The sequence below is a fragment of the Nyctereutes procyonoides genome, unplaced genomic scaffold (assembly GCF_905146905.1).
Source record: "Nyctereutes procyonoides isolate TBG_1078 unplaced genomic scaffold, NYPRO_anot_genome, whole genome shotgun sequence".
Taxonomy (NCBI): Eukaryota; Metazoa; Chordata; class Mammalia; order Carnivora; family Canidae; genus Nyctereutes; species Nyctereutes procyonoides.
The window spans coordinates 3,075,414-3,142,526 of NW_026575124.1; the positions used below are offsets into that span (position 1 = coordinate 3,075,414).

The following is a 67,113-nucleotide window of genomic DNA, read 5'->3' on the forward strand; positions in this document are numbered from 1 at the left end:
TTTAGCCCCATTGATGAGGCTGCGTCGGCCGCCGCCGCCGGGATTCCGGAGACGTCAATGGGCGCGCGTCACGGTCCCCGCCCGCCCACCGGGGGAGGCGCGCCCGGGGCTGGGACGGCGGCGCTGGCGGCCGCGGGCTGCGGGGGCGGGGGGCGCGGCCGCGGCCGGAACTGCGGGGCGGGGGGCTGCCGGGGCGGGGGGCTCCGAGCTGCGGCCGCAGAGCGCGCGGCGGCGGCGGCGGCGGACCCGGCGGGGGCCCCCGCGCCCCCCGGCCCCGGCCCCGGCCCCGGCCCGGCCCCCCGGCATGGGCCCTGCGGTGCGGAGCGGCTCCCCGCGGGCGGGTGCGCGGCCCCGGAAGGCGGGGGTGCCGGGGCGAGCGGAGCTCGGCGGCCCAGGTGACGGGGGCCGGGTGGGGGCGGGCGACGGGGTCCCCGGGAGGCCCGGGACGGTGCGGTCTCCGCGAGGGCCGGGAGCCGCGCTGGGAGTCCCGGGGGTCGGGGTGCAGCTGTGCGGGGGGGTCCCGCGGGGGTCGGGGTGCAGTTGTGCGATGGGTTCCCGCGGGGGTCGGGGTGCAGCGTGGGCTGGGGGGGGTCCCGCGGGGGGTGCAGCGTGTGCGGGGGGGGTGTCCCGCGGGGGGTCGGGGTGCAGCTGTGCGGGGGGGGGGTCCCGCGGGGGGTGCAGCGTGTGCGGGGGGGTCCCGCGGGGGTCGGGGTGCAGCGTGGGCTGGGGGGGTCCCGCGGGGGGTGCAGCGTGTGCGGGGGGGTCCCGCGGGGGGATCGGGGTGCAGCGTGTGCGGTGGGGTCCCGCGGAGGTCGGGGTGCAGCATGGGCTGGGGGGGTCCCGCGGGGGGTGCAGCGTGTGCGGGGGCGTCCCGCGGGGGTCGGGGTGCAGTTGTGCGGTGGGGTCCCGCGGGGGTCGGGGTGCAGCGTGGGCTGGGGGGGTCCCGCGGGGGTGCAGCGTGTGCGGGGGGTCCCGCAGGGGGTGCAGCTGTGCGGTGGGGTCCCGCGGGGGGTCGGGGTGCAGCTTGCGGGGGGTCCCGCAGGGGGTGCAGCTGTGCGGGGGGGTCCCGCGGGGGGTGCAACGTGTGCGGGGGGGGTCCCGCAGGGGGTGCAGCTGTGCGGTGGGGTTCCGCGGGGGGTCGGGGCGCAGCGTGGGCGTGGGCGGGGGGGTGGGGCTGGTTCCCGGAGGAACCTGCCGGCTCAGAGTCAGCCCCAGGTGCGAGTGCAGCCGCCAAGGCTTTCCAAGGCTTTCGGCTTTCTCTCCCGGCCGCGGAGGGTGGGGTTTGGCCCACGAGGGGCGCTGGAGGTGGCCAGGCCGAGACATTCCTTCCATTTCCCCGCCGGCTGCGGGGTGGGGGGGGGGCGGTGTTCGGCGATGGGGTCCAGGAGTCCAGGAGCTGGGGAGGGGAGGGACCAGACGCCCAGTGCAACCCCATCCTGGGATTGAGTACAAAAAATCAAACCGGAGAGGGTCAGGTAGAGTCAGGAGCCGACCTGGGGTTAGAAATGCTGCAGAAGTGGCACTTACAGGGCTTTCCAGCGAAGCATTCATTTGGATTTGGGGCTAGTGTTGGGGCACGCAGGGCAAAGGAAGGCTGGGGAGAGGTAGGTGTCTTCACAAAAGCTGTGCCCAAAGGGGGCTGATAACACCCTGGACAGGGGGCTGGGGGTGGGGGCTACAGCCATGGTCCTGCACCCACCGCAAGTGAACGTTTAGATCAGTGATTTGGATGAAGACTTAAAAGGGAGGCCGACTGACTCTTTGTAAAGACCTAGAGCCAAGGGGAATGACAGGTGTACGATAGGATAAAATCAAGATTCCAGATGATGGCTGCCGAGCAGGAGGGTGGACCAAGATGAACAAGATGAATGTGACTGATTATAAATGTTGGGGCCTGTGCTGGAGTGAAGAAAATTAGTTGCAGGAGTTCAGGCCTAGAGCCTGACTCTAAGGCCCAGAGCCTCCCACTTGCTTTCTGGCGTCAGCTGCCAGACAGCTCTGTGCAATCTGAGACCTCTACCCACTAGAGTCGTCCAAGCGGGGAAGAAGGAGGCCTGGCCCTGGGGCTCCCTGGGTCCTAATCCTGGCTTTGTCACTTCCTAGCTGTGTGACCTTCAGCAAGTTGCATAGCATTTCTGCACCTTAGTGTCCCCTCTGGTAAAACTTAGTTCGTTATAATAATCTCTTCCTCGTAGTGTCATGAGGCCGAAATGAGAACGTGCATGTAAAGTGCTTGGTAACGTGTCTAGCGCATGGTGTTCAGTAGGTGTTATCTGCTGTTATATTGTTAATACTAGTAGTATGCCCATTTCTGGGGGGCGGGGGGACTTGGCCGATGCAGAGCTTATATCCAGGAAGGCACCAGGGCTGCAGAGGGTCTGCCCACCACATCCTGTGGTGAGGAGAAGTTGAGTTAAGAGAAGACAAATACTTGGTAGGAAGGAGGAGGAGGTTTGGGGAGGGGGCTGTGTGGAGCTGGGATGCAGGGCTGGGGCTCTAGGATTCGGGGTTGTAGCCCAGCAGAGGGAAGGGTCCTCGGACTTTGGATCTGCCGTCGAACAGAAGGGACAGTTCCTTAGCTCTGGTGTCCTTTCCACACCTCCTTCCAGGCAGCTGGCCGGTTCTCTCAGCCTAGTTCTTTTTTGTTTTTAAAGATTTTATTTATTCACGAGAGACACAGAGAGAGAGAGGCAGAGACCTAAGCAGAGGGAGAAGCAGGCTCTACTCTGGGAGCCTGATGAGGGACTCGATCCCAGGACCCCGGGATCACGCCCTGCGCCGAAGGCAGACGCTCAGCCACTGAGCCACCCAGGCGCCCCGCTCAGCCCGGTTCTGAGGCAGGCATGCGTGAGTCTTCTTCTTCGGCAACATTCCTCAAATATTTCCCAAGTACCTAGTAGTGCTGAGCTGTGTTTGGGAGAGTGAAGACCACAGCGATTAGGACAGATGAGTGAACAGCTCGGCAGCATTAGTCCGCTGCAGCTAATCAACACAGGGCCATGTGCTGGCGGTGGGGGGGGGGGGGAGGCTCTCCAAGGAGGTGAAAGAGGACAGGAGGCCTGGCTGCTGAGAAGGAGCTAAGCATACAGACCTCCCGGGCAACGGCCTCGGTGGAGGGGAAGCCAAAGCAAAGGCCCTGCCTGGGGAGAGGAAGCCGGTGTGCAGGGGGCACAGCAAGGAGGGGGTGCAAGAGCTGGGTCCCGGGTCTGGCCTGATGCTTCCATGCCACTTAGGGGGCATCAGTCTCTTCTCCTCCAAGCCCCCTCAGCCCTAGGCTCGCCCTCTGCACAGGTGACTGACCTGGATTCATTCCCTCATCGCAGCCTCCCGGGGCCCAGACATGGGGTTCGTGGCTCACTGCCTGTCTCGCCGAGGCCCTCAGTCAAGGCTTGTGGAGGGAATTTTGATCTGGGACAGGAGACGGCATCAGGTATCGGCTCCCAGATGTTAAGAAGAACTTTCTGGGCATGACCGATCCCCGACTCTGGTCCCTATTTCTCAGAGTCTGGGGAAGATGCGTGCGGAAGACCTGGGCACTTGGGGGGGGGCCTGACTGTGGTGGGAGCTGTTGGTCCTTCCTGCCCTTCCTCCTCAGCTGTGGACTGGTAGGGAGAAAAGGGAAGGTTGTGCAGGGGAGCCCTGGGGCCTTATTGCAGACCTGTTTCCGGGGTATGGGACGATGATGGTGTCACTCTGGGAAGCAGGTGTAGTCCGTGAGCTGAGACAGGTTGGAAGCTGATTTGGCCGCCTTTTTTTTTTTTTTTTTATAAAGATTTTGTTTATTTATTTGTGAGAGACACAGAGAGGCAGAGGCAGGCAGAGGGAGAAGCATGATCCCAGGACCCCGGGATCATGCCTGAGCCACCCAGGTGCCCCCTGATTTTGCCCTCTATTAGGGTTGGAAGCCCCCCAGATGCTCAAGACTGCTCCCCTGCCTTTCACTCCCGGTGCCTTCACCCCTTGGTCCATTTCACGCAGAGGAGCATGGGAGTGCTCATAGCTCTGTTAGAGGGGGATCTGGGTACCATAGTGCAGAATAGCTCCCTTTAATCTGTGGACCCTGGGGCAGGGGTCAGGAGGGCAAGGAAGCCCATTACATCATGTAGCCTCCTCCTTGCACCCTCTACCTCCCAGCATGGGAGCATCTACTTCCCTTTTCCCACACCTCACATTGCCCCAGAGGGCACCCGGTCCTGCTCTCACTTTGAGGCTCAGTTGAGAGATGAGAGGGCTGAATTGGGGTGAGAAAAAGGGAAGGAGAGATGTAGGGCCTGGAGTACTCTGGCTGGAAGGGTGGTGCTCACAGTTGGCTCTGGAAGGGGAGACCAGGTGCCCAGAGATGGCTTGGAATAAAACCCAGGGCCTGCGACTGGCTCTGACGTGTCCTCATTTAATTTCTCCTAATAACGACAGTGCTGTTGTATGTGTGTCTGGCGCTCTGCTTTGTCCTTTACACACGTGGACTCATTTCAAGTCCCCCGGCAGCCCCGTGGTTGTTCATTTCGGAGATGTCTATCACCGGTTGGCATTTCCACAGTGGGGGAACCTGGGGCGCAGAGAGGTTCTGCAACTTGCCCAGGATTACAGGTGACAGAGCCAGGACTTGAACGCAGGTGCCGGGGTTCCAGCGTCGGGGCCCTTAACCACTTTGCTTCAAGTTGGGCCTTCGTGTTTGGGGCCCAGAGTGGCTTCACAGAGTTTTTCCTGGGAGTCCCCATTGTTCTGGTTAGAAGTCTGGGCTGCCTGGAGTTGGGGTGATTGAGCCGCTGCCCTGTGGGGTCCTCAGAGACTTTAGGGCCCAATGTGGAGCCCCCTAAGGAGAGAGGGGTATTAGCCATGTCTTCACAGTAGCTCCCTTTTCTCTGCCTACAAAATGCCTTTTTGTGCACATCAGGGCCAAGTGTTGGACTGAAGCCTCCCCGCCCAACGCAGGAGTGGGGAGGACGCTGAGGGGCTGGATGCTGGCACGTGTCTCCATGGCCCTGAGACGGCCCCAGATACCGGCAGCAGCAGTTCCTGATCACGTCCCATGTCCCCAAGAGCTGTTTGCCTGGGGCTCTGTGTGCCTCCTGGTTCTGCTGCCCGGCCCAGGGCAGTCCTCGGGCTGGCCTGTGGCCTCTCATGGCCTGGGTCCCGCCCCTGTTTCTACTCCTGTGTTTCCTGGCTGTGCTGTCTCTAGGGATTGTCCCTGCTGGCGGGTTCCTCCTCACTCACACTGATTCTCCCTCCATAGGCTTCCACCATGGACAGAGGCCCGCCCTGGTCCCTCTCTGGTGTCCCAGTTCCTTCTGCCAGACCCTGAAGGCCCAGGGGTCGGTTGACTGTTGTCCGAAGTCTGTTGGCTCATCCAGACTGGTAAGTGCTCTACTGTTGTCTTTTGTACACCTCTGGGGCCCTCAAGCAGGTGGGGCTGGGGGCAGAGGTGGGTGTGAAGCTGCCGTAAGTGGATGTGGTTTGGGGGATGGAGGGGGAAGCCCTGCAGAGGTGGCAGGCCAGGTGCTGCTCAACTCCGGGAGATCTGATTTCTTTGGTGATGGGGGTGGGGGGTGAGGGGGGATGGAGAAGGGGAAAGCCCAGCTTTCTTAGCAGGATAGGCTGAGGGGCTCTGTCTGGGGGGCATGGGCTGGTGTGGGAGGAGAGGGGCAGGGGTGGGGGTGAATGACGACTGTTACCAAGGCAGCATGTGTCTGGTTCTGATGGGGTGTGGCCGGATGGCTCAAGGCCAGGCTGGGAGTATAGCGGGGCAGGGCGGGGAATAGGGGATAGGAAATTGGTTTGTTTCCAGGGCGTACACTAGGGGAGTGCACCGGGGAAGGCTGGGATCATCTCCTGCAAGAGGGCAGTGACCACCCCCTTCCTCCAGGGCAGGTATGGGGAGGTGCTTCTATGCAGGGGAGGATCTTCCTGACTCAGGGCAGTGCTAGACCCTCCACATTCACCCAGCAGCCTGGGGCGGGAGAGTCTCAGACTTGTGGCCACGGCCAGAGGGATTCTAGGCCTCTAGTCCACCTTCTCCTCTTATGGATGAAGAGACGGAGTTATAGAGCAGAGAAGTGACTTTTTAAGATCCTATAGTGAGGATGTGTAGAGCAGAGTTTATTTTTTTTTAATATTTAATTTATTTATTCATGAAAGAGAGAGGGAGTGAGGGGCAGAGACACAGGCAGAGGGAGAGCAGGTTCCCTGCTAGGAGCCTGATGTGGGACTTGATCCCGGATCCCGGGTACACGCCCTGGGCCAAAGGCAGACGCTCAACCGCTGAGCCACCCAGGCGTCCCTAGAGCAAAGCTTAGAATCAAGGTCTCCCAGAGGCCTGACCGGCTGGTGGACACACGCCTTCCTCGCCTGAGGACACTTCTGGAGAAGGTACAAGCAGATTCAGGGGTGAGGGGTGGAGTTTAGGAATTGAATTTTCACCTGGCCTTTCCTGAGCCATCTCAGATAATAGGATGGGGCCAAGGGCACCACGGTCCTGGTTACCGTGTTTACCTAAGAGAGCTGGAGTTCAGCCTGACACCCGGGCCGGGGACCTGTGATGGCCTTCCTCTTTCCCCAGAACTGTCTCCGTGCCACAGCCCCCTTCAGGCCTTGAGAGATCCTTGAGAGATGAAGTAGGGGCTGGCTCTATCTCCCCCAGCGCCCTAGACACCATTGTCTCGTGTGGTGTTGGTGTCCAGGGCACAGGGAGTCCCTCGGAGGTGGCTGCCAATGGGGGAGGATGGGGTGTCCAGTCGGAGCCTGGGTGGAAGGAGGGGAAGCCCTGGGAAGCAGGGCCTCCTGTTCCAGGGGCTGGGCTGGGTGTGCACCTGGCTGCCCGCTGGCAGCAGGCTCCGTGCCACCGACCTTGGGCTGGGGGCAGGGAGAGGAATTACTGTACGGAGGAGAGGCAGGTGTCCCTGGTCAGCCGGGGATCTGGACCCGGGAGGCACGTGAGTGAAGATGACAGCAGCAGGCCAGATGGCTTCCCCCAGCCCGGCCCCCGCCCCTACCTTCCCTCCGGGTACAGAGCGGCCCCCGTGGGCAGAGTGCTTGTGTTCCCCTCGTTGTCTGGGTGATGGTGGTGCCTGAGTGGAACTCCCATGCCATATACACTGCCAAGGCCACCCCGAGGGGCTGCCAGCCGGGGCCCCATGAGTGCTAGAGCTGTTGGTCTTGTGACGTGGGCACCTGTCTGCCAGGCCCGGGCACGGGCCCAGGGTCACGCTCACGCCGGGGCTCCCGTCAGCTGACTATTTTGGGCTCTTGCTGACCTGGGCCAAAGTCAGGCCTCCGCCAGGAGGGCCCCGAGGCAGCTCCCTCTGTCCCCAGAGGCCGGCTCTGGTTTCGGCTATATAAACAGAGCAGGACATGCTGGCTTGGAGACAGCTCCACGTCCTAAGCCCGCTCAGCTGGTGCATAGCCTTGGCCGGGCAGGCCGGGCTAACCGGGCAGTCCCGTCTGTTCCCCCAGGGCTCCCTGAGGCCGCCAGGAAGAGCCCCTGACCAACCCCAGGATTCTCGCCTGGTGCAGCTGTCCAGGATCTCGGAGAGTCTAAGCAGATCGTGAAGAGATAGCTGGTGAGTCTCAGGGATGGGGAAACTGAGGCACAGGAGCTGAGCTGTGTGGCTCTTGTGCCATTGTGACCATCCGTATTATGGTTTCTTTGGCCTTGAGAGGAGGGGGGCGGAGGAGGAAGCAGGAAGGGCTGACCTTCCCAGGCAGTGAGAGTAAAGCTTGACCGGAGTTGGGTGGTGGGGGGAGCTGCCCTTGGGAGCTCCCTGTGGTCAAGAGCTGGGAGACAGGGAAGGAGACAGGTGCTGGCATCTCTTCACCCTCCTTGGAGATTTCCACCACGTTCTCGGTCCTCCCCTTTTGCTGTCCCGGCCCTGGAGGAGGCACGGGCCTGCTAGGCTGGGGAGGGACGCTGAAGTGGGCTGGGTGTCCCTGGGTGCGGGGCCTCTGCGTGGGTCCCTGAGCAGGGTCCCTGAGCCGCCCTTCCCCCCCGTTGGTTGGGCCTAGGGGACCTGGCTTCCCGGAGCCCTCAGCCCCTGCCCCGCTCTCCTTGCCTGGCTCCCTCGCTGGTCTTGGTGCCTGCGAAACAGGGCTGGAGCAAGGTCTGGCAAGTCCGCCAACCATCCTGCCACAAACACGCTCCCCGGGCCCGGGGCCAGGGGCTGCAGCCCGGCATGGAATAAGTGGCAGCTCCTGACGTGGGAGGCTCTTGTACTCTCCTCGGTTCTCAAAAAAAAAAAAATTTTTCCCCCTTTCTGAACGTGAGTCTCTAAATGAATCCAGAGCCTGTGACTAAAAATACTTTAACAATAGGAAAATGCATCAGTCTTTCCGGCTGGGGCTCGTTATCGGAGGGTTTTTATTTTGGAATTTGAAATTTTGCCCAAGGAGGCTGGGTGGAGACCTTGGGCAGGGGCAGGAGAATTTGGTGGGTGGTGATGTCCTGCAAGGTGGTGGGAGGCCCTCCAAGGGTGGAGGAGAGGAGCTGGCCGGGAGCTGAGCAGGCTCGGGGGGCACGGAGCAGCCGCGAGGAGGGTGCAGCGGAGGCGTGGGCCGAGCCTTCCCAGAGGCACTCGGTGATCTTGTCTGCGTTTCTCCAGCACCAGCGCTGTCTGGCTCTTCTTCCCAAAGTCTGATCTTACGCTTTCGTGCTGATGCTAATTCCTCCTAGCCTGGAGGGAGGCGAGGGTCGGACTGAGGCAGCCTGGACTAGAGACAGCCTCCCTGGAGAGGGCCCTGACCTCCTCAACTCACAGGCTTTCTCCAGAGGATTAGTTGAGCACTTGCTGCATACAGAGGCTGGTATTTTCCCAGTGCTGGGTGGAGCCACGTCTCTGGGCACGCTCTCATTTCCTTCCACTCAGCCCTGGAGGGGGAAGAGGTGTGGATGGGGTTACTGGTCTCCATTTCTTGAAGGGGGTGCTGACTCCCGAGTCCAGCTGAAGGTCCTGGTATGGGCCTGCCCACCTGCCCCAGGATCCCAGCTGCGGGGGCCTGGAGTCCGGGGCCCCAGGCACTGTTCCATTTCACTGCTGAGCCTCCCGGTGCCCTTAACGAACTGAGCCCTCCCAGCCCCGGGGAGTGTGGTGCGTCTGCCTTGGGCAGATGAGGAACAGCCTCGGAGAGGGGAAGGGACTGGCCCCGGGTGACACAGCAGGCTTCCCAGCTTCTGGTCACAGATGCCTCTGAGAGCCCCCCATCTTCTGTCCCTGCCAGGGGGGGCAGGAAGCCGGGGTGGAGGGCAGTGGGAATCTGTTTCCAAGGAGGTGACGGCACGGGTGGTCGGTTGCGGCAGAGCCAGGGCCAGGGCCGGGGGATGAGAGCCAGAGGCCGGGGCCTGACCCAGCTGCTGGCGGGAGGCCCCCTGGGGTGGCAGGCGCTGCTCCCTCGCCCACAGCACAAGTCCTGCTCCCCGCTGCCGAGGCAGGAAGAGGAATGACCAGGTAGTGCGGCGGAAGGGGGGACGCTCCCGTGGCAGCAGGAGGCAGAGGTCACCCCTGGGCCCACCACGCGGGAAGGGTGTGGAGGCCTGTGGGTGGGGACGGTCTTGGTGAAAGTAGGGCAAGTCCCTGACCGGCGCTGGGGGGGGGGGGTGAGGGCTGGTGCAGGGGTGGGGGGTCAGCGTGGGAAAGAGGCCGGGCACTTCCACTTCCTCATCGCCCATTTACCCACATCCACGTCCACCCTCTGGGCTGGTGAACGATGCTGGATGCAGGCTGCCCACCGGGGCCTGCCCTGGGCTAGTTACTGTTGATGCATGAAGCTGCCCCCCTGCTGAGGTCGGGGAGCCAGGGCCTTGCTCTCACATTCACACATAGGTGTGAGGGATGAGTCAGCACATTAGTCCCCAGGCCACGTTACACTCGGCTAGGAGGGGCAAGGGCTCTCAGGAAACATCCAGGGTTGACGGAAGGCATCCTGTGTGAAGACCCCTGTCTAACGGGAGACGATCGCCTCTGCTAACTGTAGCTGTGCCCTGTGTGTGCCCACACACCACCTTCGTGATGGGAAACGGGCACTGTCCTCTGATGCCAGCAACACACACTTGAATGAATCTGTCCTCAGTGAATTCCAGCAGCATTCTGCCTCCGTGTGAATGAATGCGTCTCTCCCATTTAGGCGTGGCTATTTTTGAAACTTTTGTCTTTGAAAATGTAACCTACATCGCAGAAAAGTGCACAAATCATGGGTGTGAAATCTTTTTTTTTTTTTAAGATTTTATTTTTTCATCCATAAGAGACACAGAGAGAGAGGCAGAGACACAGGCAGAGGGAGACTCAGGCTCCCTGCAGGGAGCCCGATGCGAGACTCGATCCCGGGACCCTGGAACCCCAGGACCATGACTCGAGCCAAAGGTAGATGCTCAACCGCTCAGCCCCCCAGACGCCCCCCATAGTGTGAAATCTTAAGAGGACAGTGGGATGACTTTTCCCGGGTGAACACACCTGGCTGATCCTTGCCCTGGTTGGAAACTGGAATGTTTCCGGTCCCACCAAAGACCCCCTCATAGGTGCTGCTGTTTCCAAATACAGGCTGTGTGCGTGTGTGTGCGTGCGTGCGCTTGCACACACTTGGATCTGTGTACACTGGGAAGAGCCAAGGCCCAGCAGGCCAGAAGCCACTGTCTGCAATCCAGAGTGGATCCATGGGCCCAGCACAGGCTTTGGGGGTCAGGGCACCTATATTTGAGTCCTGCCCCCGAGCCTCCATCTCCTTGTTGATAAAATTTGGGTCACAATTCTAAACCTGAAAGGTGGGGGGAGGAATTGAGAGGAAGAAACCCTGTGCAGTGCCATGGACTGAGGTCTGACCCTCGAGGTATTCCCCATAATCCCCTTCGCCTGTGAGAAGGTGCCTATTATGAAGAGTTAGGCTGGGGAAGGGGGATGGCCTGAAGTCTTGGAGGAGGAGCAGGATTAGAGCAGGAGGGAGGAAGAGGGGTCACTATGAGTGGTGAGAAGTTTCGCCCCAAGGTCCTTTTAGGGGAGCAGCAGGGAGCTAGAGGTAATGAGAACACTGGTGCGCTGGGCCAGGCTGTGCTGTGGGAGCTGGGCGGGGACTGTCGTCTCATCTCCCACATGACCTGGTCTCTCCCCGGGCCTCTTGGGCTGTCATGGCCCTGCCTTGCCTTCTAGTTCTTGCCTCTAGTTTTGAATCTCTCCCATCATTACCCCTTTGGTCATTACCTGTCCCTCCCACCCCACCCCTCCCCCCACAAGGGGCTGTTCACCCTGACCTCGCTCTTGGGGGCTGGACTGGGGGATCCCTTGGGAGGCTAGGACCAGCTTAGGCTCCAGGCTTGCCAGGGTCTGCCTTCATTGAGCCTGTCCCCAGAGTTGCACCTTAGCCAGATTCCCCCTCAGAGCTCCAGGACGCCCTGGAGGGCCTCTGTCCCGCAGGGATGAGAGCCAAGGGTCCCAAAACCCTCTTGCCTCAAGCTAGGTGCTCCACAGGAGTGAATGTTCACCACTGAAGGGGTGGCCCTGGCTGTGCTCCCACAGAGGGGCTCTGCCTTTTCTCCTTAGTTGCTTATTTCCCGAGCATAGTGTAGACAGAGCCCGCAGCATCCCTGCCTCCACGAACATGGCCAAGTGGCGGCTGTGGTTGTCTTCCCCTCCATCTGCCTTTGGGGCAGTGAGAATGCAGCCTCCAAACCTGTAGTATCCTGGGGACGTGGGGCCTGGGCTGCAGGCACACATCTGAAGGCTGATGCTGAGATCTGGAGATTTAGGCTAGGCCCTGGGGCAGCTCCTCGCCACGCTTAGTTCCCTGGGGCTCCCGGGTGGGCTGGCCACAGATTGGTCCAGCTGCCCCGTAATACACCTGTTCAGCTGGTGCGGGATGGTGGGAACATTGACTTGGCTAATCATGTTTTGCTAACATTGGGATTTTTTGTTTTTTTGGGTTTTTTTGAGAAAGGCCCTGCTGGGGTGGAGGGAGGCATCCCAGGGTGGGGTGACAGGCTAGATGGGAAGCCAGCCCATGATGTGGCTGGGGCTAACTTCCCCAGCCCAAACTTGCTATATACTTCTGAGTAAGGCATGGCTCTTCTGGGAATCGTTGGGTCCTAATCTGCAAAATAGGATGATGTCAATTATATTGGGGGCAGCCCGGGTGGCTCAGCGGTTTAGCCTCGCCTTCAGCCCAGGGCCTGATCCCAGAGACCCAGGATCGAGTCCCACGTCGGGCTCCCTGCATAGAGTCTGCTTCTCCCTCTGTCTGTGTCTCTGCCCACCCCACCCCCGTGTCTCTCAGGAATAAATAAAAAAAAAAATCTTAAAAAAAATTTATATTGGCAGTTTTCTATTTTTTTAAATTATTTTATTTCTCTTTAAATCCCTATTTTTTAAAAAAGATTTATTTATTTTAGAGAGAGAGGGAGCAGGAGCCAAAGGAGGGGCAGAGGAGAGGGGGAAAGAGAAGCAGACCCCCACTGAGCACGGAGCCCCACCCCCACCCACCCCCCATGGGGCTCCATCTCACGACCCTGAGATCCCTGAGAGATCCCTGAGATCCGGGACCTGAGCTGAAATCGAGTCGGACCCTTAACCTATCGAGCCACCCAGGTGCCCCATATTTGCAGTTTTAAAGCCTTTTTGTTTTTTTCTTTCTTCTGTGGAATCTCTTTTCCAAGCAAAATCTATGCAAAAACCCAACACAAAGAAAAACAAAACTTTGGTGTGGAAGTGGAGTGTGGATCGTGGATAGGCCCCTGTGCATTATTCGGCCCACGCTTCACCTCCGCCCAGGTGGCCCTGAAGGGTCTTCGGATGATGGTTTGGGAAAGACCAGAGCTTTCCGAAGACTGGTCCATGTTGAGACTGTATGCTGAAGTGGGGGAGCTGTGGCAAGTTCTGACCAGATCCCTGAGTGAGATTGGTGTTGCATGAAGACTGCTCCGCTGGTGGGGAGGGGGCGTTTGGGAAGAGGAGACAAGCTGGTCTAAGGGGCCATTTCCTCATTGGTTGTGGGCAAGGAGAAGTGGAGGTCACTGGCCTCACTCAGCGGGCCTGCCGTCCTCCCGCACCGGTGAGGCGTGGGCTGTGGCTGGCAGGAGGAACGGGGATCCGAGACGTTCTAAGGTAGAATTTCAAGAAAAAATGAGAAGTTGCTTGTGGGGCATCAGGAGCAGAGACGGGGCAGTGGGCAGAGAGGGTACAGCGAGGACAAGCTCTGTGGGCAACGCATGAGGTTCGAGATGCTGGCCGGACCTTTGGGCAGCTGGAGAGGCTGGAGACAAGGGTGTGGGAAACCCGACCCGAGAGGTGAGAGTGGAAGTGAGGAGGAACAGGAAGTGCCTCAAGGCTAGGGGAAGTGCTGTCGGGTGACCAGATGAGGTGAGAGTAGGGCCATCAGCGCAGGCGCAGTGGAAGCAGGAACTCTTCGAGCTGACTTGCGGGGAGAAGGGGACCGGGTGGGACCCCAGTGTTTGGGGGGGGGAGGGTGTCTCTTCTTGTAAACGTTAGCACTCCTTCCCCTCTCTCCCTTACTTAGCAGGTGCAGGCTCCCCAGGTTCAGGCGTGGAATGGGGGTGGAGAGGTGACAACCAGACCAGGGAGGCCTCCGGGTGGCTGCAGTGCGGGCTGTGCCCCATCCATCCGTCCGTCGATGCAGCCCTGGCCATCCCTTCTGGCTTCATGGGGCAGGTCGAGGCTCCCCTCTCCACAGATGGTCGGGGGAGGGCGTGAGAAGATCCTCTAGAGGTGCACTGAGAGGCCCTGGGGGTGGGGGTGGGGTGGCGGGTTCCACCCCAGCGTGTGCCACCGCCTCGCCGCCGTGTGACCTTGAGCAAGTGCCATCATTTCTCCGAGCTTGTTTATTTATAAAATGGGGAAAAAGAGTCGGCACAAATTCGACCAGATTTCTCAGGCCCCACCCGGTTCTGAAATTCGGTCATTTCCCAGCTGCAGCGCACCCACCCTGGAAGGGACTGGGAGGCGACCCGGGCCAGCGCGTGGAGCGGCGCCCGCGGCCAGCGCCTGCCCTCGGAAGGTGCCTGCGTGGGAGAGTAGGGGGCGGAGGCAAGCGGGGGGGGGGGCTCGAGGCTCAGACGACCCCGGTGGCCCTGCTGCTGGGGAGTAAGCGGCCGCGCGGCGCCGCGGGCTGGAGGGGGCGCAGGCTGCCGGGGGGGGGGGGGCCGGGGTGCGCCCCGAGGTGCGCCCCAGGCCTCCGGGCAGGCTGCGCGGCTGCGAAGGCGGAGCAGCGGGCGGCTGCAGGGGCTCAGCCCGGGGAAGCCCCGCGGCCGCGGCTCTAGAGCGCCCCCTCCTCGGGCTGGCGCGGCCCCGGGCGCGCGGGGCGGGGGGAGCCTCGGGAGTCCGCGAGCTGCTATTTTTAGCGGGCGCGGCGGGCGCGCGGGGACTATTTATAGATCAAACAATCCGCGCTCCCTGCGTCAATGGAACCCCGCGTGCGTCACGCGCGCAGACATTCCAGCCCTCTCGCCCCGCCCCCCGGGCTCCCCGGCCCGCGCCTCCCCCCGCCGCCTCCCGCCGGAACCGCGCCGCCCCCCGCGCCCTTGTATGGCCACAGCTCGCCGGGCCGCGTGCGTCAGTGGCGCCCCCGCCCCTCGCCGTGCGTCACGGAGCGCTTAAGAGGAGGGTCGGGCTGCGCCGGGGAGCCCCAGCGGCACAGGCTGCGGACCCGGAGCGCGCGGCCGGGAGCGCACACGCGGGCCGGACGGGCGGAGCGGAGCCGGCCGGGTAGGTGCCCCGCGGGGAGCGTGCGCCCGGCCCCGGGGTTCGGGGTGTTGCATGGAGGAGACGGGCGTCCGCGCGGGCAGAAAGGGTGTCGCGGGGTCGGCGTGCAGGGGCGCGGGCGCTGGGTGCAGCCCGGGCGTCGGGGGGAGCGCTTGCCGCGGGGGCACGACCCGGGCCGCCCTCCAGCCCCCGGGCGCCCGAGAGGTGCAAGGTGGAAGCCAGGTGAAGCCAGGTGGAAGCCGCGGGGGTGGGGGTGCGGGTGGAGTTGGCTCCGGGACTGGGGACTTGCTGGGGACGAGGCTGGCTGTGGTTCAGCGCCCCCCCCCCCACCTGGGTGCCCGAGTGGCCCAGAGCGCCCCGGACCGAGGTGCTGATGGGCTCTCTCGGTACAGTGGGGCGGGGTGTGTGTGTGTGCATGGGGGGGAAGATCCCCAGAACTTGAGTTGCAAGGATCCGCGCGGGACTCCTGCCAGCTCTGGGTTTCCAAAAGGGTCTCCTTCCTCCCCGGCTTGTCGGCCTCCTCCCCCCCCCCCCACCACCCCGTTCCTTTAGTTGTTTTCTTAACACTTTAGAGGCTGTGGCTTAGTTTGCAGGGATCCCCGAAGTTGGTGCCTGAGCGGCGTTAGGAGACTTCTGGATCGCTGGGGGAAGTGGCCAGCATGGGTGGCTTGGCTGAGCCCTGGAGGGGGCTGCTGGTGTTCCACTCGGTCTTCTTAGAGGCAGGGTCTGGGAAGCACCGGGAAGATTGGTTAAGCGGCGTCTTGGATCCTCTGGGGCGTGTGTGGGGGGGTGTAGACAGAGAGAGAGAGAAGTGTGGAAATCTTGGTCCTTGGGGATCCCGAGTGAGAATTGCCCATGTTGGAGTCCCTGGTGTAGTACCTGAAGGACACCCCCCCCAAGCCCCACAGGCCGGTCACACCCGAGCCCCCCTCCCCCCAGTCCCCGTTGGATCCTACAGGTAGGGTGCAGCCCGAAGCTTGTTCAGCATAACAGGTGCAAACCACATTGTTGCCAGGACCTGCCTGAAGCCGGATCCTCCCTGTTCCCTCCTTCAGCCCCGCCTCTTCCTCCTCCCTGGGGGACTGCTTCTCCCCCACCCCCTTGACGCTGGATGCAGGTCCATATCTGCTGTAGTTAAGTACCTGCAGCGAGGGGGGTGGAGGGGGAGGACAGGTTGGTGGGGGTTGATCCGGATGTGGGATGTCCAAGTGGAGAAACAGGATTTGAATAAGGCTGGAACACCCAGCCTTATTCCAGGTGGCTGCTACCGCTTCTCCACCCCAAACCCATCCCTGCCCCGGCTGTCTTAGCGCAGGGAGACGTGGCCACTCTTATCTCTTGCAGGTGCCGTGTATGCCTGCGGGCGGGCGGGCGGGCACTATGCGGTGGCTGGTGCAGAGCTTGAGGGGCTGTGTGGCCCCCGGCTGGTTGTGGGAGTGTCAGGCCAGGGGTGTGTCGCCCGTGGAGGTGGGAGAGGGCTGGACCCAGAGGACGCCCCCCCCCCACCGCCCCGGGCTCTTGGCCAGGAGGTGGTGCCAGCCTTTGCCCCCTCTCTCTGTTCCCTTGATCGTGGCACTCTGTGTTCCAGCTTGCTTTCTTGCCCCGCCCCCCGGCCCTGGCTGGGAGGGCCAGAGCCGTGCAGACCCCAGGCGTGGACATGGGATGGGAAACGGTCCCGGGGCCGCCTCTGCGCTAGTTTGCCACGGGGCTGCAGACTTAAGGATCCCCTTCGAAGCGGCGCTGTCTCTGCTCCTTCAGGCCGCTCATGATTGAGGGTGAACCAACCCTCTTTGCCTGAGCGCCTGGGTCCTTCAGGGCCCAGAAACTCCTTCGTGGAGGGACCCAGGCGGGGGCAGGATGGCTTCCATCTGCCCACCTCCCGCCAACAGGCTCCTCCCTGTATGGCCACCTCGAGTCTGCTGGACTCAGAGTTCTCTTATAAAACTAACAAGAGGCGATGCTTTGGGGGTAGCAGAGAAATTCTTCTTAGGGACTGTCCATTCTCCTGGAAGTCTAGGGGGCCTGTTCTCTCCTCCTTCCTGCCCCTATTCGGCCTCCCTCCGGCGTACAGCCTTTAAAGGTCTGGAGCCCGGCTACTTGATCCCCTGGGGAACTGGGGATTGCTGAGGAGGGCCCGGGCTCCCTTCCTTTTTGCCTTTGGGAGCATCCCAGGCGGTGCCGAGTGGGTGCCCATCCCCAGATGGCAGGACTGGGGTGCGCGTGGGAGCTGCAGCCTTTGTTCAGTGTGTCGGGTGGGGGCAGGGATGGGGGACAGGCTCGGGGCTGCTTAGGCCTCTTGCTTAGCAGCTGGGCCTTCAGTCTCGGCTCCTCTTCCATTTTCAGGATGTCCTTCCCAGGCACCGTGGGGGGAGGAGGAGTGGGGGCTTTGCAAAGGCTGGGCTGTGCCTGGGAATATTCCCAGAAGTGCCAGGTTGGAGAAATGACATACCTTCACCCAGAGACTGGGCTAAGTACGGCTTTGCCTGGCTGCCTCTCCCACCCACCCTTCTTCCAGCCCCTACCCACGCCTTACCCGGTGCGGGAGGGCAGGGGCTGAAGGAACACAGCTTCCCCCTGTTCCAGCAGAGAAATGCTGGCTAGATGCCTTCCCTAGGGTTCCCAGGCTGACCGGGGTGTGGCTGGCCTTCCAGCTGAGCCCACTCCTGCTGGGCCACTGCCCGGGGGCTTTGTGACATGGGGGTGGAGATGGCTCTCCGGCTGCAGACCAGGGTTTCTGGGTTCTCTGGTGGGCCATGGTGCCCTGCGTCTGGCTGGGACTCCTGCCACCTGGCTGCTCAGGGACCTAAGAGGTCAGGCTTCAGGCTTCTCTCGCTGACTCTCACTCCCCCCAATCTTGATCTCCTCCCCCTGCAGAGATGCCCTGTATCCAAGCCCAATATGGGACACCAGCACCAAGCCCAGGACCCCGAGACCACCTGGCAAGCGACCCCCTGACCCCCGAGCTCAGCAAGCCCACCATGGACCTGGCCAGCCCTGAGGCAGCCCCCACCGCCCCCACGGCCCTGCCCAGCTTCAGCACTTTCATGGACGGCTACACGGGGGAGTTTGACACCTTCCTGTACCAGCTGCCGGGAACGGCCCAGCCATGCTCTTCGGCCTCCTCTTCGGCCTCCTCCACGTCCTCCTCCTCGGCCACCTCCCCCGCCTCTGCTTCCTTCAAGTTTGAGGACTTCCAGGTGTACGGCTGCTACCCTGGCCCCCTGAGCGGCCCCCTGGACGAGACCCTGTCCTCCAGCGGCTCCGACTACTACGGCAGCCCCTGCTCAGCGCCGTCCCCGTCCACGCCCAGCTTCCAGCCACCCCAGCTCTCTCCCTGGGATGGCTCGTTCGGCCCCTTCTCACCCAGCCAGACGTACGAAGGCCTGCGGGCATGGACAGAGCAACTGCCCAAGGCTTCTGGGCACCCCCAGCCGCCCACCTTTTTTTCCTTCAGCCCCCCTACTGGTCCCAGTCCCAGCCTTGCCCAGAGCCCCTTGAAGCTGTTCCCCTCACAGGCCACCTGCCAGCTGGGGGAGAGAGAAAGTTATTCCATATCCACGGCTTTCCCAGGCCTGGCGCCCACTTCTCCACACCTCGACGGCCCAGGGATGCTGGACGCACCGGTGCCTTCGGCCAAGGCCCGGAGCGGGGCCCCCAGTGGAAGCGAGGGCCGCTGTGCCGTGTGTGGGGACAACGCTTCGTGCCAGCATTACGGCGTCCGCACCTGCGAGGGCTGTAAGGGCTTCTTCAAGGTACTGGGCTGCCCTGGCTGCGGCTTTTTGTGGGAGGCGGGCAAGGCTGGTCTCTTTTCCCAGCAGGTTGTCTCTGTGGCAGCCTCCCTGGGGTTCTCTTCCCAACTAGTCCTGCCCTCCAGGAAGGGGTCACCTCTGCAGATGGGCCACCCTCCTAGGGACCCACAGATGGCAGCGGGCTGCCTGTAGAGGGATGGTGACACGTGGGCGAGGGTGCAGGCTGCGGGGGTGCCCCCGGGAGGGTACATTCGAAAGGCCAGCCTCTGGTTTCCCTCTGCCCGTCCTCCCCCAACCCAAGGTCCTGGTGAGAAGGGGGCCCCAGGCACTCATGTTCCTGGCGTGAGATAAAAGGATCTGGGAAGAGGGCTGGGGGTGGACTAGGGAACAGGCCGTATGTTTGTCCCAGCTCTGGGTGCCTGCTCAGCTTCCCGTCCCCACCCCCTACCCCTCCTCTGTCCTCGCTTGTCTGTCCTGGAAAAGGCACGTTGAGAAGTCCAGATACCTGGGCTGCCAGGGAGCCCCGAACCCCTGGCCCCTGATCATGTGTCCTGGGGTGGAGGGAGGTCTCCCTCCTTCGGCAAAAACCTCCCCCAGTGTCCCCAAGATTTTCTCCTTCCTCCCCCCCCCCCCCCCCGGCATCTCTCCCTCCCCTGCCACCCAAATGTTAGAAAAATAGCTGTGAACAGAGGGTGCTTTTGTCTGTGATGGCAGCAGGATCTGGACGGTCCCCTCCCCTGCCCCCCCCCCCCCTGCCTGACTCTGACAGCCTGTTCCCTGTTGCCCCCCCATCTAGCGCACAGTACAGAAAAACGCCAAGTACATCTGCCTGGCTAACAAGGACTGCCCTGTGGACAAGAGGCGGCGAAACCGCTGCCAGTTCTGTCGCTTCCAGAAGTGCCTGGCCGTAGGCATGGTGAAGGAAGGTGGGTGGCTGATGGGCTGGCCGGACAGAGGCAGGCCTGAGGGGGGCGGGGGGGCCGTCCCAAGACATCTGTCCTGGTGGGCCGCGGTGGATGGCATGATCTGACCTTACCTGCCTGCACTCCACCTCTGGTCCACCTGCCTGGCTCATCGGGGGCGGGAGGGTGCTCTCTTTAGGGTCTCAGGGGCTCTAGGTCCTTAGGCTCCAAGGTACCTCGAGCGTCGATGCACAGAGCCTGAGTGGAGAGTCCCTTCCCTGGACCCCTTCCTCCCTTCCTTAGCCCTGCCCGTTTCTCTGCAGTTGTCCGGACAGACAGCCTGAAGGGGCGGCGGGGGCGGCTCCCTTCGAAGCCCAAGCAGCCCCCGGACGCCTCCCCTGCCAACCTCCTCACGTCCCTGGTCAGGGCACACCTGGACTCCGGGCCCAGCACAGCCAAACTGGACTACTCCAAGGTGAGGCCCGGCGCGCTCCACACCTAGGGCCTTGGTGCACACTGCATGCGGGTCCTGCCCCAGGCCAACACGTCGGGGAGAGCGGAGCCCCCTTGGGGCTGCCTGGCTGGAACAGTGCACCCCCCTTAGGTGGGCGGCCAGTTAGAAAAATGTGCTGCTTCCCAGCAGCCTCAGCCCCGGGTTGGTGTCTGAGAATTGGCGAGCAGGAGCAGGGACTGAACCTCGGTTCCTCTCTCGCCACTTCCCCCTGTCCCTGGGATCTGGTGATCATCCGAGTGGGGGATGGGGCTGTACGAGGGGGCCCCGGTGCAGGGCCCTTCACATGGGGGTGCTGACCCCGCCCGACCACCTCAGTTCCAGGAGCTGGTACTGCCCCACTTCGGGAAGGAAGATGCCGGGGACGTGCAGCAGTTCTACGACCTGCTTTCGGGTTCCCTGGAGGTCATCCGCAAGTGGGCCGAGAAGATCCCCGGCTTTGCCGAGCTGTCCCCGGGCGACCAGGACCTGCTGCTGGAGTCGGCCTTCCTGGAGCTCTTCATCCTCCGCCTGGCCTACCGGTGAGTTGCCGCTGCACGCTCAGCCCCTCGCCTGCTGCCCTGTCCTCGGGCCCCCCCACCGCCCTGACCCAAATCTTCATCCTCCCTCCCCGCCAGCTCGAAGCCGGCCGAGGGGAAGCTCATCTTCTGCTCGGGCCTGGTGCTCCACCGGCTGCAGTGCGCCCGCGGCTTTGGCGACTGGATCGACAGCATTCTGGCCTTCTCTCGGTCCCTGCACGGCCTGGTGGTGGACGTCCCTGCCTTCGCCTGCCTCTCGGCGCTCGTCCTCATCACAGGTGAGTGGCCAGTGGGGAGCCGGGGAGGGTGTGAGGGCCTGGCTTCTGGCACTTCGGGGGGCGGGGGGGCCCACATTTCGGAGTGAGGGTGCCCAGATGCAGAGAGGGGCAAGCATTCGCTCAGAGTGACACAGCTAGGAGGCAGCAGAGCCGGGGTCCAGGCCCCGCAGCGTCTGACCGCAAAGCCCAAGGCAGTTTGTGAATCATCCCCTGCCCTCCAGGATGCACCCTGTGTAGCTGTCGTGTGGGGCCTGGGGTTTTGGGTTTGTTTTTAAAATCTTCCTGAATTATGTCACATGCAGGAGAGCTTACGGATGCTAAACCTTGGTGAGCTCAGCACACCCACGTAGCCAGCACCTAGATCAGGAAACAGAACCCCACCTTGTACCTATCCCCTTAGTGTCGTCAGCTCCCCCAAGGGTAACCGTTGCTCTGACCTCCAGCAGCATAGGTTACCTGTGCCTGTTGGTTACTTTATGCAAGTACAGTTACTCAGGACACAATTTTTTGGTGTCAAGCGAAGAGGTTTTCAGATCTCTTTCTCTTCTTTTAATTTTTTTTAAAGCCCCCGAATCTGCACCCATCTCCCTTTTCACTTAAATTCCACAGAGGACCCAGCCAATATAGGACAAAATCCGGGGCACTTTGGGCTGAAGGAGTGGTGGGTTTTGGAATCAGCTTTCCGTGGAGGTGACCTCTAAACCATACTGCTCGGCTCCACCACTGGCCAAGGCAGAAAACCTGGTTAGGGATTTAGTTCGTTTGAGTGACCTTGGGCCAGTCATTTAACCTCTTAGGGCCTCAGTTTCTCATTTGGAAGATGAGGATAACGAGTACGACTGCCTGTCGAGACCACTGGACTTCCAGTGGGGCCTGAATACGGCTCCTGCGGGAACTTGCTTTTGCAGAGCGCGGGGGAGTGTGAGGGATGGCCAGTGGGGACAGTTCTCGGGCAGGGAGCAAGTGGGGCGAGGCGGGGTCTTGGGGTGCGGGAGTGGCTGTTCCTCTGGCAGGTGGCTGACCTGCCCCTTCCCCTCTGTGCCCCCCCAGACCGGCACGGGCTGCAGGAGCCAAGGCGGGTGGAGGAGCTGCAAAATCGCATCGCCAGCTGCCTGAAGGAGCACGTCTCGGCCGTGGCGGGCGAACCGCAGCCGGCCAGCTGCCTGTCACGCCTGCTGGGCAAGCTGCCCGAGCTGCGGACCCTGTGCACCCAGGGCTTGCAACGCATCTTCTACCTCAAGCTGGAGGACTTGGTGCCCCCTCCACCCATTGTCGACAAGATCTTTATGGACACACTGCCCTTCTGACCCCAGCCCAGGAACACGCGTGCGCCGTGAATGCACGCTCCTACACCACCCCACGTGCCTTTAGCCCATGGCCCACGGACCCTCAGAGCACCCCCAGCCTGGGCTTGAGCCGCAGACCAGCCGGCCTCCCCCCTTGTACTGGGTGGTTGGCAGGGAGCTCACGCCCTGGGGGAGGGGGATGCATTCATGGGGGTGACCCCTACTACTTGTCTTAGCCCCCAGCCCAGCCCTGGCCTTCATGTTTTTGTAAGATAAACCGTTTTTAACACACACCACCGTGCTGTAAATAAGCCAGATGCTGCTGTAAATATAGGAAGGAAGAGGCAGAGATGGGAGTGGGGGCTCGGAGGGAGGGGCGGCCCCCACCAGCCCGGGCAAGCCTCTCCCGCCTCCTTGCGCCTGCTCTCTCTTCCCACCCTCTTTCCACATGTACATAACCTTACTCTACAAAGAAGACAAATGACAGATTCTGACATTTATATTTGTGTATTTTCCTGGATTTATAGTATGTGACTTTTCTGATTAATATATTTAATATATTGAATAAAAAATAGGCCTGTAGCTGAAATCGGGAGCCTGTCTATCTCTGACACCTTCCCCCACACCATAGCTCCCTGCCCCCCGCCCCCTGTCCCCCATAATTACCGAAGAGACAGAAATAACTCTAGGTAAGTCGTGGATATTACCAACCTGAGCTAACAGGCCTCAGTTTACTCTTCTGTAAGAGGTGGATAATGACACCCACTCCTTGGGGTCGTTACACAGAGCACTCAGACTAGTCTCGAATGTGCGGAGAGCCTCGGATAAGCCCCCGCCTCATGGATGGGGCCTGCAGCAGAACCCAGCTGGCTGAGGGACGAGAGCACCACTCTGGGGTCACGGTCTCTGATTGGGCTTCCACATCTGCAAAACGGTGAGGGGCAGTGCCTACCTCGTGTTGCTGCTGGGAGTACAGGAGCTTGGGCAGGAGGGCTGAGCCTGGGGCTGGGTACAGGGCAGCCCAGGATGGCATTAGCTGTTGTTAGTAGAAGTTTCTTTTCTGTCTGCATTTCACCATTCCTCCGGATGTGCCTGGCACCCCAGTAATAAGAGCCGGGTTGCTGGTGGCCCTTGTCCCTTTGGTAAAAAGATTGTTCTGGGGTGCCTACCTGTACTCAAGTGCCCCTATGTACATCCTCCAACTTCCAAGCTCATCAGTTGCTTGACTGGCTTAAAATGCAGATTCCTCAGATCTACGTAAGAAACTCCGATTAGCTGAGGGGTAGGACCCGTGAATCTGCGCTTATGCCAAACACCCAGAGTGCTTGCCAGGCAGGTGTCTCAGGGCCACTTTTTTGAGAAACATGAACCTAGGTCGGCCCTAGCCTGAGAGGCCCGAGGTAGGGGTCCAGCCCCTTTCACTGAGCTCAGTGTCTTTCTAGATTTCTTCCCAAGGACCTGGTAGGAGACCTGAAAGCACTGCCCCTTACACCTGCTCCTCACAACCCTTGGCCCAGGACTCGAGTGTCCACCTTTGTGGCCCCTGCCTGGATGGAAGCCATATAAACTAGGGATTTGCTCCCGAGGACGGAATCAAAGGCCTTTCCTAGTGCTCCAGGCACAGACCCTGGGAGCTCTTGACCACATGCCCTCGCTCGAGTGCTAGGAAGTCAGTGCAGCCCCAGGCCTCGTCAAGGGTCTCCATGTGGTTGGGGTGGGGAGTTCTGGGCCCCACGCACGGTGGCTACCGCCTCCAGCATGTGTCCCTGGCACCCCCAGCCAGAGTCCCCGAATGAGCCTCTGTCAAAGCCCCTACTTGGCAACGTCCGAGGCAGGCAGGGGTCAGTTAGATCTGCTTCTATTCTCTGCCCTGCCTCCAGCTCCGTGCTGCTCTCTGAGAAGCCCCTCTTCCTCCCTGAGCCTTGACTTCCCCATCCGCTCATCGGGGACGTGGGTGTGGTGGCAGTCCTCTGGTTAGGAGCGGAGCTTGCTGGGAAATCTCCCACCAGCTGTGGGATTGGATGGAGTCCTGTCCCTTTGGGTCACTCTCTTCCATACCCCCGACTTCAGCAAAGATGGATGCGGAGCACAGGGCAGAGGATGGGCAGGGGCAGGAGCTGGGGCAGGGGCGGGCCGTGGAGAATCTTGGTCCATATGGGTATCTATGCCCGTAGTGATGATAATCACCACCACCCACGAGGTTCCATCACCCACCAAGTTCTTTTCACATGGTATTTGTCATTTCGAACCCTCACTGCCACCCTATGAGTTGAGTGTGGTTATCTCCACCCCATGGGCAGGGAGCAGAGCCGAGGAGCAGAGAGCAAGACCCCTGGAACTGGACTACCTGGCTCTAAGTCTTGGTTCCAGAGCTCCTTCTAGCTGTGGAATTTTGGCTAAGTTAGCATCTCCCTCTGTGAACGGGGAAACTGTATCTATCGCGTAGAGTCGCTACAGTGACGAAGTGTTTCAGACAGCGCCTGGTGGGGAGCAAACGCCGGATAAATCATAGCTGTTGCTTTTACAAAAGAGGAGAAAGGAAATGACTTTCCCAGGGTCACTCGGCTTCTAAGCGGCGGCGGAGCAGGGTGTGTCTAACGACCTAACCACTAGGTCTCCCTGCCCAGGGCCTCGTAAATGGAAGGCGCGCTCCATCCATCCCACGGTGGCTCCTCTCCAGGACTCCGGCCACTGGGGTACAGGGTGGGAGGCTGATTTCCCCAGCCCCGCCCTGCCCCACCCTGCCCCGCCCGAGGGCCGAGCCCGGAGGCAGGCCCTTTCTTTCCACTGAGCAACTGGAAGAACTGGCCCCCGAGTCTTGCTAGGGGCTGGGAGGGCGAACAAGGGGGCATTGAGCCTGGTGGGGCCTCACAATGGCTGCTCTGTCCCGGCTAGCCGGGGGCTGGGCCCGTTTCCGACGGGGACAATAGTCAAAAGGCAGTGACGCCGGCAGGGCCTGGAATCCCAGGCGGGATTTTCCAAGGCCTCAAAGCCTGCTGTTTGTCCTCACATGGAGACCCAGGAAGCCTGCCTCCCTGTCCCCCCCACCCCACCCACGCTGGGCCCTGTGCCCAGAGGCCCCGGCCCCCTCCCCAGGCCCGAGGTGCCACTGTGACGGGCTGGGGTGGCTCTGAGGCCTAGGACCCGAGTGGGCGCTCTGCACCCCGGAGTCTGTCTGGTGCCCTCCTCTGGGGCCTGGGCTCTGGCCACGGGGACGCTTGGTTTAGGAGGGACCCGGCGAAGGTCGGCCTCAGGGAGCCCCTGAAGGTCACAGCACAGCCCGGACCTGAGCCGCGGTGTGGTGTCCCGCGCTGGGCCCTGGGCGACCTCTGCCTGGCTGAGGGCAGGGCCGGGCCCCTACTGCCACGACAGCCAGGCCTGGGGTGTCCCGGGGTTCTCGCTTGAATCTGAACTGGCCCCCGCCCCCGCCGAAACCCCAGAACGGGGCCTCCTCAGAAGATGGGGCTGAGGGCTGGGCTTCCGGGAGGACAGAGCCCGGCACCAACCCCCCGTGCGCCCCTGCTCCCGGCTCAGGCTCCGGCTGTGCCCTGTCCCTTTGGGTCACTCCGAGCTGGGGCTGCTGGGGGCCGTCCAGGCTGGCCCGGGGACCTCGAGGGCCGCCAGCCTCCAGCTGTGAGGGCACGAAGGAGTTAGCGCGAGGCTGAGCAAACCCCCCTCTACTCCCCCAGTACTGCCTTCCGCACGCAGCCAGGGACGTGCTGAGGGCAGGAGGCCCATCCCAGGGTCCCCAGCTAGGCTCCGAGCCGGCCTGAGGACCATGGGGCCCTGGAGCCTTTGGCCTTGGCTCCTGCCCCCTTTCCCCCACCGCAGGCCTGTGCTCCGTCTTCTTCCTACCGTCCTGGCTCCCCCGGCCTCCTGCTGGGCCCTGACCCTGCCAGGCTAGGGATTGGGGGGGGGCACCTGAGGTCTCCTCAAGGTCTGACCAAGGCCCCGGCACTGTCCAGCCCCTACCCAGGCATGGCCGCGGGGACTGGGGGTGGTAGCCGGGCCGGGAGTTGGGTGCCCGCACGGGGGGTGTAGGGGGGCCGCCCTGGCACGTGCTGTGTTAGCAGGGAGCAGTGCCCAGCTGCAAGCCGGGCAGCCGGGAGGCTGACTGTCGCTGCCCTCCTCGTCGGGCACATCGCAGGGACCAGGCCCCCACCCAGCCAGGCCTTAGAGACCTGGACCCTAATCTGGGAACTGGGGTACTAAGAGGATAGACAGATGCTCCCGACCTCACAAGAGACCAGGGGTACATGGAGAGAACCCCTTACTGGGGCGGGGGGATACCCTCTCCCTTTGCAAGGACAGTCGCAGAGAATCCTCTGGCCCAGGGAACAGATACACACACGGCTCCCAAAGGAACAGGTGCACAGACCTTGCAGGACAGTGAGACGACGGACCGACCCCCTGGGGACCCAAACAGAAACTAGCCCCCATCCCACCCCCGACTTGGCCAGGGAGACAAACACACGCACCTCCCCAGAGTGAGTAGCCGCCACCGGTCCCCAGCACCGAAGGACACGGGCCCACCTCCCCCAGGAGAGAAGGCAGCGCGGGCCAGGTCCAGAGGCTGCCTGCCGAGGTCGGGGCTGGGAGGCGCCTCTTTCTCACGCTCTCTGCCACCCCGTCGGAAGCCCAGCCACTTCCTCTGCCTCGGAGGACGGGGTGCTGGGGGGGATGGGGGAGCCCCTGCCCCTGCCCGGGGACCCCAGCAGGGGAGGGGAACACATGTCAGAAGGCGACGGCCGATTCTCCTTGGCCCAGCAGCCTGGCCAGGGTTAGAGGGTCAGCAGACAGGGTGCTGGCGGCCCGGCCAGGCGAGGCACCGTCAGGAGCCCCCGGCCTGACGTCAGCCCCACTCATTGTTGTTGCTGGGGCTTGAGTCACTCCCCGTGACGCCACTGGGGTCAGCTCCGGAGCGACTGGGGGTGGCCTGCAGGGCCAGCTTCGGGGCTCAGCTCTCCCCTGGGCACAGGCTAGGATGGGGTGGGGCCGTCCAAGGCCACAGTCACCGCGCACAGCCAGCTGCCTACTCCCAAGGTCCTGGGTTGGCCTTCAAGGTCCCTGCACAGGCCTTCGCCGCCGGCCCGGCCGCCTGGCTGGCGGGGCGCTGGGCTCTCCGTGTTCGCCTCGGTTTCCAGCCTGAGCTCTCCGGAGAACTCTCCCCGGAGCCTTTTCCTTCTCCAGGAAGCAGCACCCCTCCCCCCGCCCCCAGAATAATTCCCTGTAGCTCCACTCCTTTCTGGAACCACTCGCCCCCCCTGCGCATCCCCTCACGTCCCATCCTGTGCCCTCTGCAGCCGCCTCAGTCTTCTGGTGGCCAGTCACCCCTCACCTTGCCGAAAGTAGGGCTCGGGCCCCTTCTTCATTCTCAGTGTACGGCAGCAGTCTCCACCCTCGCCCCTTCCGGGCCCCGTAAAGCCTGCTGCCATTTCTTTCACATCAGGTCTTGTGTCCTCCTGCGCAGGTGCAGCCCCCTGGCCCATTTCCTTTGCAAGACTTTGAGCTTCCAGAGGGCCACGTTGTCCTCCTTGGTATGACACGGCGTGGTGTGCGGATAGTTACATATGCGTGGCATGAGTGAATGAATGAATGAACAAGTGAATGAATAAGTGATTACATCTTGAGGGGCACGGGGCTGGCTCAGTCCCTAGAGCATGAGACTCTTAAACTCAGGTGGTGAGTTCAAGCCCGATGTGGGGTGCAGTGTTTTCTTAAAAGTAAAATCTCTAAAAACAATGGAAAAAAGATTACATCTTGATCATGAAGAGAGTGGTATGGGGTGGGATAATTCACGCCACACGGTCTCTCTTTTTGGACCCTCCGTCCCTCCCTGACAGGACCACCCACACGGACATAGGACCCAAGGTCTGAGCTGCAGTGAGAGCTGCCCTGTAAGGATCTGGGGAAGTAAGAGGAGGCAAGGACTGGCCAGCATCTGGCGGGAGACAAGCAAGGTGAGAGGGCTTAGCCTCAGCCTCAGGCAGAAAAGTCTCCAGGGACACAGTGAGTTTTGGAGGAGGGACAAGAGTGGGTGGAATGAGGACAGAGGAGCATGTGGCCTTGGCAAGTGTGTTAGTCAGGGTTCTACAGGGAAAGGGAACTAATAGGATGTATATCTGTAGGAGATTTATTATGAGGAATTGGCGCATGTGGTTATGGAGGCTGACAAGGCCCCAGATCTGCAGTCGGCAAGCGGGAGCCCCAGGCAGGGCAGGTATTGCAGGAAACAAGCAAACAAACTAATGTCCCACCTTGAAAGCAGTCAGGAGTTCTCCTTAGCCGTGGCAGGCTGAGCCCTTTTATGCTAGCCGGGCCTTCAACTGATTGGACGGGGCCCACCCTCATTAAGTGAGGCAGAGGTCTGCTCTACTCAAGGCTACCAGATTCAAATGTTGATCTCATTCAGAAAATGCCCCCACAGACACACCCAGAATAATGTTTGATCAAGTGTCTGGGGCAGCCCCGGTGGCTCAGTGGTTTAGGGCCACCTTCAGCCCAGGGCCTGATCCTGGAGACCCGGGATTGAGTCCCACGTTGGGGTCCCTGCATGGAGCCTGCTTCTCCCTCTGCCTGTGTCTCTGCCTCTCTCTCTCTCTCTTTCTCATGAATAAATAAATAAAGTCTTAAAAAAAATTAGCCATCAAAGTAAGTCACTACATATCACTAAGCCTCAGCTTCATTATCTGTAAATTGGGGTGGGGGGTTGTACTTACCTTCAAAGGTAGATGGAGAAATCAGCATGATAGTGGATTCAAAGTGCTGGTGGTGCCTCTAAAGGCTCAGGGCTGGGTAGCAATGATGATGATGAAGTCAGGATAGTGGCCTCCAAGGGGTGTAGGGGGTGTCAAGGGTAGAGGAGAGCTCAGCCACTCCCTTCACTGATCCCCTCGCCCACCCAGGGCTGGTTCTCACCTCCTTGGGCCCCCCTTTTTTGGCTCCTCATACACTCTCTCCTCGCAGCATTTTATGCTAATTCCTCCTGGTTAAGTCCAGGTGCAGCCCGAGGAGGCTGCTGGTAAGGCAGGCAGCTTTCTCACTCCTGAGGCTGGGGTTACCCTGAGGCTGCCAGGGGACAGGTAGCTGCACCTGGGATGGAGACAAACCAGAGACCGAGGCTGCACAGGGACCCAACTGCGGAGAGGAGGAGGAGGAGGAGGAGGGTGGGTAGGGGACTGATGAGGAGGGGTAAGGGTCAGCCAGAAAAGGAGTGGTGTGGTGGTTTAGAAAACCTGGTGGGATTTAAAAACAAAAACAAAAACAAAAACAAAGCTGGTGGACCTGGGGATCAAGCCTCCCTGCACCCTCCCTGCTCAGTGGGGAGCCTGCTTCTCCCTCTCCCTCTGCCCCTCCTCCCACTTGTGTGCACACACTCTCTCTCTCAAATAAATAAAGTCTTCAAAAATAATTAAAAAACAAAACAAAACAAAAAAAAACAAGAAAGAAAAACAAACCTGGTGGGAGGGTGTCTGGGTGGCTCAATTGGTTAAAGCGTCAAAACTCTTGATTTTTGACTCAGGTCATGATCCCAGTGTCGTGAGACTGAGCCCTGTGACTGGCTCCGTGCTCAACTCAGAGTCTGCTTGAGATCCCCTTTAGCTCTCCCCTGCTCCTCCCTGCATCAAACTCTCTCTTCCCCCTTTCTCTAAAACAAACAAATAAATAAAATCTTTAATTGGGAAAAAAAAAAAAGAAAAACTGGTGGGAGAGGGGAAGCCTAAAGGGTGGGTGGGTGACACTGGTGTGTTGGAGTCAGCTGGCACTGGTGCTGGAGACCCCACTGCACCTCTGACGATCAAAATGTAATCCTTCATTCATTCTGGACTCTGCACTCAGTGACGTCCTGTAGCTTCAAATCAGACATTGTAGAAAACAACAAACACTAAACTGATCAAGGCATTTTCCCACTAGAGAGCAGGCTTTGGAGTGGGGTGCACCGGAGAACGGTGGTGCATGGGGAGGATCAGGCTGGAGGAACCAGAAAGAAAACCCCTGTAAGTGGTGTGGAAGCCTGCATTTGAACCCCAGGCTCTGCTGCTTACTGGGTGACCTTGGGCAAGTTATTTAACCTCTCCCAGCATCAGTTTCTGTTTCTTTTCTTTTTCTTTCTTTCTTTCTCTCTTTCTCTTTCTTTCTTTCTTTCTTTCTTTCTTTCTTTCTTTCTTTCTTTCTTTCTTTCTTTCTTTCTTTCTAAGATTTTATTTGTTTCAGAGAGAGAGAGAGCCAGCACGAGTGGGGTGGGGTGGGGGGGAGAGGGAGAGGGAAAGGAGACTCCCTGCTGACCAGAGTCCCACAGCAGGCCTATCCCAAGACCCTGGGATCATGACCTGAGCCACACAGGTGCCTGGGGCATCAGTTTCTTTATCTGCCTTCTAGTATCGATCGTTATCAGGCTTAAGTTTTTTGAAAAAGATTTTATTTATTTATTCATGAGGGACACAGAGAGGGAGGCAGAGACACAGGCAGAGGCAGAAGCAGAAGCAGGCTCCCTGGGGGGAACCTGCTGTGGGACTGAATCCCAGGACCCTGGGGTCACGACCTGAGCCAAAGGCAGATGCTCACCTGCTGGGCCACCGGTCGCCCCCAGGTTTGAATCAATTCATATGCATAAAGCGCTTAGAATCCTGCTCTTTACCTTGCGCTCCACGAATGTTACCTATTGTTATGTTGAGAGAGGAGGTGTGTGTTAGGAAAAGGAGCTTCATGGTCCTCGAGTAACTCGGCGGTGTGTGGGTTGCGGCCTGCGGGGTTCTGGGGGCGCTCAGAAAACAAGGGGTAAACCTCGGCCTGCCCCGGGCTTGCCATCTGGGCGGAAAACCAGAAGGGACGCGGCACTAAATGCACCCATTCGTGTAGGGCTTTACGTTCCGCAAAGATCTCTGGTGGGAATTCTCTCTTGTGATCCTCACAACAGCGCCCCATTCATAGAGGAGAACATCGGAAAGGGTGAGTGACGTCAGGAGGCTCCCACGGGTGGGGGGCAACGGCGGACGGAGTGAGGCGCCCTGGGGCTGTCCCCAGGTGGGCCGCGGCAGCCCGCCAGTTGCTCCTCTCGCCGGCGCCCCGGGCCGGGAGGCTGCTCCGCGCACTGCGCAAGCGGAGGCCAGGCGGTGCCTCCAGCGCCCGCCTCCCGCCCGCCTCCGACGGCCCGAGGGCTGCGCGCCGATGACTCCGCTCGGCCTCGGGGGGCGACCGAGAGCCCGCGGCCCGGCCCGGCCCGGCCCGCCTCCCGCCTCCCGCCTCCCGCCTCGTCTCTATGGCGGAAGTGCGGGCCCGGCGGCGCCCGACGAGCTCGCGGCGGTGAGTGGGCCCGTCCGCCCGGCCGTCCCGTCCCCGCCGAGGCCCCGCGGCCGGCAGGTGACCCGGGACTCGGGAGGGCCGAGCGCGCGGCCGGGCCGGGCGGTGATCGCGCACCTGCCGGGGGCCCCGGGGGCGGGGAGGGCGGGGAGGGCCGGGGGGAGCCGCCGGGGAGCAGGGGAGGGGCGGGGGGGGGCCGCCGGGGGGCGGGGTAGGGCGAGGGGAGCCTCCGGGGAGCAGGGGAGAGGCGAGGAGGGGGGCCGGGGGGAGGGGGGGCGGGGGAGGGGCGAGGGGGGCCGCCGGGTAAGGGGAGAGGCGGGGAGGGGGGCCGGGGGGAGCGGTGAGGGGGCCGGGGGGAGCGGTGAGGGGGCCGGGGGGCGGGGGGGGGGCGCCGGGGACCAGGGGGGAGCGGGGAGGGGGCCGGGGGGGCGGGGGGAGCCTGGGGCAGAGGAGGGGCGGGGGGGAGCCGGGGGTCGGGAGGGGGGGGCAGCTGCCGAGGGGGGCGGGGAGAGAGCCGCCGGGGGGGGGGGGGGCAGGGGAGGGGCGGGGGGAGCCGCCCGGGAGCAGGGGAGGGGGCCCGGGGGCCGGGGGGAGCAGGGGAGGGGGCCCGGGGGCCGGGGGGAGCGGGGAGGGGGCCGGGGGGGCAGGGGAGGGGCGGGGAGGGGGCCGGGGGGGGGCAGGGGAGGGGGCCGGGGGGGCAGGGGAGGGGCGGGGAGGGGGCCGGGGGGGGGCAGGGGAGGGGCGGGGGGAGCCGCCCGGGAGCAGGGGAGGGGGCCCGGGGGCCGGGGGGAGCAGGGGAGGGGGCCCGGGGGCCGGGGGGAGCGGGGAGGGGGCCGGGGGGGCAGGGGAGGGGCGGGGAGGGGGCCGGGGGGGCAGGGGAGGGGCGGGGAGGGGGCCGGGGGGGGGCAGGGGAGGGGGCCCGGGGGCCGGGGGGAGCGGGGAGGGGGCCGGGGGGGGGCAGGGGAGGGGCGGGGGGGAGCCGGGGGTCGGGGAGGGGCGGGGGGGAGCGGCGGGGGGCAGCTGCCGAGGGGGGTCGGGAGGGAGCCACCGGGGGTGCAGGGGGGCCGTCGGGGGCTGTAAGGGGGGTGCGCGGCCGGGCCGGGCTGTGATCGCGCTCCCGCCGGGAGCCCCGGGGGCGGGGGGGGGGGCGAGGGGGCCGGAGGGAGCCTCCGGGGGGGGGGGGCGCCGCTCCTGCCGTCAGCCCCCTGCCCCCTTCCCTGCGAGGCTCGCGGGCGCTCCCCGGGCATCTCTCCCCCCACCGTTGGAGGGAGCAAGGGGACCCGCGCAAGGCCCTCCCTGCGGCCCGCCCCCCCCCCAGCGTCCGACGCCGACTCCGAGCCTTCTGTGTTTGCTCCTAGGCCACCCCTTGCGCTCAGTGGGGGCGCACCTGCCGAGGGGACACCTGCGCGTGGGGAGCAGCCAGGACCTGGTCCGCGCCAGAGGGACCCGCACTCGGCCTGTTCGGGTGAGTGGGCGTGGGGCTGCCCTGGCTGCAGCCTGGCCCTGTGCTCGCACACCTGGCCTGGGGGTGGCGGTGGCGGTGGGGGTGGGGGTGGGGGCAGGGGCCGCACGAGCTCACGCCAGGGGTAGTTTGCTGCGGGGTTGGTGGGGTTGGTCAGTACCGACTTCCTGGAGGAGGTGTGGAGAATGGGGGAAGGCCCAGGGCGAGGGACCGAAGTAAGTGGCCTGGGTGAAGGTTTGTGGGGGACACGGGAAGAAGGGGCAGCTGGGCCAGGACTGGGAGCCTCCCTGGGGGGGGGGGCGGGGGGAGGCTGTTTGGGGAAATCTTACTAGAGGGCAGAAGTGAGCAGGAGTCCTGAGTGCAGGCCATACCAGCCCAGCAGCCCCTGGAAGGACCTGGAGCCTCTGGGTCACGCTGAGTCATCAAGCCGTTGCTTTGTACTAGGTCCCAGGCACCGGGCTCCCAGGGATGTAGGGTCCAGTCCTGGCCCTGGAGGATCTGTCTGTCTAGTGGGAGGGCCAGGACGGGAGCAGGCCGGTGAAGAGAGGACTGCTGGGACACGGAGGCCCGGGCCGGTAGCCGGGCGGGAGGCAGAGCCAGCTGGACCTCGGGGCCGTGCGCAGGCTGCCTCGTGGTCACTGCTGAGCGCCGCTGTTGAGTGGAGATTGAGACGAGCTGAAGTACACCTGGAGGAAGCTTCCAGATAAGATGTGCCGGCCAGCGGCCAGCTGGCGTGGGTGTGGGGCCCGGGGACCTCTACCCTGTGGTAGGAGTGGGCGGTGATGGTCCAGGTACCTGAAAGGCCCATTAGTGGAAAGGGGGTGAGCCTTACTGTGTGTGGCTCCTCGAATCAAAACTACGGCGACCGTGTGAGGCCCTGCGGGTGGCTTCCTCCTGTACAAGGAGTGGCTGAGTAGAGCCGTCGCAGAATGGGACGGTCCTCTGGGACGGGTGGTGAGCTCCCCGTCAGGGCAGGTTTGTAAGCTGAACACTTGGCAAGAAATTCGACTGTTTTCCTCCTCCTTTGGGGCTCATATTCAGTTATTTACCAAGGCCTGGTTCTCAGGTGTGTTCTGGCCTTCGCCCTCGGCCCACCAGTTCTGTGTCATAGCCTGTGCCCTCTCGGCCACCGTGATCGTAATGAATTATGGTGGCGGAGGATACTTAGTGTTTCCTGCTTGCCAGGTACTGCTTTAAAAGTGCTTTACAGGGGCTACCTCCTCCAATCCCTGCGACAGTCCTTTCAGGGTAGCTTTTATAGATCCCGTGTATATAGATTTGGGAAACTGAGGCACATAGGAGTTAAGTAGCTTGTCCAAGATCACACAGTGAGCCAGTGGCAGAGCCGGGCCGTCTAGCTTTAGAGTCACTGTTCTTAACCACTATTCTGGTGTGTTTTATATACGTGATTTTATTGGATACCCGCAAGAATCTGTATTTACGGGTAAAGCACACGTAGAGAGGGTGAGTGATTTTCGTGAGGTCACAGAGCTAGGTACAGAGGAGCTGGGGTTCCACCCGGGACCGTTGGACATGAACCCCCCCCCCCACTTCACTGCCCCGCATCCCACTGCTGCGTCTGTAACTCCCTCCTGATGTGGCTTCCAGCTGGACCTCTTCTTGCCCAGCCCTTCTGCCTTCAATCTAAAAGTTTTTACCGTGGAGGCTGTGGCTGGCCCTGGCACCGGGTGAGATTTGGGGTGTGTGCGTGTCCGTCAGCTGTTAGAGCCCTGTCTTCATAGTTTTTACTGATTTCTCCAAGCAGTTTCTGGCCGCAAAATAGTTGAGAGCCATCCTTCGCCTCGTGTCCTGAGTTAACTTTCTGACACGCAGATCTGATCTTGGCACAGCAGGGCATTGACCCTCCGCCGCCCTCAGCAGGGTCCGGATGCCTTAACCCGGTCGCCCAAGGCCCAGGCAGTCAGGCTCCAGGCTTCCTTTTCCTTCTCCTCCCGCCTTGTGCTCTGGCCGCTCAGGTAACATTACCTGCCTCACTCTAGCGCTGCGGCTTCTCAGGGGCAGGGGCCCTGCTTGCGTCGAACGGCCAGTGCCTGACGGCTGCTGCACAGGGACCGTTTGCCGTACGCTGCGCTGGACGCCCTACTGAAGTCGAGCCTTTGCTGTTGTTTGCCGGTAGCTTTGAAGCTCCCTCCCCCTTCTCCTCCCACGAGCCTTCCGATAGGAGGCCTTGTCCGGACGCAGAGAAGGGCCAGCAGAGGCAGAGGCTGGCTGGGCCGGGAGGAAGTGGACCGGTAACCTGTGGGTCAGTGAGAAGGTGTGAGCTCTCTGACCTGGCTGCTCTTGCAGGGTGGCCCCTGGCCGGGGTGAAGCTCCCTGTCTCGGTTCCCGTCCCCCGCCCTGGTGTGGGCTGCTGGCCTCAGGATGAACTGTCGCTCGGAGGTGCTGGAGGTGTCGGTGGAGGGGCGGCAGGTGGAGGAGGCCATGCTGGCCGTGCTGCACACAGTGCTGCTGCACCGTAGCACAGGCAAGTTCCACTACAAGAAGGAGGGCACCTACTCCATTGGCACCGTGGGCACCCAGGATGTGGACTGTGACTTCATCGACTTCACCTACGTGCGCGTCTCCTCCGAGGAGCTGGACCGTGCCCTGCGCAAGGTTGTGGGCGAATTCAAGGTAGGGGTGCGGCCCGGCGGCTAGCAGGGGGTCCTCGGGCCAGCCGAGCCTTCCTGGGTGCTCAGGTCAGGCTCTCCTGTCCCAGGGAACAGGGCGTTCAGCGCTCCCTGCGGGGAGGATGGCTGTGGGCGGCATGGCGAAGAGGCTGGTCCAACCTGCCAGGGTGGGGGAGCAGGAGGGCCCTGCAGCAGTGATGTGGGGGGCCCTACGATGATCGTTACCCCCGTGGGCCGGGCCTTCCGTCTGCCCCTCTTCCCTTCAGCAGTCTGGGTCTCCCCCGGGAGATCCCCTGAGCAGGAGGCTTGCTGCACTCAGGTGACGGCCCTGCGGTGGCGCAGCCCCCCGGGCCGTGTGGCACAGGTTTGCATGCGCCCGCCCCTGTGGGCCTGGAGGAGGGTGCGAGGGACACAGCGGCTGCGGGTGCTGGTCACCTCCGGTGGTGTGAGTCGGGCTGATTTTTTATTGGGTTTTCATGCAGGGTTGCACGGTCGCACTGTTCCCGTGAGGGGCTGTTTTAAATGCTAGAGTGCGGGCATTTTTGTAAGGTGCCATCTGTGAGCTCTTGGCTGACTCCACTCCCCAAACGTTTGGAGAGTCGTACGTGGTGCTGGCAGCATGTGCTCACGGCGGGACGTGGACCCTGCCAGGCCCCGGGTCCCCCGCCCAGTCCCTCGGAGACCAGAAAGGGTAGGTTCATAGGAGTCTCCGAGTCCTTGAAGGGCGGCCGTGCTAGTCGCTGTCTGTCCGCTGGACGCCTTGTAAGAGGCCCGTAGGTACGATGGCTAAGAGCCTGGAGGCTGGAGCCTGAGTGTGTGACCTTGGGCAGGTGACCTCACCTCCTGGCCTCGGGGTCTCTGGGTGAGGTTGGACTGATAATCGCGCCTGCCTCAGAGGCGAAGGCACTAGGGGGTCAGGTGAACCCATCGCGTCAAGTGTGTGAACCAGCTGGGCCCGCAGTTAGCATTCCAGGGGGTTGGCGTTAGGACCAGCCGAGGTCCGGGGCCTCACTTTGTCCACAGAGGAGAGAACTAATTCCTTGGTGGACAGTTCAGGACTTGAGGGAAGCATCTCTACCCTCCGAGCTGGCCCCAACTCCCATGGAAAGGCGCTGCCGGGGCCTGGCTGCCCTAGGAGGAGGAATGGGGCCCCCACCCCTGGAGTGAGGGGATGGCCCGAATTACTGGGTGCCGTGCTCTCGTTTGCTTCCAGAGGAGAAGACGGAGAAGCCAGGTCTGCTCTGTTCTTCCCTTCCCCCTTCTTTTTTTTTTTTTTTTTTTTTAAGATATTATCTATTCACGATAGACACACAGAGAGAGAGAAAGAGGCAAAGACACAGGCAGAGGGAGAAGCAGGCTCCATGCAGGGAGCCTGACCTGTGACTGGATCCTGGGTCTTCTGGATCAGGCCCTGGGCTGAAGGTGGCGCTAAACCGCTGAGCCACCGGGCTGCCCTCCCTCCCCCCTTTTACTCCTGGTTCCCTCCCTCCCTCCCTCCCTCCCTCCCTCCCTCCCTCCCTCCCTCCCTCCTTCTCTCCCTCTCTCCCTCCTTCTCTTCCTTCCTATTTATTTGAGATAGAGAGAAGCAGACTCTGTTGAGCAGGGATTGCTCCCTCCCCACCACAGGCTTTAATCCCAAGGACCCTGGGATCATAACCTGAGCCAAAGGTAGATGCTAAACCGACTGAGCCACCCAGGCACCCCTTAGTTTCCTTTTTTCTAGTTAAGGATCCTGGGGCTTTTATTTTTTTTTTTTAAGATTTTACCTATTTATTCCTGAGAGACACAGAGAGAGAGAGAGAGAGAGAGAGAGAGGCAGAGACACAGGCAGAGGGAGAAGCAGGCTCCATGCAGGGACTCCATCCCAGGACCCCGGGGTCACGACCTGGGCCGAAGGCAGGCGCTCAGCCGCTGGGCCGCCCAGGTGCCCCTAGGATCATGAGGCTTTAATCCCCTCTTCCGATTTTCTTGAGAGAGATTTTGTTGGTTTGCTTGGAGCACTCGAGTTTAGGCGGACGGTTTGCTGTGTCACTTCACAGGAGTCCTTTGTCCTCGGGGGGGGGGGGGGTCTCATTCCCTGCCTCCCTGAAGGACGAATAAAGCTAGGAGAGCCTCATTCCCTGGGGTGTAGGAAGCAGGTGCTCCCAGGGAGCCAGCTTCTCCGAGGCCTTGGCCTGCTCATCTGTTACCCCTCCTTCCCCAGGACGCGCTGCGCAACTCTGGGGGTGATGGGCTGGGGCAGATGTCCCTGGAGTTCTACCAGAAGAAGAAGTCTCGCTGGCCTTTCTCCGACGAATGCATCCCCTGGGAAGTGTGGACAGTCAAGGTGCACGTGGTAGCCCTGGCCACAGAGCAGGAGCGGCAGATCTGCCGGGAGAAGGTGGGCGAGAAGCTCTGTGAGAAGGTCATCAACATTGTGGAGGTGATGAACAGGCACGAATACCTGCCCAAGATGCCCACGCAGTCGGAGGTGGACAATGTGTTCGACACGGGCTTGCGGGATGTGCAGCCCTACCTCTACAAGATTTCCTTCCAGATTACTGATGCTCTAGGCACGTCGGTCACCACCACCATGCGCAGGCTCATCAAAGACACCCTGGCCCTCTAGGCCTGCGGGGGCCATGGGCTCTCCTGGATGGCTTGCAGACCTGGGCTTCTGGGGATCGGACTGTTGGGCCCTTGGGGCTCTGGAACCTGCTCCAGGTCCTTGAGGAGACTTGGAATGGCCACCCCTGGCTTCCTTGTTCTGCGGTTGCCAATCTTTGGTCATCCCTTTAACCTTGGCTAATGGTCAAGTCTGGGCTTCACTGTCCCTCTAGGGCCCTATTGGGGGGGTGTCCCTTCCTCCACTGTACGGAAGAGCCATCGCTAGGATGCTGAATAAAGTTGAGAATGTGTTTAGCTTGAGCCGTCTCTCCCTTGGCTTGTGTTCTGTCCGGGAACATCAACACTTTGTGGCGGACCTGCGAGGATATAGGTGTGTGTTAAGGCATTATTCCACCATGAAGGGGGGGGATGGGAGACGTTAAAACTGACCAATTCTGTACCTTGTTGGACATTCACGTAAGCCCGTGTTAACCACCCAGGTGTCACTGCGGTCAGTCCTATGAATGATGACACATCTGGAGCTGTTACTTTTGGATAGGATTGCTGTTTCTTCTCGCTTCCTCAGGAAGCTGTGACATCCCTGCCCTTTTATTATCTGGTCCTGTTTGACGATGGCTTCAGAGAGAATCTTCTCTGCCTTCATAGAGCACATACAGCTCCCCATGTGCACCAGAAAACCCATTGAAAAAAAAATTTTTTTTGATGCCCAGGTGGCTCAGCGGTTGAGCGTCTGTCTGCCTTCAGCCCAGGGTGTGATCCTGGGGTCCCGGGATCGAGTCCCACGTCGGGCTTCTTGTGCATGGAGCCTGCTGCTCCCTCTGCCTGTGTCTCTGCCTCCCTCTCTCTCTGTGTCTCTCATGAATAAATAAATAAGATCTTTAAAAAAAAATAAAAATATTTTCTTCTTAATTTATTCATGAGAGACACAGGCAGAGGGAGAAGCAGGCTGCCTGACGGGAGCCCGATGTGGGACTCGATCCCACATGATCGTGACCTGAGCCGAAGGCAGACATCCAACCACTGAGCCACCCAGGCGCCCCCACCAGAAAGCTCAGTTAATTGGGGGTTTCCTTCTCTGGAGAGAGATTGGCCCACTTGAGATGAGTGTCTGATGACACTTCCTCCAGGTCAGGCTGGCCCTTGCCGGTTGTTAGGACACTGCTGTAACACTCGTTTCTGCATTCGAGCATACTCCAAATCCGTGAACTCCTCCTTGTGTACTTCTTACTGATTTATTCTCTAATTTATCATACTTTTTGGCTGTATATGGGCAGTTCCGCCCGGCTAAATGGAGTGGGGGGTGGCGGGGTCTTGCCCGTGGTCCTGGAGCCACGGGTGGGACGGCAGGAGTGTCTGCAGATCTCTCCCATTCCAAGCCACCTTGGCCCTGTGCTAGTTCACAACAGATCTTGTGAAGTCTTGCCCTTGATCTCTGGGGCATTGGGAGAACTCAGGAGGTTCTCAGGGCTTTGGAGATGGGGAAGGCCACTTCCCAACAAGTCCTTGATGGTGTGTAATCCCTACCTGGCCTGCTGCAGTCTGGGGATCATCTTTTCCTCCAAGCTGGCCATCAGCTAATCCCTCCTGAGTGGTTGGTTGGCTGATAGAGCTGTTTGTTGGCCATCACTTTGTTTTTGAAGAGAGAGCTCAAGGTTGCTGCCTTTCAGGAAGGTCTTCTTCCCTCCATCTCAGCTTTTTGAGACTCTTACTTTCCTGCAGCCAGACTCTGCTCCACCCGCCCGACCCCATCGCAGTGGGACACCCACCTGGCAGTGAGGTCCCCTTGGTGGACAGGACTGGAACCTTTCTGTTCCTTTTGGCATTATGACTAACCAGACGTAGGGGACTGGTTTACTCAAGGTGGGAACAGGAGCCCTGGTGACTCAAATCCACTTTCTCATCTGGACCTCTGGGGCCTGAGCAAAGAAATGAGGGGTGAGGGGTGGGGGGTGGGATTAGGACTTGAAGTTCCCCTCCCCTCCATCTCCCCTTGCTGCCGCCCCAAGGAGGCATTAACCTGCTTGTCCAACTCCAAGGGGCTCCCAGGAGGGCTGATGGAGGAGTAAGGATGTGCACCCCTTAGGTCCTGGAGGCTGCTCATTTGCCTCCCGTTCCTGGGCCACCTGGCAGTATGGGCCTTTGGCTCCAGGACGCCCCGAATCCTTGCTTGTCTTGTGTCCTGCTTAGTGGGGCAGCACTCCAGCGCTCTGAATGGCTTTTTTCAGGGTTCTGAGGGAGGTGCTCTCTTGACTTCCTTTGCCAAGGGACAGGGAAAGCCTTGGGGACCGGACCCCGGTTTGGCTGGTTGGGTGCACGGGCAGGATTCTGACGCGTGGGTGTGGAGGCCTTCGGGACAAGAAGGAGCCTGGGCCATAGTCCCCACCGGAGGAGCCAGAGCCAGAGCGCTCTGCGTGCAGGGTGGGAGCCACGGTGCCTGGGATCCGCCCCTCGGGGACCTCCCTGCGCAGCAGCAGCAGCCGCGCGCGGAGGCCCGCCCGCCCGCTTGGGCTCCCGCACATCTGGCCCTCCCCGCGCACATCTGGGCAGCCGGCGCCTTAGCATGAACGGCTCCCGGGCGGGCGCTGCGGCCCCAGCCACCTGGCTGAGCTCCTGCTGCAACCAGTCGGGGGGGACGCCGGAGCCCCCTGAGGGGCCCCGCGTCGTGCAGGCGGCTGTGCTGGGCGTGCTGTCGCTGCTGGTGCTCTGCGGGGTCCTGTTCCTGGGCGGTGGCCTCCTCCTCCGGGCCCAGGGCCTGACGTCCTCGCTGGCCCGAGAGCGGCGCGCGTCCCTTGAGGCCGAGCCCGGCGGCGCCAGCGAAGGCGAGGACGACCCCTAGGGCCCTTGCCGTGGCCGCAACGCAGGTGAGCCGGGCCGGTGGGGCTGTGCACCTGCAGCGGGTGGGGCCTGCAGCCCCCCAGGTGGGCCGGACCGAGGGAGTGGCGGGGCGGGTGGGAGGACGCATCTGCTCTGTGCATCTGCGGGCCGGGTGAGCTCTGCAGCCCTCCGTGCGCAGCTACCCCGTGGGGCTCTGCTCCAGCCCTACCTGGCACACAGGACACGGGACTTGGCGGCGGCCCGTGCCCCTGGCTTCTGCATCCTCCTTCTCCTCCTCTTCCTCAAGCTTGTCCCTAGAAGGGGGTTTGGGTAAGACTCCTCACTGTGGCCTCCCCTTAGAGGCAGGCGCGGGAGCCTGGGTCCTGTTTTTATGGCAGAGCCAGGGGCCTGGGTGACTCTGAGGGAGGGGGAGGGAGGGGTTGGCGGGGACCCCCTCCCCCAGCCCCTGACCTTGCGTGTGTGGAGGGGGGCAGGTGTGGCCCCAGCGAGGAGCCTTGTGGGGAAGGTGGTGGATGGCAAGCTTCCTGACAGCCGGGGGGCCTCAGAAGCACGTGGCCCGAGGAGGCTGGCGCTGAGGATTCCCAGCTGTGCGGGCTCCATCTGGCTCTCCCGCCCCTGACTCTCCAAGGACAAGAACCATCTGGAGTGAAGGGCCTGGGTGGCCTAAAGACAAGGTAGTTCCAGGCCAAGGCCACCTTGGGTAGAGCCACGGGGCTTGGGCAGGGAAGCCCTCTGGGTCCCTCTCCTCTGCTCAGCGTCACACCTGTGGGCCCCTGGGACGTTTCTGTGGGGCTCTTCTTCGGGGGCGCCTCTGACGCGTTGCTCGCCAAGGGCAGAGGCCAGGTCCCAGCTCCCCGGGGAGGCTGGTGAGGGGAAGGTGAGGGCACGCGCAGGGTGCGGCGGAGCAGCTGTGAAGCTGACGAGGTGTGATCCTGGCACCCAGCAGCCCGGGGTTTAGCGCTAATCCCAGGCAGTTGTGCCACGCTGGCTTCGCTGAGCTGTGGATTTGTCACCTCAGGGATGCCACTGCCACCCCCTTGGAGAGAGGGCTGGCCAGGGCAGTGAGGGGGGGCAGTGTGACTCCTCGTGCTGCTCCACAAGGGCAGCAGCTGGACCTGGGCGACACTGGCCACCTCCCCTTGCTCCGTGGCCCGAGCAGGCTGAGAATGCCCTCTTTATTGCATCCGGGCTCATTCGCCCCCTTGCCTGGTACCGTCCTGGTGTTCGTCTACCCCTTCTCCACCCTGTGCTCTCCTCTCCTTCCCCACCTGGGCTACAGGAATTTCCATATCCACTGTGAACCCTTCATTTTGCAAATGGGGACGTTCAGAGAGAAGAAGTGGCAGGCCCAAGTGTATGACAGCGCGGGAGCTGAACCCTGGGGCTCCCTATTCGGAGCTGGGGGGGCCAGCATCCCTGAGTGAGAAGCTCCCCCGCCTTCAGTTACTCCTGCTCTGTCCTCCTTGGTTTCCCACCACTCCCCGAGATGCTGATGCAAAATCCTCTCTCCGTGAAGGAAGGAACCGTCACATGCACACCCCCATTTGGCATATGGTTTCTGGGGCTGGAACCCCAAACCCCCACGTTACTGCCTCCTTCCCGACCCTTCTTCCCCAGTGGCCTCGTTACATAGCCTTTTACTGCTGGGTACAACCTTCCAGCTGCTGGCAGCTGTTCCCCAGCCGGCTGGGCTCAGCTCTCAGGCATGATCCTGAGGCTGGGGGCGGGCTCCGAGGGTCGCCTGGAACATGTATCTGTGGAAGACACGCCAAGTGGACAGAGCAGAGGGATGGGAGGTGAGGGTGATGACTTCTGGATCACGTTTGGATTCAAGTCTGGGTGCAGGGAGGGGGATGGAGAGCTCTGGTGGAGGAAGGGCTGTGTCCCCAGCGGCATGTGTCTGCTGGGGCGGGGAGGGGGGCGGGTGTAGGCAGAGGCTTTCTTTATCCAACCTCCTGCCTCTGCTGTCCCTTTAGCTCAGCGCTTGGAGAGCCGGGACCGGGCCTGTGCCGGGGACCTCGGTGTTCCTGGGGGAAGATCCGGAGATGTTTGCTAAGGAACTCTGACCCTGGCCAAGGCTGTCAGACTGAGTGGGGAGGGAAAAGATTCAGGAAATTGAGGAACGAGTGCTGCTGTCTTGCCATCTCTCAGGCCTCAGGTTGGAGTGACAGGTGGGGGAGTGGGTGTGGCCCGAGTGCCAAGGAGCAAGGCTGGGCATCGGGACCCCCAGCACGCTCCGTTGGCCTGCACTCCTGTGGCCCATGAGTTTCGGCATGAGGTGGAGAGGGCTGTCGGCACTTGTCCAGTGCATTCCTCGGCTCCCACGTGGTACAGCACCCTTTGCAGCAGAGCCGGGGCGGGGAGGGGGGCTCTCTGTTACAGATTCTCGAGCCTTGCTCAGCCTCGCGTGGTCTGTCTCCCAGAGAGCTCCGTCGCCAGCCTGCAGCGCCGGGGAACTCCTGCTACCTTTGGTCCCTGAGCCGTGCAGACGAGCCTGGGAGATGGCTGGATTGTGGGGAGGCCTCCCCCTGGGATCCTTGCACTCAGCCCTGCCTCTGGTTTGCTCCCTTCAGCCTCCTGCTGTACCCGTGGATGTGGGCCTGGGAGGTCAGCGCTCCAGGAATGGGGGAGCCCCCTGAGCATCCGCTGCACGTCTGGGGCGCCGCGGTGGACATACATCCTGGATGCCCAGCGCAGCAGATGCTGGCCATGCCCCCCGACTTGCAGGCCTCCGAGGACAGGAGTGCAGCCCCTGTCCCATCTCTGGTACCGGGCTGCTGTGGTCCGACAGGCCACTGACCTGTCCCAGCCGAGGGCTGTGGGTCAGTGTTGGCCATTTGGAGACGCCGGGTGCCCCAGCCCTCAGCCATGCCTTATCACTTCCCGTGGCTTGTTATTAAATACGTTGGTAATGCAAGTTTGGGGTACGCAGTCTATGTTTCCAGCTCTAGACACTTGGCATCAGTGGCAGCGGCCTACGAATGCCACCCACCGTCCAGGTTGAACTGTTTCTAGCTGAAAGAGCAAGCCCAGCCCCTCTGCCCGGGTCTCTCCTAGGGGTGGCTGCTGCCCTTCACACCCAGAGCCAGTCTCTCCAGGGCGGCCGGGAGGCTCATGCCAGCGCTCGGCTGCCCCCCTGTGGCAGGCTGGGCGAGAACCCCACCCGCTGCCGCCGCTGTGTCGGGGTCTCAGTGCAGCCCTAACGCGGGGTGCTTTGAGATGACACTGGGATTTGTGAGCGTGTGACCGACTTCTAGGCTGTAAAGCATCCCGAACCTCCGTCCCGTCATCTGTAAGATGGGGGCAACAGTGTCCTTGTGAGGATCAAATGGGTAATGTACTTGTCCATAGATAAAAGGGTGTTTTTTTTTTAATATTTTATTTATTTATGAGAGACAGAGAGAGAGAGGGAGAGACACAGGCAGAAGGAAGCAGGCTCCACGCAGGGAGCCCGACGTGGGACTCAATCCCGGGACCCTAGGATCATGCCCTGAGCCAAAGGCAGATGCTCAACTGCTGAGCCACCCAGGTGTCCCAATAAAAGGTTTTCTACCCAGTAATTATCATGGGATGGTATCCCCCCTGCCTCCCCACCCCACCTGCCCATCCCCCCTGGCTCCTCTCCCCCCTGACCTGCCCATCCCGCTGGCCTCCCTCCCCCCATCTGCCCATCCCACCTGATCCCCCTGCCCCCCCATCTGCCCATCCCCTCTGCCCCCCCTGCCCATCCCCAGAGAAGACCCATCCCCCCCCCCCCCCCGCTCCTCTACCCCCCCACCTGCCCATCCCCCCTGCCCCCCTGCCCCCGACCTGCCCATCCCCAGAGAAGAGATGTAGAACTGGCCACCCTGTTCCTGGGAACACTTCAGTTCTTCATCTTTTCCAGGAGTGTTCACTGGATGGCTGACTGCTCTGTGCCAGGCACGCCCTGGGACATGAGGGTGAGCAGGTGAATGACCCGGAGCCCTTGCCCTTGCCCTTGTGGAACTCACAGTCCAGTAAAGAGCACTGCTCACCAAACTAAAGTTAAAATAGTAAGTGGGGCACCCGGGTGGCTCAGTGGTTGAGCGTCCGCCTTCGGCCCAAGGCGTGATCTGGAGATCCAGGATCGAGTCCCACATCGGGCTCCCTGCATGGAGCCTGCTTCTCCCTCTGCCTGTGTCTCTGCCATTCTGTCTCTCTGTAACTAAAATCTTAAAAAAAAAAAAAAAAAAAAAGTAGTGCCCAGCATCAACAGAGCCAAGAGCAGAGAGTGACCTGCTCATGGAGAAGGTGGTGTGCTGAATGGCCATGCACAGGGGTGAAGAAGGGGAAGAAGAGCGTTCTGGACAGAGGTGCGGAGGGTGTGGGGCTGGGGGTGCCCTATGAGCAGGGAAGGTAGAGCAGGGCGTGAAGGGAGAGGAGACCAGAGGTGGTGGCTGCGGAGTAGAATTTCCCTGGAGGTAATGAGGCGGGTTTCGCAGCTAGAGGGTTTCAAGCTGCAAACGGACCCGGTAAGATCTGGATCTCAGGGGATTGGGAGGAAAGCTGGTGGGCGAGAGCAGACTGGACAGGAAGGAGGCCGTCATCACAGCCCGGCAAAGGAGTAGTGGCCTGGACTAGGGTGGAAAGCAAGGGGACAGATCCCAGGGACATTCGGGGTTCAGGCTTTGGCCACTAGTTGGATGTGAGGGATGAGGGGGAAGCAGGAGGGAGGATCTGGCTCCTGCCCTGAATCACTGAGAGCCTGGAGACGCCTACCACCCACTCAGGTGACGTGATAACTGTTAGGACTTTTTTGGTCTGAATTTACTGGAAACCCAAATGATAGTTGGCTTGGGCAGCAGGAATTTATGGGGCCTTGTGACTGAAAAGCTTAGGGGTAGCTCTGGCCTCCGCCTGCTAGGACTCCAGTCTCAGACGACTGGATGGATGAGCAGCCTTGATTTCTCCTCCCTCCGTGGCTTGGTCCACTCTGTGGTCAGCCTCTGGCAGGGCAGTCTAGTGGTCAGAGCAAGGGCTTGGAATCACACAGCTGGCACCACGTTCACTAGCAGTGGGATCTGTGCAACGAACTTCATCCCTCGGTGGCTTGGTTCCCTCCTTTTTATTTTTTATTTGAAGATTTTATTTATCTATTCATGAGAGACAGAGAGAGAGAGGCGGAGACGCAGACAGAGGGAGAAGCAGGCTCCCTGCAAGGAGCCTGACGCGGGACTCGATCCCCGGTCTCCAGGATCACGCCCCGGGTGGAAGGCAGGGCCAAACCACTGAGCCACCTGGGCTGCCCATTTTATTTTATTTTTATTAAATTTTTATTTATTTATTCATGAGAGATAGAGAGAGAGAGAGAGAGAGAGAGAGAGACAGGAGGAGGGAGAAGCAGGCTCCATGCTGGGAGCCCAACGTGGGACTCGATCCCAGGACTCCAGGATCGTGCCCTGGGCCAAAGGCACCAAACCGCTGAGCCACCCAGGGATCCCCCCTTTTTATTTTTTAAAAAGATGTTATTTATTGGGCAGCCCGGGTGGCTCAGTGGTTTAGTGTGGCCTTTGGCCCAAGGCATGATCCTGGAGACCCGGGATCGAGTCCTATGTCAGGCTCCCTGCATGGAACCTGTTTCCCTCTCTGCCTGTGTCTCTGCCTCTCTCTCTCTGTTCCTCATGAATAAATAAAAATTTTTAAAAAAGAAACCATTTTAGAAAGATTTTATTTATTTATTTGAGAGAGCATATAGGGGCAGGAACAGAGGGACAGGGGCAAGCAGACTCCGTGCTGACTGTGAAGCCTGACTCGGGGCTCAATCCTATGACCTGTGAGATCACGACCTGAGGCAAAACCACGAGCTGGATACTCAACTGACTGAGCCACCCAGGCACCCGATTCCCTCCTCTTTAGAGTGGTGAAAGGCAGCGCCTAGCTAGTGCTTATTTATTTATTATTATTATTATTATTATTAAATTAGGACGAATGAGAGCCACACACCGGTGCCCGGCACAGAGCAATGCACAGTAAGTGCGCATCTTATTCTCTCAGCCTCCACGTGAGGCAGGACGCTGGAATTATGGCCTCTCAGGTTCAAATCTATCAGGAAAGAGAGGGGGGGGTCATCTCTCAGGTCAATCAGGCCAAGCCCCTGGAGCAGCTGAATGGGGCCTGTTTGGCTGTGTACTCACCCTGAAGTCCCATGCTTCGAGGATAGAATGGTCTAGGCCTCAGTCACATGTTCTACTCACAGTGTGTGTGGGGAATGTCAAGACACCCCAAACCACAGGGCCCTAAGGAAGGGGGTGTCTTCAGCAGATTTAGGCCTGTTTCAGTCCTGGGGTGACCAGAGGCTGGGTGGCCATAAGCCAGCTCGTGGCTGCTGCAGACAGGGGCCCCAGGCGGAGGGGCCGGCTCAGGAGCCCAGCTCTGGTGCCTTGAGTAGGAAGGGGAGCTGTCAGGTGGACAATTGGTGTACGGGGCTGGGCGCTCCGCAGAGAGAGAGACCTGGACCGTGATGTTGCCAGAGACAGAAAGTGGAGCTGTGGGAACAGGTCAGGTTTGAGGGGGCCATTGGGGCAAGGTGCGAGGAGGCTGAGCCTGGCACCCCGCAGGGCACCACTTAAAGGCTCCGCAGAAGAGGGGCTGGGGCGCAGAAGAGGGGCTGGGGCGGAGGCAGAGGATGAGAATCCACGTTGGGGCGCGGGGGAGCCGGCTATCCTGGCCGTCAGGGGAGAAGCAATTTCGGAGCCGAGTGGGCGCCCCAGCAGCTCTGGTGTGTGTGTGGGGGGGCGGGGGTGGCCTCGCCCGAGCCCTTGCCCAGGGCAGGTGGGGAAGGCTACTCCCTGGATCCGGGGCCAAGCTGAGCTGCCCCCACCACCCTCTGCCTCGGAGGCAAGGAGCCCCCAGTCAGAAGAATGTGGGAATGCGGTTCCCTCTGGTGACCGGTGACCCCACCGGTTCCTTCTGTCCAGCACCCTCCCTTGTGCCGCTGTGCCAGCGCTCACCACGCACAGGTCATGCCGAGGCCAAACCAAATGCTGCAGAAGGAAGGCTCACAATGCAACCTCATCCTATTCTACGTGGGACCTCCGACCCACCACCCCGCGCAGCAGACAGGCTTCCCTGAGTCCTGCGTCCCCCAGGAGGGTGGCCGCTCAGCCACCCCCCCCACCTGTGAGTCCTCCACCTGCTGGTGGCCCAGAGCCACCCTGCCTGTGGGGCTCCTGCTCCAGATGCTGCCACCTGGTGCGCTCAGACGTGTGGTCCCCTGACCTGCCCGGCTCTCCCTCCTCTTTGTCCTCGGCCCTCACCCGGCCCCCACCGCCTGCCCCTCCAGCGGGCTGCAGTCCAGGAGCGTTACCTCCACTTCCCCGGGGTCACTCCTCCCGCGCCCCCCCCTCGCTGGAATCTCAGCCCAGGAGGGATGCAACTCCCCGACCTTTGAATTTAGGCCCGAGGGCTGCAGAGCCCCTCCCAAGAGCATCACAGCCCGGGGCAGGATGAGGGCGCCAAGGCCGGTCCCCCGGGGGCTCACTGCAGCGGGCTCCGCCTCCCGCTGGGTCCCAGCCTTCCCCACTCTCGAGCCCCGCCCCCGTCCCCTGCCCTCCGCTCGGGCGTCCTTGCCACCTGCTTCTCCTGCTTCTCGACCCCGCCTCCACTCCTGTCCGTGGGTCCGCGGGGCACGTCCTGGGAGTCGGGGGCTTTCGGGGGAGCCCCCGCGCCCTCCCCGTGCTGAGGGGGCCCCTCCCCCTCCCCCCGCCCGCCCGGGGCTGCTGACGGGCCTCCTCCTCCTCCTCCTCCTCCCGCTCCGCTGGCTCCCTCCGAAGCACACTCAGGTTTCCTCCGGCTTAAAATAGCCCCCTCGGCCCCCCGCGCTCCTAGGGTGACCGCCCCGCGCCTTCTCCAAGGGGGCACCCGCACCTGCGCCCGGTCCCGGCCACCCCCGCGCAGCCTGCCCGGGTCCCGGCTGGTGGCCGGACATCGCCCACCTCGGGGGACGGCCCGGGCCTCGGTTCTCCGGGTTCCTGTCTCAGCGGCCCCCGCCCCTCCCCCACCGCGGCCCCGCCCCCACCCCCACCGTGGCCCTCCACCGCATCCCCGCCCCCACCGCATCCCCTCCCCCACTGCATCCCTCCCCCACCGCGGCCCCTCCCCACCGCATCCCTCCTTCTGCAGGAGGCTCCGGGGCCCCGGAGGCGGGCAGCTGTGTCCGTGGGCCCCCCTCTGGGTGCGCCACTTACTCCGCAACGGAGATCCTCTCTCTGTCTCTGTCTCTGTCTCTGTCTCTGTCTCTGTCTCTCTCTCGTAAAGTCGGAGGCTGCTCACAGGCAGTGCGGGGGCGCGCCCTCCCGGCGGCGGCCCGGGCCGGGGCCTGGCTCCCGCGCTCGCCCCCGCCTCGGGGGTCCCGGGCCCGCCCCTCCTCCCGCCCCTCCTCCCGCCCCGCGGCCTCGGGACTCTGCCCTGGGCCTTCCTCTCACCCTGCCCTCCGCCTGGGGTGCCCCCCCCCCCCCCCCCCCGGGCTTAAATTGCCACCTCTGCCACGACTCTGAAATGTCAGCCGCCTTCGTAGTCATGGGGCGTGGTGTTCCCCTGTGTGTCCCCATTTCCAAATCTCTTTATTCTTATAAAGACACGGGTCACGTTGGATTAGGGCCCACCCTGTTCCCGGACGACCTCCTTTATTTTTTTTTAAGATTTTATTTATTTATTCACGAGAGACACAGAGGGAGGCAGAGACACAGGCAGAGGGAGAAGCAGGCTCCATGCAGGGAGCCCCACGTGGGACTTGATCCCCAGACCCCAGCATCGTGTCCTGAGCTGAAAGCAGCCGCTCAGCCGCTGAGCCACCCAGGCATCCCTCTCCAAAGACCTCATTTTAATTTAGCTAACCACGTCTACAACGACTCTGTTTCCTAATAAGCTCATATTCTGGTACTGGGGGGTTTGGGCTTCAATATATATATTTTAAACATATATATATTTTTTTTTCCTAAGATTGTATTTATGGGGTGCCTGGGTGGCTCAGTCGGTTAAGCATCTGCTTTCCGTTCAGGTCATGATCCCAGGGTCCCGGAATCAAGTTCTGCATGGGGCTCCCTGCTTAGTGGAGGGCCTGCTTCTCCCTCTCCCTCTGCCTTCCTGCTCCTCCGATATCTCTCTCACTCTAATGCAAATAAATACATAAAATCGTTAACAAAATAAAGATTTTATGTATTTATTTGAGAGAGAGAGAGAGAGAGTAGGGTAAGCGGCAGAGGGAGAGGGATAAGCAGACTCCTCACTGAGCAGGGACCCCAATGTGAGACTGGATCCCACAACCCTGAGATCGCCACCCAGGCTGAAACCAAGGGTTGGATGCTCAGCTGACTGAGCCACTCAGGCACCCCAACATATCTTTGGTGATGGGGGAACACAATCCCACCCATACCAGATGGTACTAAGTGCTATGGAGAAAAACAAAATAGGGAGGGTGCGTGCACGGTGTGGAGGCGGGGGAGCGGGGAAGATTGAAATTTTAAGTTGGGGTCATCAAGGAAGGCGTCACTGAGTAGGTGACATTTGACCAAAGGCCTGAATGCGAGAATCAGTAGAGATACGTGGGGGGAAAGCGCTCTGGGCAGCAGACAGCGAGTGCCGGCCGCCTGAGGAAGGAGCCCACCTCTGTGGTGGGTCAGACCCCGTGACGAGGCCCGGGGTGCCAGGGTGCCACGGCAGGACCGTGGAGGCCGCAGCCTCCCTCCCCTGCACAGGGAGAAGGAGTAAGAGGCTGCAGCCGAAGCAGATCTTCCCCAGAGAGCCAGAAAATGCACCTCGCTTGTCCGTCTTCTTAGGAAGCACTAAGGACCGTGCTCTACCCACGCCGGAGGGTACCCCAGAAGTGACGGCCACAACGGCTGGCCGTGTCACACTCTGGGACAGAGGGAGGCCTGGGCGCCATCTCCTGAGCTCTCAGGCCCGGGGGCCTGTGCTCTCCTCAGCCAACAACCCACCGAGGGCCAGCGAGTGGGAAGGCTTTTTCTCGAATACTGTTCCTGTCCCTGGCCCAGAACACACTGAACTTCTCTCAAGGCCCAAGATGTATTTTCGTGAAGGGTCGGGCTGGGATTCCATAGCGGTGCAGGGGCCTTGACTTTACTACCTCACTGCCTTGCCCCCCTTCCCTGGCGGTCCCTGGGGGTGTCCTCCGGCTGGGCCTCTGCTGTTTCCACAGGCGGAGGCTGCAACCCCAGCTCCATCTCTCTGCCAGGGTCTTCCCCCTTCTGAGCAACCTGGACCCCTCAGCCCCGCTGAGAGCTGCTCCTTATGCGCAGGTGAGAGTCTACGTGAACCTTCCTATTTTCATAAGTTTGAACCCCTTCCTCGCAAAACAACCTAAAGGCAAAGATTTGCCTCCTTCTTGGACTGGTGATCATGTAAGAGCCACCATATTAGCTGGAAACTTCTCTGCCTGAGCCATCTGCTCAAATGTCAGCTCCATTAGGAGAGGGATTTTTGCTGTTTTGTTCACTGCACGTAGAGGGCCGTTGGGAAATTTATTTTTGAATAAATGGCATCATCTCTTACATCCCTTCTTTAATCACAGGGCAGGGGGAGGGGAGGGAGAAACTATAAATGCATCATGGCCCCTTAGTTTTCTCGAGCAAAAAAAATATGTGAACTTCCCCACACGAACTAGATAGCCCCTGAGCGGGGCACACTGGAGTTGCCCACATGATATGCTGCTGGCGTGAACGGAAGCTTTGGAGAAATGACAGCAAAACTGGGGGGGGGGCGTCTGTAGACTTCCAGAAACTGCTGTGTTCACCTTTGGGATTTAGCAATAGGAAATCGATGAACCAACAGCGAAGTTTGGGGCGGAAACCTAACTCCCAAATGCTTTCGACACCGTCGGTTCTTCAGACGCTGCTCTCTACGGGTCTGCAAAAAAGATGAGCGCGTTTCCCCCAGTATGCCAACTGGCTGGAGGGGCTGAGCTGGGTGATTAGCTGAAGATTGGAGCAGCGCTCCTTAGTGTGGGGTGTGCGGGGGTGGGTGGGCAAGGGGGGGTGTGTTCCAGAAGCTTCCCAAACTGTGGGAGCAGAAGTAGTCGCTTCAGACACGCAGGCGGCTGGTGAGCGGGACACTTGGCTGCCTTTTGGTCCCCAATTGTGAATTTATCTTCTTGTTTAAAATTTCTTTATCAGATACCAAATGTTACAGGAATTGTAGGCGAAATGAATTAATTGATGAATATTTCAAAACCATTTGGCAGAAAGCAGGGGATGAGGGGCCGCCTCCCGCCTGCAGTGGCTAAGGCCGGGTTTTATCTCAAAGTGGGTTCCCTGCTTGCTCTAGCCTCAGGGGTCTTTCATGGGCGGTACTTGGAAAAAAAAAGAGTTCCTGGTCTAATCAGTTTGGGGATTATTGTGTTAAGCAAAGCTAACGACTTCTTTATTGCGCTCCTTTGAAGAGGCAGGACTAAGCCATTGTTAGGATGGGTCCCAGAGAGGCAAAGAGGATTTCCGAGTAGATGTGACCAAACATTCTTTTTTCCCTCCTTTGTCCTCCCCCCCCCCTTTTTTTAAGGAGCATCTCATGGGACCACCATTCCAACAATATACCCCGGGAAACGTCATTTAAAAATCTTCCCTTTAGAAGCAAAGAAAAATTCTGGAAAAAATTAGATCACGCTCCTTCAGATACTGCCTTTCCCTTCCTTTGTCAGAACAACAGTATAAAATTAATTTTCCTTCCAAGCACTGTAATGTCACATTACTAAATTTAAATTCACTTTTTCCCCAAAGAGTGTTTTTAAAAAACGCATTTCGGAACTCCTCCTTATGTGAAACAAACCTCTACGGGGAGCAATGGCCAAATATGTTCAAGAATTTGATGCAGGATGTAAAGGCAACCCCAGAACTTCCATTTTGCCACCACCATGTTACCCAGAGTTGAGTGTGCTCTGGGGTTCCTGCAACGCCACGGGTCCTGGCTGCTTTTCCTTCAGCGTGGTTGTCTCAAAGTCCATTCCTCGAAGAGCTACTTGGGTTTGCTTGGTGTGAGCGATCTCCAGAGCAGGTCAGCCGCCACGTTGCCTAAAGTGAACTGACGCAGACACCGGGGTCAGTGGCCTGGGCTGTTGGCTGAGGAGAGGGGACCCGGGGTTGCACGGGGAAGTCCAAGGCCTAAGGCACTCACCCTGCGGGGAAGTTGGCTGCATTGGCTGAGAGGCCGGTAATGGTTTACTAGATTAATCTGAGCTTACCTTGATGGTTTGATCATATTATACATCCTGAACTGGAAGTTCTGAGTCATAACTGTGGCTGCTGTGGTTACGGTGCGGGGTTGTCGCGTTGGTTCTGCTGCTGTGCTAAAATAGTGCAAACTCACAGGTGCTTTGTGGGACCATTTTATTTATTCAAAAGTAAAGTAATTTGGGGGAAGACTTCAGCTTGAAAATTTCTCACAGAACATTTCCTTTGTTGAGTTCAGTTTCACTCAGAGAGGGTCCTTGGCCCCAGCGCAGCCAGGTAAGTTGTGCATCGTCCTCCCATCACACCCTGCATTGTCCTCTCTCGGCCTCCCTCCCTTTTCCCAGCTTGATCTCGTCCAGCCTGGGTTTGTAACTCCTGTTTCAGTTTTCTGTTGCCGCACGATACCCCAAACTGTAGTGGCCTGAAATGACCACCATCATTGCTTTGTCACCTGCTCATGATTGGACAGATTTTTACAGGGCCCCGGGGGGTGGGGTGGGGGGGTGGGCAGCTGCACTGGTGCAGATGGGGGTAGGGGCTGGAATAGTGGGGGCTCTTTTCTCTCCCCTTGATCTGTCATTCTGTAATTTAGCCTAGCTAAATTCTTCTAGCTCATTCTTTTTCTCTTCTTTTTATTTTATTTTATTTTATTTTATTTTATTTTGTTTTATATTTTATTTTGTTATTTTATTATTTTATTTTATTTTACAGAGAGAGCACAAGCAGGGGGAGTGGCAGGCCGAGGAGGAAGGAGAAGCAGGCTCCCCACTGAACAGGGAGCCCCATATAGGGCTCATCCCAGGGCCCCGGGATCGTGATCTGAGCCAAAGGCAGACAGATGCTTAACCAGCTGAGCCACCCAGGTGTCCCTAAAATGTAGTTTCCTTTAGGGGAAAAAAAAAAGTCAACCGATCTAAACTTCCATGCATGACCTGAGCTGGCCTATGGGCTGCCCGTTGTGAGTACTGTTGACTGACCAATTTAACTCCAGCTCTGACCTGTCTCCTGAGCACCAGAGCCACGTACAGAGCTCCCCACCGGGCGCCTCCACCTGGATGTCCCAAAGCATGGCGATGTCCCAGTGTCTGAAATGGAACTCGTCATCTCCACCCCTGTTTGTGTTGGGTTCCTCTTCTTCGTGAGGACACAGCAAGCATCCTGCGACCCAGGTCATCCTGGGAGCCCCGAGGCTCTCCCTCCCCCTTCCCCAGGCTCAGCTCCTCACAGTGACTTGCCCCCTGGTTCTAGTTACTCATCTCCAGCACACGCACTGTCCTCCCCATTTCCTTGCCACAGTCTTCCCACGCTTACCCGCTCCTACCTGCACCGTTTCCACGGGCGGCCCTGCCTCCAAGTCCTCTCCGTTCCAGGCCTTCCTCTAGAGAGCTGTGCTGTGCAATATTTTAGCCACTGGCTATCTGTGGCTATTGATGTATAAATTAATTAAAATTAAATATAATGGGGACGCCTGGGTGGCTCAGTCAGTCAAGCCTCCGACTCTTGGTTTTGGCTGAGGCTCAGGTCGTGATCTCAGGGTCCTGAGATCAAGCCCCTCCTGGGGCTCTGCGCACCCTGGAAATCTGCTGGAGATTCTTTCCTTCTCCCTCTCCCTCCTCCTTTACTCCTCCCTCCCCCCTCACGCTCTCTCTCTCATAAAGTAATAAAATCCTTAACAAAATGAAGTTAAATAAAATGTAAAAATGCAGTTCCTTAGTCTTTGTAGCACTATTTCAAGTACTTGGTAGCTGCGTCGTGGCCCGTGGCTACCACATTGGACGGTGCAGATACAGAACATTTCTGTCACTGCAGGAAATTTTATAGGACAGTGTGGCTGTGCCATCACCTTGCTGCCCCAAACCTCCCCGCTTGTCCACTTCCCTCTGTGTCCTTAACCCAGTTTACACCTCCCATATGCCTGGGTGCCCCGGGCAACATCACCTCCCATTTTGTTCCACAGGCATCCCCCTTTCCAGCCACCAGCTCCTCTCCAGCCTCCTGCCTGTGTTGACTCTCTCCTGCCTTCGTGCCTGAGCACCCTTGCTTCTTGCAGCCTGGAGCCCCGTGGTTGCCTGCATAACCGGGCTGGGTGCAGACACTACTCTTGTTTGGAGTTTGGTGGTGCCCTCCACCCCCAGCACCACTCACACACAGCACCCCTGCTGGGCCCAGCTTTACTAGAGCTCCTGGTTCTCTCTTGATAATTTGTCTGCCCCCCCCCCCTCTCTCTGAGGTCGGGCTGTGTTTCCTTCATGTCTGCACTCCCCAGGCTGAGCCCAGTAGGTTCTGGGGAAAGGGGGCAGATTAGGGGGTGGTGGTCAGGTGAGGTAGGGGAGTTGGTGGATAGGAGAGACTGGAGAACATAATCTTGAGGAGCAGCCTAGAGGTAGCAGGGGGATCCTTTTTTATTATTTTATTTTATTATTATTATTTTTAAAACATTTTATTTATTTATTCATGAGAGACACACAGACACAGGCAGAGACCCAGGCAGAGGGAGAAGCAGGCTCCATGCAGGGATCCCGAGTGGGACTGGATCCCAGGACTCCAGGATTGCATCCTGGGCCGAAGGCAGGCACTAAACCGCTGAGCCAGCCAGGGATCCCCATCTTTCTTTTTTTTAGTTTTTATTTATTTATTCATGAAAGTTGCACAGAGAGAGAGGCAGAGACAAAGAGGGGGAAGCAGGCTCCCTGCGGGGACCACAATGCAGGACTTGATCCCAGGACCCTGGGATCATGACCTGAGCCAAAGGCAGCCGCTCAACCACTGAGCCACCCAGGCGTCCCCATCCCCGTGCAGTCGGCTTTCATTTGCAAGCATCCACCCCAGTCACACTGGGCTAAGCAGGAAAAAAGGTTTAGGAGCTCAACCAGCTGGCTAGTAGCGTGGAGTGAGAGGGAGCCCAGGGCTGGTTTGACTCAGCCTCACCCAGTCAGGACCTGCCTGGTCTGTGGCTCAGATGAGCAGGGCTGGAGAGTTCAGTGTCTCCACGGGGAGGCACAGTGCTGCAGCCGCCCGAGACTGGTCCCACGTGGGGCCCAACGGGGTACAGCAGCTCCCATGTTTGCGGATCCTGGGTCCAGGTCCAGGTGGAGTGGGAGGGTAGCTCTGGGGGGCTCTCCTGGGAGGCTGAGGAAGCGATTTCGCAGGCAGCTCACGGCAAAACTCATCTTGGTCCACACGGGTCATATTCCCATCCTGACCCTGTAACTGGTGGGGGAATGGGCATGGTCTTGTGTGCCCACCCTGGGACCCGTGGGGGTCAGTTCCCCACAAAGCACAGTGGGCTGCTTGGGCAAGTGTGTACAGCTGAAATAAAGTTGGGGACATTACCAAGGAAAGGGGAATGGTTGCTGGGGAGGAATCTAAGGCCCACTGCAGCCCACCAGACTCTCCCTTTGTTGTTGTTGTTTTTTTAAAGATTTTATTTATTTTTTCATGAGAGACAGACAGACAGAGAGAGAGAGGCAGAGACATAGGCAGAGGGAGAAGCAGGCTCCCTGCAGGGAGCCCGATGATGTGGGACTGGATCCTGGGACCTCGGGGTCACGCCCTGAGCTGAAGGTAGACGCTCAACCGCTGAGCCACCCTGGCGCCCCATCTCCCTTTGGGTGTTAGCCAGAGGGCAGCAGGAGTGTCCCGTGCAGGAGTGGGTGCAAATCAGATAGGCACCCCATTATCCCCCCCCACCCCAGCCTCAGGGAGGGACAGCCTCAGTCCATAGATACTTAATGAAGAAACCTGCGGAGATCGGGCCTTGGGAGCCGGTTTTAGAGGCTCCCTGCCCACCTTTCCCTCTGAACAGCCAGTCCTTGCCAGCCTGGATGCCTTCTCGGAGGTTGTACTCCTGCCAAGAGCACTTTCCTTACCATATCCCAGCACCAACCACCCTCCTGCACCCCATTATACTTAAGGGGCCTGTGGGGGTGAGGGAGGGGAGGGCTGCTGTCTCAGCTTCTCCCCTGTATAGGCTCCCAAGGCACCCTGAAAGTGGCTGGGGGGTGGAAAGACCCTTAATTTCTTCATAAGGAAGCTCTGGACTCAAGAAGGTAACCCAGGCTAGAGCTCTCTCCTGATGCCAGTAGGTCCTGGGGCACCAGAAAGCCCTGAAGGATCGTGGGCGGAATAACAGGGCGATGACTTCTGGAGCAGTTCAGGCCCCTTGCAAATGTGGAAATGCTCTTCCTGTAATCCCATTCGTCTGAACTCCTTGTCCCTGAGAGTTGCTCCGAGGGTCATCTAGCCTGGAACTACCTGAAAAGGAACTGGGGTGTCTCTAGCGGGAACCCTGAAAAGGAAACTAATGGGAGGATTCCCGTTCTCGCCTCCCGGGGACTGCACCCCACCTACCTCGAAGCTGCTCCCCAGCCTTGGGAGCTTTTTAGGGCTGCGGGAGCCAGACCTGCAGGCAGGTGAGGGGCCTATCCCCAGGGAAGGGGCGGATGCCTGATGTAGAGGGAAGGGGGGGGAGCCCGAGGTACATTCCTTAGTGAAAATCCAAGTCCTTTGGGGCTTTAACGTTGTCTCTCAGAAGTCGTTCCCTTTTATGCAAGTACTTCCGTAAAGAAAATGTGCCTTTGGGGGAGATTCAAGGGACCAGGTGGCAGAGGAGCCGGTGTCAGCCTGTCTCCTTCCACTTCCCAGCGGAGAGGACATTGCGAGTTGGTTGAGGCCAAGAGGTCCAGGGTGGTCGATGGCTCTAGAGGTGGCAAAGCAATGTCCTGGGGAGATGGGACCCAACTTTCTTTCCTTTTCCTTTTAAGATTTATTTATTTGAGAGAGAGAGAGAGAGAGAGAGAGAGAGAATAGGGAGTGGGGAGGAACAGAAGGAGAGAGAGAAGCAAACTCCCTGTTGAGCTGGGAGCCTGACCTGGGGCTTGATCCCTGGACCTTGGGATCATGACCTGAGCCGAAGGCAGACGTTTAATTGGCTGAGCCACCCAAGGGCCCCAGGACCCAGGTTTCTGATGGTCCCCAGCCCAGGGAAGTGCCAGTTCTCCTACCCGCAGCCCTGGGAGAATGGGCTGGCCGGCTCCCGCCTCATCCTCTGGGCTCAGCATCCACCCCGTCATCCTTCACTGGGCCCCTGTGTGCTGTGGGGCCCGGGAAGCCAGACCCCACACTCCTCAGCGCCCCTTGCAGCCAGAGGGCTGGAGGTGCCACCATATAGATGCCCTTGTGTAGGGGTCGTAAGTGGGGGGCATGGTGGGGACCATCTCCTGCTGACCAGCAAGGTCGTGCCACAGAGGCTGTGGGGTCTGGCCTCCCATGTCCCAGTGTCTGGCCACCATTGCCTTGGGCCTCCGATGGTGGCCGTGGCGGTGGCAGCATCAGCCGTCGTGATTCTTCATCCGTGGATGGCGACACGGCGGTGTGTGGGCGCGTCCTCGAATTCAGGAACTCCCTTGGGAGCCTCCTGACTCCTGCCTGTCTGGCTGCCACTGGCTGCCCTCACCCATGATTTTGCAGGTGCCCAATTCCCTTGAATTGAACCTGTTTTTTTACTTAGCATGATTTGTTTCCCGCGCTGCTGGTGCAGGAGGCATGCGGATGAGGCTGGTTTGAACAGAGGAAAAGAGCACGTTGAATCTGCTTCTAAAACACGTCTTCGGGGCCCTCGGCTCCAAAAGAGAGAGCGCCCCACCAGACCGGGGTGGGGGGTGGGGGGTGGAGGGACCCCTCAGGGGTACAGGGCTGGATGGGGGCCCTGTTTCAGGGGCCAGTGCGACAGGGAGCAGGGAAGTGTGGGTGGGGGCGAAGCAGAAGCTCCGGGAAGGACCAGACTGGCGTGACCAGTGGCCACGTTCACGTTCAGGACCTTGGTCGTCCCCCCTCCTTTCCTTCCTGTTCTCTTCCCAGGCACCCAGTCGGGGGTGGACGCTTGGTGAAGCACCATGGGGGCCCCTCCTGCAGTCTTGGCCACAGCTTCTCTCTGCAAAGAGTAAAGTTTCCAGCCCCACGCGGCCGAGTCTCCCCGAGCCCTCCCAGCTGGAGCTCCAGGCTCCGTCCCTGTCCCCTGCGCACGCCCTGTCCCAAAGCCTGGCCCACAGGCTCTGAGAGCGTGATCGCCTCTGGAGGCCGCTCCTGCCACTCAGGGGAGGAGGTCTGAGGCACGGCCGCAGCTCTCTGCAGCCTGGCTCCTGCTCAGCAGGCCCTTCCAGAGGGTTCCTGCCTGGCCCCAGGCTCCCTGGACCGCTGTGGGATTGAGGTGTCCTTGGGGTCGCGCAGCCACGTGCCCTTGGCGAGGTCAGCCGACTGGCCCACGGGGAGGGCCGTGGCGAGGGCAGCCCCAGGCAGACCGTGTGTCCCCCCAGATGGGGCTGGGCCCAACCCCTGGCACCGGGCTCCTGTCCTTCCCCGTGTCCATGAGCAAGCCGGCTCCTTCCAGTGGTTTGCGACTGTGGGAGGATCCGACTGAAGGTTAGTGGGCGGTAGGCCGCATCCTGCGTGGGGGCTGGGTGGTCCGCCCAGCCCCGCCGCCGGCCCCTTGTCTTCCCCTCCACTTCCAGCGTCCCGCAGAGCCCAGGTTTTCTCCCCATTTGATGCAGAGTAGCTTCCCTCTGCCCGTGGGGGTCCGAGCTTGGCCTCCACGCAGGCTGACCAAGGCCTCTCCGCAGACACCCCCTTCCCCCTGCGTGCCACTGAGGGGTGAACAGTTCTCAGTCCTGGCCGGGAGCAAGCAGGCTGACCAGGCCCTGAGGCTGGCCTGCAATTATTATTGCCTCTGAGCTCTCGGAGTTTTTTTTTTTTTTTGGGGGGGGGAGGGAGAAGCTGTCTCTGCCTCAGTTTCCCCATCTGCAAAACAGGATGAGAAAGTCTCCCGCAGGGCTGCTGTGAAAAGCCCCGGGCGTGGCGGTGGCCGCGGTGGGGCCCATGCACTGGGTGTCCACGGTAGTTCCTGGGTTCACTGGGCTGTCAGACGGAGGGGTGTCAGTGCCCCCCCCGCGTGGGGTTGGACTCCTGACCTCCACTCCCGTGCTGTTGGCTGTAGTCGGTCCCATGGCCGTGCCCGGCTGCCCGGGGGCCCAGGTACGAACCACATCCTGGAAACTTCACACCTTGTACAGCAGAACTGAGGGGCCAGGGCGGGGGGGGGGGGGCGCTTCACACTAGGCAAGAGGGTGTGGGGCCTGGCAACCAGCGGGCTGTTGAGGACGCAGCCGGCAGGCTGTCACGGGAGGGACGGGACCCTGCTCGGGAACAAGTCCCCACAGAGCACAGCCCATGAGGGCGCGTGGGGCGCAGCGTTGAGGCGTCGTGCTGTCCAGCCAGGCCCGGGCTCCGAGTTCGGGTCCCGACTGAGCCACTTGCCTCGGGAGTGTCTGCCTGGGGACCGCTTCGGTCTCCCTCCTGGAGGACACCCTCCCCCCCCCCCAGCGTCCCTTGGTGCAATGCCCTTCGGGTGGGTCGACAGTCACATGAAACGACCCTTTCCTTTTGCAGCAAAAAAAGGTTTTTCAGGACACAGGTGACCCATTGCGTCACGCAGCGCTCCCTCTGCAGAGGGAGCAACTCGCGCCAGAATTTATTATACAGGCGGGGGGGGGGTCTGGGGGGGCTCGGTGGTTGGGCATCTGCCTTCGGCCCAGGATGTGACCCTGGGGTCCCGGGATCGAGTCCCGCGTCGGGCTCCCTGCGTGGAGCCTGCTTCTCCCTCTGCCTGTGTCCCTGCCTCTCTCTCTCTCTCTGTGTCTCATGAATAAATAAGTAAAATCTTAAGAAAAGAAAAAAAGAATTTATTGTAAGGGAAAAACTGTGTCGCCACAGAGAGAATAGCCTGCTTCCTGCAGATAGTACCGGACCGGACTTCCCCTTGGGCCCTGGCCGCTGAGGCCCATCCACAGCCCGCGGCCCCCCAGGGAGCCGTTCCAATCCCTGCTGGTCTCAGGGCCACACGGGCTGCCTCCCACATCGTCTCTAGGAGGAAGCAGGCTGTCCTTAACCATAAGCAGCCAGCTTAGAGCCCCTTCCCGGGGAGGGAACAAAGCTGGTGGCTGTCAGGCGTCACCCGGTGGCTGCACTGTCAGGGTTGACTTGACTTTCCCAGCAGCGGGGGTCGCAACGGGCGGTCACGAGGCTGTTCTCAGAAAGAAGGAAGCAAAATAAAATAAAATAAAATAAAAAAATAATAATTAAAAAAAAAAAAGAAAGAAGGAAGCAGAGCAACGTTGCAAGGGAAGCCAAGCAGCAAATGCCTAGCTGGCGGGAGGGGCCCCTGCGAGGATCCCGGGTGAGGGCAGGCACCTGGGCGCTGAGCCCACGTCCCCCACTCAGAAGCTGTGTGGCCCTGGGTGAGCCGCTTGCCCTCTCTGTGCACCAGGATAGTAATGGTGACGGCTGGCCTGTGGCTGCATCACTCCAGGCTCCGCCTCGGCCTTCACATTGCCTTCTCCCCTATGTGGCCGTGTCTCCTCTCCTGTATCTTATAAGGACACCCGTCGGTGGGTTCAGGTCCCACCTGGATAATCCAGGGTGACCTCCCTTGGAGATCGGTAGCTTAATTATATCTGCAAAGACACTTTTTTTTTTTTTTTTTTGCGAAGACACTTTTGCCAAATAAGATCACATTCACAGATTCTGGGATGTGGGCATCTCTTTTCGGGGCCACCGTTCAATCCATTACTCACATGAGTAAAATACCCATTGCTGGACTCAAGTTTGGGATCTAAGCAATGCATCTCTTATGGTGAAACCAGCCCTTAGTGGGAAGACAGGTGGGGGATTTTTTTTCCCTCCGGGTGGGAGGAGAGGACCGTGGAAAAGCCCCACCTTATGGATGCCAGCGGTCCTCTAGGGCTACCTCTGGCCCGTCCACATATAAGCTCCTAAGGATGGGACTGAGCTTCTCTTGTGACCCCATGGGGCCCAGTGGGTGCCGTGCACACATCAGGTGCTCCGTGTGTGCTGAAATGTCTGAGGGTGCTCACAGGGCCGCAGGTGGCATGTGGCTGAGGGTGCACGGAGGTGTTGAGAGGGGAGGACTGAGAAGTGGGGGTGAATGGATAAGGCGAGAAACAGATGGGTGTGCTTGACTTTGGGCTGGTTAACTTCTCCACCAACGACTCCTCACCCTAGACAGACTCAGGGACCAGCCAGCCCCAAGGTGGGACTCCTTCCTCCTCCGCTGCCCCTCCCAGGGGGCCCACGCTGCCGGCTCGCCGGTGAGCTCCAGGGGTCTCCCTGCTCGGGTTGCCCCCCCGCTGGCTGCCAGTGCATCACCGCGGTGCTGACGGGCGTTCCCTCGCTCGGACCCCTCCCGTGGCTCCCGCTCCTGAGGATTCCAGTCTCAAGTCCTTCCAGGCCTGCCGCCAGGGGGCCCAAGCTCCTCCTCTGGCCCGAGAATCCAGGATTCCTTTTCCAAAATCTATGTTCCGCCGGCTGTTCCCCAACCCTACCCCTGGATCCTCACCCTCTGGCGTTTTCCTGGTACCCTTCTGTCCTTCTGGAACAAGTCTCTGCCCTCCAGCAAATCCCCTGACAGGCTCAGCTCTACGCCTCTTCCTCCAAGTATCTAATTCCAGATGGAAGTGCTCATTTCGTCCCCGTCCCCCCGGTGTCCCCCTATGGCACCTCCCACCCTCTATCTTGTCCCACTGTTTCTGGTCAGGATTCATTTCCAGTATAGAGCCGCCTCTCTGTTGGGAGGAGCCGCGTCTAGCTCAGGGTTGGATTCCCGGCCCCTCACACGGTGCCGAGCACATAGTGACAGCGCTTACCAGTTTTCTTTGACTTTTTCGACAAAAAAAAAAAAAAAAAAAAAAAGACTTTTTCGACAAGATTTTATTTATTTATTTGACACAGAGAGAGCACCAGCAGCGAGAGCGGGAGACAGAGAAGCAGGCTCCCCACTGAGTGGGGGTCATGACCTGAGCCGAAGGTGGCCCCCTAACCGACTGAGCCCCCCCCTCCCCGGCTGCCCCGAGTGCCTACTATTTTTCAAATGAGTAAAATGCCCATTGCTGTTCATGCCCGTTAGACTTCGGGAGCTCAAGGGGCAGCAGTCTCAGGACAGAGTTGCCCCGTAGTTTCCTCACCTGGGGGCTTGGTCTACTTCTGGGGGGGGGGGAAGTGCTGGTGCAGGCTCACATGCTGAGATTTCCCTGAGAGCGTGGGCCTCTCCCCCAGGGCTGTTTGTGGTTCATCACTGACAACTGGGCGATGCAGAGTTGGTCTCAAACATTGGGAAGTTTGTCTTAAAGAATTAATACATCTTAGGGATCCCTGGGTGGCGCAGCGGTTTGGCGCCTGCCTTTGGCCCAGGGCGCGATCCTGGAGACCCGGGATCGAATCCCACGTCGGGCTCCCGGTGCATGGAGCCTGCTTCTCTCTCTGCCTGTGTCTCTGCCTCTCTCTCTCTGTGACTATCATAAAAAAAAAAGAATTAATACATCTTAATTAATTTAAAGATTTTATTTATTTATTCATGAGAGACACAGAGAGAGGCAGAGACACAGGCAGAGGGAGAAGCAGGGAACAGGATGCTGGATTTGATCCCAGGACCCCCAGGGTCAGGGCTTGAGCCAAAGGCAGATGCTCAACCACTGAGCCACCCAGGTGCCCCTCTGGCCAACACTTAAAACAGGCAGAGTTAGTTGCTAATTCCAGCTGCCTTGCTCCTTTGACTCAAATCCTGGCTCCCCATAGGGTCTGCAGGACTTGGGGCCAATTGCATATGTGAAGGTCATAAGGCGGCTTTTAGGATAATTAAATCACTTCACATAAAGTGCTTGGAACAGCGTCTGGTACACAGCAAGTGCTCAGCCAAATTTGCTCTGTTCTTTTCCTTTCCAATGTGTCCCGCAGGGACCTGTCACATCCTCTGAGGGCACGGGCCACAGCTTGTTGCTCACCTCTGCACCCCAAGTGCCTGGCAAATAGCGGTATTTCTGTCCCCAGCTGCCCCCATCACATGGAGGAGCAAGCCCCTGTGTTCCATGGGACTTCAGAGGAGAAGACCAGGTGGGGGCTTACAGGGAGGCGGGTGTGTGGCTGGTTGACAGTCCGAGCTGCCCACACTTGGTGTGGGCTTCCTGGTAAGACAGTAAGCTCCTGGGCCCTGGAGGTGTGCAAGCCGAGCGCACCTGCCCCAGAGGATGCTGCAGAAGGGATTCCGGTTGAAGGCTGCGTAGCCCAGTCTGGTGGTTGTATTTCCTTCCTTCCTTCCTTCCTTCCTTCCTTCCTTCCTTCCTTCCTTCCTTCCTTTCTTTCCTTTTCTTTCTTTCATTTTATTTACTTATTTGAGAGAGAGGGAGAGAGAGCAAGAGCACACGTGTGCACATGAAGGGTGGGTGGGGCCGAGGCAGGGGACTAAGGCCTGGAGAGTGACAAGCACAGGGCAGGGTGGGTCCTCAGGGGCAGCTTATCCACACCAAGCCCATTTGGAGAATACACTCGCCCGAGGCTGGGGTCATAAGCCAGAGGGGCACAGTGCTGTGATGGAAGGCCTGCCTCCCGGCCACGTCCACCGCCCCTCCGGACCCTCCGGAGCTTCGGTCCACCTCCTGCTGGTCCCTCAAAGCCAACATGTTCAAGACAAGTCCTTCAGCTGCCCTCCCAGACCTGTTCTCGCCAGTGGCTCCAGTCTTGGTCTCACTATCCACCCGGTCCTAGAAATCTGGGAGTCATATTTGACTCTTCCTTCTCCAGCCCGGCCTAATCCATCACCAAGTCCAAGGCCCGAAAGCAGGCTCCAGACACCCCATCTGCCTCTGGCCCGGCGGCTCCTCTCCTGCATGTTTGTGCTCCTGTGGTTCCCAGGCCGACTCTTTTCCTTTCGTCTGCTCCTGCTCACCTGCTTCCTCGGACTTGGCCCTGGGTGCTCCAGAAGGCCAAGAAATGGTGGTCCCGGGGCACACAGGACTCCTGTCTGGCCAGGGGCCTAGATTGGGTCCCAGGCTCCTGCCTGTCCCACACTGGTCAGCTGGGGGCGCTCCTGCCCCACGGAATCCCTGCATCCCACTCCAAGTGGGTGCGGGGAGCCTCTGGAGCCTTTCTCAGTCTCAGCTGGCCCAGCTGGTCTGGCTGGTCTGGGTGTTGACAGCGGTGGAGGCAGGGTGGGGGCAGGGGTGAGGGTGTGTGGGACTGTGGGTGCTGGGTCTGGGCCTGCAGCTCGGAGTGTGTGTGTGTGTGTTGGGGGAGCGCGGAGCAGCACCTTGTGGGTTGTAGTGGAGGTACCTTGGGGTCGCGGCTCTCCTTGGGGGCCTGGGGACCCCGTGGTGGGGTTGTAAGGACTTGGGCGGAACTCTGGCCTTGGCTCCACCACCCCTCCCGGCCCTTCCCCAGGAGACTCCACCTCCACATCCGCTTCAGCTAGGACCTCAGTTCTCTGGAGGGTGGGCTTTGAGGTCTAACTCCCACTCTGCCACGTGGTCAGCCACTTACCTTGTTGCGGCCTCAGTGTTCTTGTAAGCAGGATGGGGACAATAACACAAATGTCCTAAGACTGTCTTGAGGACTGCCATTACCACGCAGCCCCCGGCTGCCACCCAGGGGCCTGCAGCCCACGGGAGAGGGATGGCGGCGTCAGACGAGACCACCGTGAAATCACAGCCCCATCTCCTGCCTAGGTGATGTTCTGGGGAGCAAGAGACGTGTCCAGACAGTCTGTGGCCCCGGGAAGCTAGAGCTCAGGGGGTGATGGAGATCCACCAGGGAGCTGCAGGACGGGGGACACAGACATGCCATCTGAGACAGAGCACAGCGGCCTGGGCTTTGGAGAAGGGGAGCACCCCTTGGAGGTGGGGGCTGCAGCTGAGGTGGTCTCAGGCACAGAGAGGATGTCCTTCCCGGCTGGAAGCCGAGGTCGGGAGGCGGGATCAGCAGGGCCCCTCTGGGGAGCCTCCGGGGTACAGGGTGGCTGGAGAGCAGCGGGGTCAGGTTGCAGGGGTGGGTTGACAGGTTGTGGGGTCCTTGGCTGCGGTGATGAGTCCTGCAGGGAGTTCTACAGGCAGCAGGCGCGGCAAGCGACCACTGGGTGTGCGGGCTGAGACGTAGCCCCGAACTTCGGGAAGACTCGGGGTCCAGGGGTCCAGGGCGGGCTAGATTCCTCTGCTCAGCACAGGGGCCGGAGTGGAGGGGCAGGGCCAGAGCCGGGACGCCAGCTGGGGTGGGGCCGAGTGCCTACCAGGCCAGGGGCCCCTGGGCCTGCATTCGGCTGGCGCCTAGATGGATGGAGAGGAGGAAAATCACCTTCTCCCTTGGCCTGCAAGCAATGGGGTTAGAGGACTACAAGAACTTTCCAGGCCCCCATCTGGGCCTGGTCCTGCATGGCCGTTCCCTGAGTCCCCAGCCTCTTCCCAGCTCCCACCGCCTCCAGGTGCCCCATTTGCTTATCCAGGCTTCTGGGGTGCGCCCTGGACCGGCTGAGGCCCCGGTGGGGCAATGGAGTCTAGGCCCTAACTCTCCTGGGTGATATGTGACGGGTTGTGACCTCTCTGGGTCACTGTGGTGGGGGCGTGGAGCTGCAGCCCTGGCTCTCCCACCCCACCGGCCAGGCTCAGGTGGGAAGGAAGGTGGTGGGCTAGGGAAAGGACCCACTCGGATCGTCCTGCTGCCGTGGGTGCAGGGCGTCTGGGTGCTGAGGGGAGGAAGGCCTGATGAGTTTGGGGTGCTTGGGCTTGGCCCAGAGGGGCCATGGGGAGTCTTGTAGCAGCCAGTGTAGCAAGAGGGCCTCAGGCTGGAGCCGAGGGGGAGGTCTGGCCGGGAGGACAGGCGGAGGAGGGTGCTGAGCTTGCTTGTTTACTCTGAGTGGCGGGTGCTGGCTTGCCCGGGAATGTAGCCGGGGCCTGGGGGAAGGAGGGGTGCTGACACCAGCCAGCCCCGCTCCCCCTGCCCCAGCGGCACAGGGAGGGCCTTGAACAAAGCCAGCTGGGCCTATGGGCTGGGGACAGGGGCTGTGGGTGCTGGGGTTCCCTGGGGGATGTTGGCACAAGTTCCAGGGGCCTGGGTTTGACTCCCTCTCCTGAGGTGCTGGTACTGCTCCCCCCCACAGTGGGCCAGGGGCTGTGCTACAGGAGGTTCCTGACCTGGTGGGCACTGGACTGCTCTGAGTTGCCCCCCAACCCCCTACTGCCAGGGCGGCCGGGATCTGAATGCGCCCCCACACACGTCTGAGCACAGGCTGCAGGGGCTGTGCCTAGGGCAGGGAGG

The 67,113-nt window shown here is 60.4% G+C and overlaps 3 protein-coding genes across 8 annotated transcripts; all 3 read left to right on the top strand.

Annotated features, from left to right (window-relative positions):
• Positions 1 to 272: 272 nt before the first annotated feature.
• On the top strand, positions 273 to 22,517 carry NR4A1 (nuclear receptor subfamily 4 group A member 1). Of its 5 annotated transcripts, XM_055337182.1 has the most exons (10): positions 2,483 to 2,847; positions 3,324 to 3,430; positions 5,234 to 5,355; positions 7,450 to 7,556; positions 17,562 to 18,439; positions 19,233 to 19,362; positions 19,662 to 19,813; positions 20,168 to 20,370; positions 20,467 to 20,645; positions 21,696 to 22,517. In XM_055337182.1, exons 5-10 carry the CDS (start codon positions 17,564 to 17,566, stop codon positions 21,950 to 21,952), a joined length of 1,797 nt encoding a protein of 598 aa, XP_055193157.1. In that variant the 5' UTR covers positions 2,483 to 2,847; positions 3,324 to 3,430; positions 5,234 to 5,355; positions 7,450 to 7,556; positions 17,562 to 17,563; the 3' UTR covers positions 21,953 to 22,517. The 5 variants fall into 5 exon arrangements, with proteins under 5 accessions (XP_055193159.1, XP_055193157.1, XP_055193161.1 ...); XM_055337184.1 differs by lacking the exons at positions 2,483 to 2,847; positions 3,324 to 3,430 and adding an exon at positions 273 to 395; XM_055337186.1 differs by lacking the exons at positions 2,483 to 2,847; positions 3,324 to 3,430; positions 5,234 to 5,355 and adding an exon at positions 6,350 to 6,366.
• An 8,640-nt stretch (positions 22,518 to 31,157) lies between these two features.
• On the top strand, positions 31,158 to 38,230 carry ATG101 (autophagy related 101). Of its 2 annotated transcripts, none has more exons than XM_055337247.1 (4): positions 31,158 to 31,234; positions 32,590 to 32,696; positions 35,001 to 35,327; positions 37,527 to 38,230. In XM_055337247.1, the coding sequence occupies exons 3-4, from the start codon at positions 35,076 to 35,078 to the stop codon at positions 37,929 to 37,931; spliced, it is 657 nt and encodes a 218-aa protein (XP_055193222.1). In that variant the 5' UTR covers positions 31,158 to 31,234; positions 32,590 to 32,696; positions 35,001 to 35,075; the 3' UTR covers positions 37,932 to 38,230. The 2 variants fall into 2 exon arrangements, with proteins under 2 accessions (XP_055193222.1, XP_055193221.1); XM_055337246.1 differs by having other exon boundaries at positions 31,193 to 31,291.
• Positions 38,231 to 40,484: 2,254 nt separating this feature from the next.
• Positions 40,485 to 43,676, top strand: SMIM41 (small integral membrane protein 41). Its single transcript, XM_055337229.1, has 2 exons — positions 40,485 to 40,791; positions 43,339 to 43,676. Exon 1 carries the CDS (start codon positions 40,491 to 40,493, stop codon positions 40,764 to 40,766), a length of 276 nt encoding a protein of 91 aa, XP_055193204.1. The 5' UTR covers positions 40,485 to 40,490; the 3' UTR covers positions 40,767 to 40,791; positions 43,339 to 43,676.
• The last annotated feature ends 23,437 nt before the right edge of the window (positions 43,677 to 67,113 follow it).

What these genes read in the sequence shown, in the direction of transcription:
- NR4A1 (XM_055337184.1), top strand. Translation starts at nt 17,564, where the DNA reads ATGCCCTGTATCCAAGCCCAATATGGGACACCAGCACCAAGCCCAGGA. An exon ending in GCTGTAAGGGCTTCTTCAAG is followed by an intron (nt 18,440 to 19,232) that starts GTACTGGGCTGC and finishes CCCCCCATCTAG; the next exon opens with CGCACAGTACAGAAAAACGC. An exon ending in ATCCTCCGCCTGGCCTACCG is followed by an intron (nt 20,371 to 20,466) that starts GTGAGTTGCCGC and finishes CCTCCCCGCCAG; the next exon opens with CTCGAAGCCGGCCGAGGGGA.
- ATG101 (XM_055337247.1), top strand. Translation starts at nt 35,076, where the DNA reads ATGAACTGTCGCTCGGAGGTGCTGGAGGTGTCGGTGGAGGGGCGGCAG. An exon ending in AGGTTGTGGGCGAATTCAAG is followed by an intron (nt 35,328 to 37,526) that starts GTAGGGGTGCGG and finishes CTCCTTCCCCAG; the next exon opens with GACGCGCTGCGCAACTCTGG.
- SMIM41 (XM_055337229.1), top strand. Translation starts at nt 40,491, where the DNA reads ATGAACGGCTCCCGGGCGGGCGCTGCGGCCCCAGCCACCTGGCTGAGC.